At 40.7% G+C, this 72,089-nt stretch overlaps 1 protein-coding gene across 2 annotated transcripts; it reads right to left on the bottom strand.

Moving 5' to 3' along the window:
* Positions 1-38,424: 38,424 nt before the first annotated feature.
* On the bottom strand, positions 38,425-68,381 carry LOC135632366 (vicilin-like seed storage protein At2g18540). Of its 2 annotated transcripts, none has more exons than XM_065140876.1 (3): positions 68,149-68,381; positions 40,852-44,842; positions 38,425-38,802 (listed from the first exon to the last, which is right to left on the bottom strand). In XM_065140876.1, exon 2 carries the CDS (start codon positions 41,965-41,967, stop codon positions 40,999-41,001), a length of 969 nt encoding a protein of 322 aa, XP_064996948.1. In that variant the 5' UTR covers positions 41,968-44,842; positions 68,149-68,381; the 3' UTR covers positions 38,425-38,802; positions 40,852-40,998. The 2 variants fall into 2 exon arrangements, with proteins under 2 accessions (XP_064996948.1, XP_064996947.1); XM_065140875.1 differs by lacking the exon at positions 68,149-68,381 and adding an exon at positions 46,822-46,960.
* Between the last annotated feature and the right edge of the window lie 3,708 nt (positions 68,382-72,089).

Raw genomic sequence — 72,089 nt, 5'->3', positions numbered from 1 at the left:
ATACTTATTTGGCCTCATGACAATGGCAAATTTAGTGCCACATCCGCATGGAATCAAATTAGGCAAAGAAATAACAAGTGGGTCCCAAGCAGTTGGACAAGGGATCGACCGGGATCACAAAGACACTCCTTATGTACATGGCAGGCCCTTCTCAATAAACTACCTACAATAGACAATATGAAAAGAAGAGGTATCTATCATGTTAACCGATGCTCCCTTTGTTTGCAACAAGAAGAAACTGTTGACCACATCTATTTTGCTTGTGATTATACAAAATGAATATGGAAGGAGATTCTCCAGCGATTTGAACTCAATAGACGGCCGTAACCAAACTTGCACCAAGAACTAGGCGACCTTATGCAATGTTTCTCAAGAAAAGGGCCTCTTACATAACTGGCAAAGGTTACTTTCAGATGCGCTATTTGGTGGATGTGGAAGGAGAGATGTAATATAATCTTTGAATGTCAACACACAAACAATGCTCAGCTCTTGAAAGAGATTATTAGAGACTCAAGATCCTGTATGGAGCATGATCTCAAAACCGAGCACTTCACTCGAAGAGAAAAAAATATTTTTATCAAATTTAATTTTACTATTAGCTAAAGATCGTGGGAATGATGTCAAATAATGTACCCACAGGTAGTTATCATCTACAGCATGTGTAGTCATAATTATCGCATTTGCACTCTGTGAGTTACTTCGCTTTGTCTATGACTTGTATAGATAAAACTATTTGTAGAAACTTTACACATAATCGATTTACTTTTACTTACAAAAAAAAAAGATATACATGTTAGACATGCTTTCAATATGATCAATCGATCTTGCGATATTCTCAAAGATTTTGCTAGGCATATAAGACATTCATATCACACAAGCTTTTGCAATTCATATAAGTCATGCTATTAAAATGATACAAGTCATCACTTTTCTCCCCCTTTGTCATCAACAAAAAGGGAATGAGACTTGTAGCACATAATTTGTCATACAAAGATTTTATCATTGATCATACATCATTCATCTATATTATCATTGATCATACAAAGATTTTATCATTCAAAATTAAGTATGCTATAATATTTACACAGAGTTCATCCTAAAGGAAAATTCAGATTTCATCCATATTATCAAATCTCTTCTTTCTATAAATAATAAAAATTATAGATGTACAAAGAAGAGATTGGGATAAAAAAAAATTCAAGTAGTAACTTCAATAAGCCAAGATCATAATTCGAATACAAATCCATTCAAATTCAATTCATCAACTTGAAACTCATAATCCAGCCATCAAAATCAATTTCGAGATTCAAAATATCATAAAATCATTAATCTTGATCAGATGGGAGTGGTGTTTGACTCAAGATAAGATAATTTAACATGTCATTTAGAATCGAAAGAGAAGGATCAGATTCACCGAGGAATGGAGAGAGAATGAAAAACTTTACGAAAAATCCATTCAAACAAGTTTATTCTTAGGGACAATTTAACATACCTAATTCCCTTCTAATGAATTCAAATTGGTCTTATGTTAGTGCTTGAATTCTGGTTTGCTCTTGTCTGTAAATTATTTATATTCTTGAAATATTTTGTGTAACGTTAAGCTATATCGTATTGACACATATAGGCACATGTATATCTCATTGTTCCGTATTTGCTTTCGATATGTATCTACTCTAGTTTCATTCCTTTGGATATTGAATTCATCTAACCTTCTTATTTAAACTTAGCTATATATGATTGCTTGAAATCCGTGTATACTCTTGCTTTCATTTCATTCCAAATCTGAATACATTTGTGAGAGATTGTTGTTTGCATCGTATTGACTCGTAAAGGCACATGTACATTTTGTTGTTTAGCGTGTGCTTCTGATATATGCTATTTATTGTTTATACTGTCTTTTGTACTCAGGTGTTGTGGGATAATGTGAACCTTTGCTAGAAATGGTAAAGGGAGTTATGCATAGAGCCTGCGATGCTCTACCGGCCCCCTCTGACTTCACCTAGACGTGGGTGGATGGAGCTCCCAGACGTGGGAGACTTCTATCTGGTGGTCATTCAGAAATGGTTGAATCACATTCTGTCTATGGTCCCACTACTGTTGAATCTCGTATTTTGATGATGAAACTACTTGATATATGTTTATGATTTAATCTGCGTTTTGAGTGACGCAGGATGCTTCGATCAGGATGAGACAATTAAAGCAGGAAAATCATGTTGTGCCGAAGGAACATGTCAGAAGATTGGACGTCGGGCCGGTGGATCGGTCGACGTATCGACAGAAGGCTTCGGGCCGTGGACTCGGGCATCGGGCCAAGAAGAGCGGGTATTGTGCCAAGGATATCGGAGTTGCGGAGTCAACTGGCCGATTGGGCAATAGGCTGCACGAGAGGACGATGCGCCGAAGAATCGGACGAAGCGTCGAGGGACCAATGACATGTCGGACAACTTGGTTAATTGCTTAGGATTAATTGTCTCGATTGAAGTTTTGTTTTAATTGTGCAGGATTAACTATGATAACGATGAAGACATAAAGCGAAACAAAGTGTCAGAGTCAAGCGCGAAGGATTTGTTGCGAGTTCGAGAGTTCGACGGAAGTCCGAAGATTCGTTGGGAGTTCGCGGAGCTCGCCGAGAAAGATCGGAGCTTGCCGAAGAAGCTCGTTGGAACTCGCTAAGAACAAATCGTGAAGTCTAGGAGCTTGCCGGGAGTCCGCAGAATGGTTTCCGAGAGTTCATCGGAAGACCGCCGGAAGTTTGCTGGAAGCTCGCTAGAAGAAGTCTTGACTTGCGGACTTTGTAATAGCTTAGAAAATGTCTTTAAATTCATAGTTAGCACGTTAATTAGGGTTAGGATTAGGTGTTAATCCTATAACCCAAGTAGGGGCCAATTAGGCCCAAGTTCGGACTGGTTTGGACCAAGTTTGGAGCCAAACCAAGTGAGCTGGAATAGTGAAGAGGTGCCACCTCTCCAGCCTGGAGGTGCCACCGCCAGGGCTGCGAGGTTGGGAGGTGCAACCGCCCCAGCCAGGAGGTGCAACCGCCTGGGCTGTGGGGTTGGGAGGTGCAACCGCCCCAGCCAGGAGGTGCAACCGCCTGGGCTGTGGGGTTGGGAGGTGCAACCGCCCCAGCCAGGAGGTGCAACCGCCTGGGCTGTGGGGTTGGGAGGTGCAACCGCCCCAGCCAAGAGGTTGCACCGCCAGAGCTCAAGTTCCGAGCTCTGCCAGGCGATGCAACCACCGAGCTCAGTCTTCGAGCTTTGGCAGAGTGGTGCATCAGCCTGAGCTCAGTCTCGAGCTTTGCCAGGTGATGCATTCACCAAGCTCAGTCTTCGAGCTCTGGCAGAATGGTGCATCAGCTTGAGCTCAGTTTGGAGCTCTGCCAAGTGATGCAACCACCAAGCTCAGATTTCGAGCTCTGCCAGGTGATGCAACCACCAAGCTCAGTCTTCGAGCTCTGCCAGGTGATGCAACCATTGAGCTCAGTCTTCGAGCTCTGGCAGAGAAGAAGCAATCGGCAGAGCTCAGTCTTCGAGCTCTGCCAGGCGGTGCCACCTCTCCAGTCGAGAGGTGCAACCGCCTGATCCCAGAATTCTGGGATTTGATCGATTTGATCGTTTTGAGCTCGAATTTTGAATTGGGTTGGGGCCTATAAATACCCCACCCATTCAGCACTGAAAAGATACAGACCTATACCGAAATTGTGATCTTTTCTGTGATTCTAAAGAGCTCAAAAGTGTTGTAAAGCCCTTGAGTCTCCTCCTTCTGTTCTTCAAGTTTTCAACTGTAAAGTGAGGAGAGAAAGGTCTGTAAAGGTTGTCTCCTAAGCCTGTCAAAAGGAGAGAAACTGTAAGAGGGAAGTTTGGCCTTCGCCCATTGAAGGAAGGCACCTAGTTGACGTCGGCAACCTCATCGGTGGAGGAAGCCAAAAGTGGAGTAGGTCAAGGCTGACCGAACCACTCTAAATCTCTGGTTTGCGTTTATTTTCGAGCACTTTATCATTACTGCAAACCTCCCTCATCACTACTGCTCTCTGCGCTTTCACGAACAAGTTCTAAGTGCTGTTCTTCCAAATCTGCATTCAGACGTAAATTCGTATTTTCATACATTACAGTTTACGTTTACGTTTGATTCTGCATAACTATTTTCCGTGCTTTTACGAACGAGCTTCTTTGCAGTTTACGCTTACATTTTAATCCTATTAATAACTGCAATCTGTCCTCTACGATTTTACGAACGAGTTTCAACATTTAGACGTAAAACTGCATTCAGACGTAAATCGGCTTTCCTCGCTCAATCATCAGATTTCAGTTCACGTTTACGTCTTGTTTTCAACTGCATACTGCCTTCTGTGATTATACAAACAAGTTTCAAAGTTTAGACGTAAATCTGCGTCTAGACGTAAAACTGCGTTTAGACGTAAATCTGCGTTTAGACGTAAAACTGCGTTTAGACGTAAAACTGCGTTTAGACGTAAATCTGCGTTTAGACGTAAAACTGCGTTTAGACGTAAATCTGCGTTTAGACGTAAATCTGCGTTTAGACGTAAATCTGAGTTTAGACGCAAAACTGCGCTTAGACGCAATCTGCGCTTAGACGCAAAACTGCGCTTAGACGCAATCTGCGCTTAGACGCAAACTGCACTTAGATACAAACTGAGAATTTGCTTTTGCATCATAATAGTTTTTGAACGAACGCAGCTTTTGGTTTTTAATTTATTATAAGATTTCCGCTGCACTAATTCACCCCCCCCCCCTCTTAGTGCTCTCGATCCTAACAACTACACCTTCTGTATGTTTGATATGATATCCAGAGCTTTGGTTATGTGTTTCTATACATGCTTTGATTAAGAATGATATGAATGCAACGTCAAAAATGACGTTTGAGCTTCTGTTTGGTATTTGTTATTGATATGCTCCGAAATGTTCCATACATCGTTGATATGCTCCGGAACATTTCATACGCCACTGATAAATTCCGAAACATTTCATTTGTTATCTATATGCTCCGAAATGTTTCATTCATCGATGATATGCTTTAAAATGTTCCATACGCCGTTGATATGCTCCGGAACATTTCATACGCCATTGATAAGCTCCGAAATGTTTCATTCATTGTTGATATGCTTCGAAATGTTCCATATGCTGTTGATATGCTCCGGAACATTTCATACGCCATTGATAAGCTCCGAAATGTTTCATTAATTTTTGATATGCTTTGAAATGTTCCATACGCCGTTGATATACTCCGGAACATTTCATACGTCATTGATAAGCTCTGGAATGTTTTATTTATTATTGATATGCTCTGAAACGTTTCATTCGTTGTTGATATATTCTAATTACTCTATGCTCCATCTGTTATGAACCAAATATGTTTGATTAAAATGTCATTTGTGATTTTGCATCTAATGATATTACGTCTATGAATTCTTATATTCTGCCTTGCATTTTGAAACTTTATCTCTTTGGAAATTGTCCTCTTTTGACATGGATATGTTAGTCACTTGCTGAGCTTTATATGCTCACCACGTTGTTGTATAAATTTTCCAGGATAGCTTGTCACTTGCTTAAATGTTAAGATTGGGCTGAGGTAGTGGAAATCTAAAAGATTTTGGGCAGATCTTTATTAGTATATATGTTTTTGTTGTGTAAGTACACTCTGCATCTAATGAAATGTTGACGATGAATCTAAACTTGTGGATGTTGTTTAAAGGACCTCTCATGTTTATGATTCTAGAATGTTAAGTTTAATTCGTGTAACGATATGAACTTATGGTAAACGTTGGTTTTGTGACTGTATAGACTCCCACACTTGTGAATTTATGTTGTGGCTATTAATTTGGTGAGTTGGGTTCAGATTTTTTGAATCATCGAGCAATGTGTTGTATGTTTATGAACTGCATAGGGTTTATAAATTTGTAGATTATAGAGGTGAAATTTTGATCTGAATGTTTTCTTAGTGACCTCAAATGTTAGTTTGGATCCTGGTTTAGTTTGTGATGAAAATTTTAAATATCATGGATATTTTTTAGGGGCGTGATAGTTGTGGCTTCCAGGAATATAAGACATGTACCTTCCGAGTGTTCCCATCAAGATCATGATAGAAAACCTCATTAGAAAGATCTTCATCGGAAAAAACTTGTACACATGTGTTAGGATCAAGAACACTAAGTGGGGGGGGGGGTGAATTAGTGCAGCGAAAAACTTTCGACGATTAAAACTGCATTCGTACGATAAAAGCGATTTTGGTAAGAAAGCCGATTCGTAAATCACTTTAACTTATGATCAAATGAGATGCAGTTAAAGCAAATTGGAATACGAAGTTTGCAGTTAAGATATAAAATTGAATGTAATAGCAAATTGGAATACGAAGTTCGTACGATAAAATCGATTTCCGTCTAAACACCGATTCAGAAAATACTTAACTATGAAACACGTTCGTAAATGAGTAGAAGGCAGAAAGCTACTGAGGAGGTTTGTAATAAAGATAAGATGCTCAAAGTAAATGGAAACCAAGATTTAGAGTGGTTCGGTCAATCTTGACCTACATCCACTTTTGGCTTCCTCCACCAACGAGGTCACCGACGTCCACTAGAGGCCTTCTTTCAATAAGCTTCGCCAACCAACCTTTTACAGTTTCACTCCTTTTGACGGGCTTAAAGACAACCCTTACAGAATTTTCTTTCATCTCTTGACAGATCAAAACTTGGAAGAAAAGAGGAAGGAGAACTTTTAACTTCATACAACACTTTTGAGCTCTAAAAATCACAGAGTAACATCAGGATGTCGATGCTTTTGGGTGCCCTTTCATGCAGGAAAGGTGATAGAACCCTTGCAGATTCTAAACTTGGGGTTGATCTCTTTAGGGGATCGGCCTCCTTGGAACTCTATAGGGGTTCCTCCCTCCAAGTTGCTGCTCAAAGGCTGCAGAAAAGATTCATCTATTACTTATCAAAAGAGAAGGAATACATGGCTATTTATAGGGCTTCTAAACCCTAACTCTTAATAAGACTCCTACTTAAGACTCTTACTTCTAACCAACTCCTAGTAGGACTCCTAGTCAAGACTCCTATTCCCTTACAACTCCTAATTCTTCTATATGAAAACACCTCCTGCATGAATGCCCCTCTCAATTAGGACTCTCATAACTAGAGTCCAAACAGAATGTCCCTCTCAATTAGGACTCTCCAAGCTAGAGTCCTAACAGACCCGCCCACTTCAAATTAGCCTTGTCCTCGAGGCTGATGATTCGTGAATTCTGGGAATTTGATCTTCAAGTCGTCATAGTTCTCCCAAGTGGCATCTTCTATTTGTAGGTTCGCCCACTGTATAAGAACTTCATTAGTGGGTCATCGTCGTCGAGCCACGATCCGCCTTTCCAATTTAGTACCCTTATAGTGTAATTCTTTTGAGTCCCAATTGTAATGAGCCATGGGGCTTGGTGTTTCCTCCAATTTTTTTATAATCTTACTAGTCTATGAATCTTCCTGCCATTCCATCTTAATATCCTTAAGAAAGTCGTTGGTCGGAAGTGAAACGGCATAAACTTCAACTTGCACGGGTAGTTGCAAAAGCGCATCTGCAAGAACATTATCTTTCCCCTTTTTCTAAGTTATTTCATAATCAATCCAAGAAGTTTTATTACCCTTTTTTGCTGCTCAGGGGATGATATTTTTCGCTCCAAAAAGTCCATGAGGCTTTTATGGTCGGTTTTCATTTGAAATCGTCGAGTAATCAAGTACGGTCTCCACCTCGTTGCTGCGCGCACAATGGCGAGCATCTCCTGATCATATGTTGACTTATTTTGATGGGAGGGAGATAATGTCTTGCTAGTGTATATGAGTGGTCGATCATCTTGTAAGAGAAAGGCTCCAATTCTGACTCTAAATGCGTCGGCCTCAATAATAAAGGGTCGGTTGAAATCTGGTAGTGTTAGCACCGGCGTAGTCGTCATGGCTGCCTTAAGTTTGTCGAAGGCAGCGGAGGCTCTGTCCGACCATTGGAAGACATCTTTTTTTAGTAATGAAGTAAGCGGTGCACTGATCTCTCCATAGGTTTTCACGAACTTGCAGTAGTAGCCTATTAAACCTAGAAAGCCATGTAGCAATTTTATGTTCCTCGGGGTCAGCCAGTTTTGCATTGCTCCAATTTTGAAGGGGTCTACTGCCACACCTTCCTCTGATATGATATGCCCAAGATATTCCACCTTATTATGAAGAAAGCAAAAATTCATAGTGGTTGTTGTGTGTTCAAAATGTGGTTTTCGGTATGTCTTCTTTGCATACTCATATTTGATGATTCCCGGATCAAAGGTCCAGCTTTGTGAAGATTTGTGCTCCCTTAGCAACTCATCTACTACTAGAATAGGGTATTTATCCTTGATGGTTATGCCATTGAGAGCTCGGTAATCAACACATAATCGCCATATTCCATCCTTCTTTCGTATGAGGAGCACCGGTGAAGAGTAGGGGCTACAACATGGCCGAATAACTCCTGTTTTGAGTATCTCTTTTACCATCCTTTCTATTTCATCCTTCTGAAGATGTGGATATTGATATGGCTGAGCATTTGCTGGAGATTTGCCTTGAAGAATCATTATACAATGATCATGCCGACGGGTAAGAGGTAGGTTGCGTGGTTCGTCAAATATATCTGAAAATTCAGCAAGCAAAGGAAGAAGATTTGGATCTTCAAATTTTTTTGGCTCTCCCTTAGTTTGTTGCTCAAGTTGTACCAAAAAGCCACTGCATGCTTTATGCAAAACCTTCTCCATTTGTTGCGTGCAAATCGTCGTTACGTCGCCCTCACGTTTCCTGTGCAGTATCACCTGTTTCTCCTTATTGTAAAATTTTATATTTAGTTGCATAAAATTCCAAGAAATATCACCTAATGTCATCAACCATTTAATTCTGAGTATGGCCTCATGATCATCAAGAGGGAGGAGGAAGAAATATGCAATTATCTCTTGGTCCTGCAACAACAGTTTCACCTGCGGGCGCCTACTATCATACTTCAAAATCCATCCGTCGGTGACCTTAACATCAAACCTGCAGCGATTCTTGATAGGTAATGGCATCCGAATAGTAAGCTTACTATTTAGGAAGTTAGTAGTACTACTCGTGTCGATAAGAACAGTGATCGGTTGTTTTTTGAGAAGGCCTCCAACTTTCATCGTTTGCGGGTTTGAGTAGCCGGCTAGTGCGTGTACTGTAACGTCAGTCGGTTGTGGCTCTTCTTCTGCATCTTCTTTATTTTCAAGTTTCTCTTCTGAATGTTCAATGACCTCTTCTTTTATTGGTTCAATCATAAGAAGTCTCCCTTTCATCGTTTGCGGGTTTGAGTAGTCAGCTAGTGTATGTACCGTAACTTCGGTCGGTTGTGGCTTTTCTTCTGCATCTTTTTCTTCATATTCAAAGCTCTCTTCTGAATGTTCAATGACCTCTTCTTCTCTCGGTTCAATCATAAGAAGTCCCCCTTTACTACAGCGATGCTCATGGCTCCACGGCTCGTCACAATGCCAACATAACTGCATCGTAGATTGCTCCCGAAGCTCTTCTCTTGTCAACTTCTTTAGAGTAGGGACTCGATCGACGGTAGGGGGGGCTGAGGGCTTTAGTATTTCTGGTTGAGGAGCAACTCTAGTCCTCCAAGTTTCATGATTCAATCGCTCCTCTTGATGTCGTGCGAAAGAGATGGCTACCATAAGCGTATACGGTTGTCACGTTTTAACTTCTCCTCGGAACTTCAGTTTCAAGCCCTCAATGAAGGTCCTCAACAACTGTTTTTGAGACCAATCATGAGTTTGATTAGATAACCTTTCAAACCTAGTTTGGTACTCCTGAATGGTGGAAGTTTGTCGGATCGTTGCTAGTTGTCCATCAATATTCTCGTAATCGGTTGGTCTGAAGCGGATCAGCAGTCCTTCTTTGAATTGTTGCCATGAAAGGACTCCATAAGTATGTTCAAACCAGTCAAACCACTGCATAGCATCCCCTTCAAGATGTATAGCTGCAATTTTCACCATAGATACATCTGCGATTTTGTGGTACTGAAAATATCGCTCCACGCGCGAGATCCAACCATTCGGGTCTCCTTCTTCCCATCTAGGGAAGTCCACTCTCATGCATGGATAGTTGGGTTCAGTCATAGAGCCTCCCCCCCCTTGGAACTCATCTCTTCGAGCCTGGTGCGATTGGGCAAAGCTCTCTCCATGATATGATTTTTTCGGGCTTAGTGGTCGGCCCAATCTGAGTTCAGTAAAGAGCGTCCGAATCTTATCCTCCATTTGCGCCTCGAAGACTTCGAATTTAGCATTGATTGCCTCCTTAGATGACATAGTATATGCCTCCAAATCTACAATGTTAAGATCTCTCTTTTGTTGTCAGGTTAAAGGCATGTATAGTTGAGAGAAGTGATGGTCGAAAGGATTGGTGGATCGATGCATGTAGGCTACGATTTAGGCTTGTTTTGTGGCTGTTTTGGGAGCAGTTTAAGGGTGTGGTTTAGTGGAGTTTTAGGGCTATGGATGAATGTTTTGGATCTGTGGTAGATGATATCAAAGGTTTGATAGAAATCAGTGGAAGTTGCAGCAAGTATGTGCTGTCTTGTAAGAGTAGAATTGTCGTCAAAGAAACAACGGTTTCTCGACGTAATTTCCACCAAAAACTTGAGAGAATTGAGGAGGGAATTGATAGCAAAATCATAGTTTATATGTCAGCAAGGTTATCTAATTTAATCAAGAAAATTTCGGCAGTATAACAGCAAGGAAATTGGTGCAAGTTACGATTGCAGAATTCTCGTCGAAAAATTTCAACGGGATACAACGAAAATTTACAGCAACATAAATCATTTTTAGAGATGAATTTCTTAATAGATTAATCTTAGATGGAAGCCAAGATGATCTATGAAGTTAATAAGAAATTTCATTCAAAAAAGATTGCAAATAGATGGGTTAAGGCAACAATATGCGGCTGAAATTTTCTACAGCATAGATTTTTAGGTAGAGCAGATTGGACATAAAAGATCAGTGGTTTATATTGAGAATTTTTTGATGAAACCAAAGGAAAATCTACTGCTGGAAGTGTCAAAGCTATCATAAAAATTTTGTAGAGATTTGGATAGAAACAATGTAGTACCAAGATCAAACAATCAGTGCTATGCGGTTGAAATTTTACAGTGCAGATTTTCAAGTATAGCATATTTGACGTAAAAGATCAATGGTTTATATTGAGAATTTTTTAAAAAAACTAAAGGGAAATCTGCTGTTAGGAAGTGTCAAAGATGTCATAAAAATTTCATAGAAATATGGATGGAAAAAGCATAGTAGCAAGATCAAACAGATGGTACTATGCGGCTGGAATTCTGTAATGTATCTTTCGTCGTAGAGACAAAAACTTTATGACGAAAGGTTTATGCAGCAATATAGGAACAGTTTTTTTTTTTGGATTTTTGAATAAGGATAACTAAATTGCAGCAGCAGTAAGGTAGTAAACCAGAACCTGTTGCAATTCACGGGGAGATCAAATGATGATCCGCGGTGGTGGAGATGATGGCGGAATTCAGCTACGAACTTTTAAGCAATTTTGGAAATTGCTTTGGGCGGTTGTGGAGGGCTGATGGATGGCTGTGGAAGGGCAGCGAGATGCCAAGAACACTGCTATGATACCAGGTGTTAGAACCCTTGCAGATTCTAATCTTGGGGTTGATCTCTTTAGGGGATCGGCCTCCATGGAACTCTATAGGGGTTCCTCCCTCCAAGTTGCTGCTCAAAGGCTGCAGAAAAGATTCATCTATTGCTTATGAAAAGAGAAGGAACACATGGCTATTTATATGGCTTCTAAACCCTAACTCCTAATAGGACTCCTACTTAAGACTCTTACTTCTAACCAACTCCTAGTAGGACTTCTAGTCAAGACTCCTATTCCCTTAGAACTCCTAATTCTTCTCTATGAAAACACCTCCTACATGAATGCCCCTCTCAATTAGGACTCTCCTAGCTAGAGTCCTAACAGTTTTACATGAATGTCCCTCTCAATTAGGACTCTCCAAGCTAGAGTCATAACAAGCTGACTACACTAGGTGATGTCTCTTGAAACTTTTCTAAATTAATTATGAAATTCTATTGTAAGGGAAAACAGATCATCCTATGTGGGAAGCGCGGAAGCAACGTTACCCCTGTTTCGACTCAACAAATGGAGAAAGTTTTGCACAAGATAAATGGTGGCTTTTTTATGCATCTCCAGCCAAAACAAGAAGAGAAGAAAATAGAAATTGAAGATCAAAATCTTGCCCAATTACTTACTGAATTTGTCGACATATTTGTTGAAACGTGCGGTCTTCCTCTTTCTCGGCAACATGACCATCGAATTCCAATCCTTCCGGGCAAGCCACCAACGAACACTCGATCGTACTAATATCCTCACCTCCAAAAAGATGAAATTGAAAAGATCGTAAAGGAGATGCTTGAAACAAGGGTGATTCGGCCAAGTTGCTGCCCCTATTCCTCACCGGTGCTACTTGTACGCAAGAAGGATGGAACTTGCCGGATGTGCATCGACTACCGAGCTTTAAATGACATCACCGTCAAGGACAAGTACCCAATACCAGTGGTGGATGAACTTCTTGATGAATTAAAAGGAGCTCGAGTTTTCACGAAGTTAGACCTCCAATCCAGTTACCACCAAATTCGGGTATGTGACGATGACATTCCAAAAACTACATTTTGCACACATAATGGCCATTATGAATTCTTGGTAATGCCTTTTGGACTCACTAATGCTCCTTCAACCTTTCAAAGTCTCATGAACGATATTTTTCGAAGCTTTCTTCGTAAATTTGTGCTGGTATTTTTTGATGATATTCTCGTTTACAGCCCTTCTCTTGAGACTCACTTTCAGCATTTACGGATTGTTTTGACGATCCTTCGGGAGAATACTCTTTTTGTAAAGCAACCAAAGTGCAGCTTTCTCTAGCAAAAAGTAGAGTATCTTGGGCATATAATATCATAAGAAGGAGTGGCGGTAGACCCAACAAAAATTGAGGCAATGCAAGGCTGGCCGAAACCTACAAACGTGAAATTACCACGGGGGTTCCTTGGACTAACGGGCTACTACCAAAAATTTGTTAAGGACTATGGGAAGATCAGTGCACCACTCACTTCTTTAATGAAAAAAAATGCTTTCCAATGGCCGGACAAATCCTCCGTTGCCTTCGACAAACTTAAAGCAGCCATGACAACGACGCCGGTGCTTGCGCTACCAGATTTCAATAGACCCTTAATCATTGAGGCCGATGCATCTGGAGTCGGAATTAGAGCTATTCTCATGCAAAATGGTCGACCACTCGCATACACTAGCAATGCATTATCTCCCTCCTATCAAAACATGTCAGTATATGATAAGGAGATGCTGTTAGGACTCTAGCTAGGAGAGTCCTAATTGAGAGGGATATTCATGTAAAACCTACCTAAGCCGACCCCTATTAAAGAGGTGAAGTGGCCGGCTAGGGTTAGGAGGTTATTTTTTTATTTGTAAGTAAAATTAAATTGATTATGTGCAAAGTTTCTACAAATAGCTTTATCTATACAAGTCATAGACAAAGCCAAGTAACTCATAGAGTGCGAATGCGATAGTTATGACTTCAAATGCTGTAGACTATAACTACCTGTGGGTACATTATTTGGCATCATTCCCAAGATCTTTAGCTAATAGCAAAATTAAATTTGATAAAAATATCTTTTTCTCTTCGGGTGAAGTGCTCGGTTTTGAGATCATGCTTAATATAGGATGTTGAGTCTCTAATAATCTCTTTCAAGAGCTGAGCATTGTTTGTGTGTTGACATTCAAAGATTCTATTACATCTCTCCTTCCACATCCACCAAATAGCGCATTTGAAAGTAACATTTGCCAGTTGTGTAAGAGGCTCTTTTCTTGAGAAACATTGCATGAGGTCGCCTAGTTCTTGGTGCAAGTTTGGTTGCGGCAGTCTATTGAGTTCAAATCGCTGGAGAATCTCCTTCCATATCCATTTTGTATAATCACAAGCAAAATAGAGGTGGTCAACAGTTTCTTCTTGTTGGAAACAAAGGGAGCATCAGTTAACATGATAGATACCTCTTCTTTTTATATTGTCTATTGTAGGTAGTTTATTGAGAAGGGTCTGCCATGTATATAAGGAGTGTCTTTGTGATCCCGATCGATCCCATGTCCAACTGCTTGGGAGCTACATGTTATTTCTTTGCCTAATTTGATTTCATGCGGATGTGGCACTAAATTTGCCATTGTCATAAGGCCAAATAAGTATATCTGAAGAGTTGTTCTTGATTGGAATAGCTATGATAGTCGGCCAAAGTGATAACATTTCGGGAGAAATAGGATTAGGGAGACACCAGGTACCGTTAGTAATGAACTCGGAAACCTTCCAATCTTTGGGAGCCCCAAGATCTTTTCATATTTTGTCGCCATATATTTGAAATATACTCTTCCTATTCACCCAAGGATCGTACCACATATTAGTACTAGTTCCATAAGAGATTACATAAGAAATGTGTTTGATTAGCCAATTCCTTGCCTTTAAAATTCCTTTCCAAGCTGTAGAGTGGTATGTTCTTGTTGAAATTTCCCATATTGATTCCTTTGAAAGATACCTAGCAGAAACCCATTGTAACCATAAGGAACATTTGTTTTGCAAAAGATCCCACAATTGTTGTACCAGGCATGCTTGATTCCAATCTCTAGTATTTCTCAAGTTTAGCCCCCATTCATCTTTCGGTTTGCAAATGCTATCCCAATTTACCATATGCATTGCCTTATCATTTGTAAAGAAATAGGAGTCTTGAGTAGGAGTCCTATTAGGAGTTGGTTAGAAGTAGATGTCTTGAGTAGGAGTCCTATTAGGAGTTGGTTAGAAGTATGAGTCTTAAGTAAGAGTCATAATAGGAGTTAGGGTTTAGAAGCTCTATAAATAGTCATGTATTCCACCTCTTTTCATAAGCAATAGATGAATCTTTTCTGCAGCCTTTGAGCAGCAACTTGGAGGGAGGAACCCCTATAGAGTTCCAAGGAGGCCGATCCCCTAAAGAGATCAACCCCAAGTTTAGAATCTGCAAGGGTTCTAACAGATGCTTGCCATTGTACACGCAGTAACTAGGTGCAGACCCTACCTGATCGGTTGGCGATTTCAAATTAAAACTGACCATAAAAGCCTCAAGTACTTTTTGGTGCAAAAGATATCATCCCCTGAGCAGCAAAAATGGGTAACTAAACTTCTTGGATTTGATTATGAAATTATTTACAAAAAAGGGAAAGAAAACGTTGTTGCAGATGCACTCTCACGGCTACCTGAACAAGCTAAGGTTTCAGTCATCTCCCTTCCTACCACCGGTCTCCTCGAGGACATTAGGGAAGAATGAAAGAAGGATCCAGAGATCAGTAATATCATAAAAAAATTGGAGGAGGATCCAAGTGCAATAGCCCACTACACTAGGGATTCGAGGGATCTACGCTACAAAGGTCGCATTGTGCTTATACCTGACTCCCCTTGCATCGCAATCATCTTGCATTAAATGCACTCCATACCTTCAGCAGGGCACTCTGGATTCCTAAGAACCTACAAGAGAGTGAAGCAAAAATTTTATTGGAGAGGGATGAAAAAAATTATTGCTGAATATGTGGCATAATGTGATGCATGTCAACAACACAAGGGTGAAACTGTGGTAAATCCAGGGAAGCTACAACCACTACCCGTACCAGACTCAGTGTGGACTGACATCTCCATGGACTTCATTGAAGGGCTGCCAAGTTCCAAAGGTAAAAGCATGATTCTCGTGGTGGTTGATCGACTTATGAAATATGCTTATTTTTGTGCTGTGAGAAATCCCTACACTGCCGCTAGTATTGCCTAGATTTTCATAGAAAATATTTTTAAACTGCGTGGAATGCCAAGGTCCATCATAAGTGATCGTGACAAGATCTTCACTAGAAATTTTTGGACCGAGTTATTTTAGTTACAAGGCACCAAACACAAGATGAGCACAGCATTTCATCCACAAACTAACGGCCAAACTGTTAGGACTCTAGCTTGGAGAGTCCTAATTGAGAGGGACATTCATGTAAAGCTGTTAGGACTCTAGCTTGGAGAGTCCTAATTCAGAGGGACATTCTGTTAGGACTCTAGCTAGGAGAGTCCTAATTGAGAGGGGCATTCATGTATGCGGTGTTTTCTTAGAGAAGAATTAGGAGTTGTAAGGGAATAGGAGTCTTGACTAGGAGTCCTATTAGGAGTTGGTTAGAAGTAAGAGTCTTAAGTATGAGTCATATTAGGAGTTAGGGTTTAGAAGCCCTATAAATAGCCATGTATTCCTTCTCTTTTCATATGCAATAGATGAATCTTTTCTGCAGCCTTTGAGCAACAACTTAGAGGGAGGAACCCCTATAGAGTTCCAAGGAGGCCGATCCCCTAAAGAGATCAACCCAAAGTTTAGAATCTACAAGGGTTCAAACACCTGGTATCAGAGCAGCGTTCTTGGCATCTCGCTGCCCTTCCACAGCCATCCATCAACCCTCCACAATCGCCCAAAGCAATTCCCAAAATTGCTTATGTGATCATTGCCAAATTCCGCCGTCATCTCCACCACCACGGATCATCCTTTGATCTCCCCGTGAATTGCAACAGGTTCTGGTTTTCTACCTTACTACTGCTGCAATTTAGTTATCCTTATTTGAAAATCCCAAAAAAATTATTCCTATATTGCTGCATAAACTTTTCGTTATAAAGTTTTCATCTCTACGACGAAAGATACATTGCAGGATTCCATCCGTATAGCACCGTCTGTTTGATCTTGCTAATGTGTTTTTTCTATCCAAATATCTACGAAATTTTTATGACATCTTTGACACTTCCTAACAGCAGATTTTCCTTTGGTTTTTTAAAAAAATTCTCAATATAAACCATTGATCTTTTACGTCAAATCTGCTATACTTGAAAATCTACACTATAAAATTTCAGCCGCATAGCACTGATTGTTTGATCTTGATACTATATTGTTTCTATCCAAATCTCTACGAAATTTTTATGATAGCTTTGACACTTCCTACCAGTGGATTTTCCTTTATTTTTATAAAAAAATTCTCAATATAAACCACTGATCTTTTACGTCCAATCTGCTATACTTAAAAATCTGTGCTTCAAAAAGTTTCAGCCGCTTATTGTTGCCTTAACCCATCTATTTGCAATCTTTTTTGAATGAAATTTTTTGTACACTTCATAGATTATCTTGGCTTCCATCTAAGATTGATCTATTGAAAAATTCATCTCTAAAAATGATTTTGTGTTTCTGCAAATTTTCATCATAAACCGCTGAAATTTTTCGATGACAATTCTGTTATCGCCACTTGCACCAATTTTCTTGCTGTTATAGTACCGAAATTCTCTTGATTTAGTTAGACATCCTTGCTGTCATATAAACTGTGATTTTGTTATCAATTCTCTCTTCAATTCTCTCAAGTTTTTATTAGAAATTACATCAAGAAACCATTGTTTCTTCGACGACAATTCTACTCTAACAAGACAACACATACTTGCTACAACTTCCACTTATTTCTATCAAACCTTTGCTACCATCTACCACAGATCCAAAACTTTCATCTACAGCCCTAAAATTCCACCAAACCACATCATCAAACTGCACCCAAAATAGCCACAAAACAAGCCTAAAACGTAGCCTACATCCACCGATCTACCAACCCTTTCGACCATCACCTCTCTCAACCAATTCTATCACGCCCCCTCAAAATATCCATGATATTTAAAACAATTTCATCACAAACCAATCCAGGATCCAAACTAACATTTGAGGACACTAAAAACATTCTATGAAATTCGCATCTATAAAACATATGCAGTTTATAATCATATATCACATCACTCGATAATTCACATTTATTGCAACCCAAGCCAACTTGACAAATATGAACAACATTTATAAATCCACCAGGTAAATAAATTATACAATTAGAACTCCAACTATTCACCACAAGTTCAGCTTTCTTATGGGTATTGGAGCATAATTGATATTCTGAAGTATTTGTTTGATGCGCCACTGGAATTCTGTCAGAAATCGAGCTTTGGTCGATTTCGCGTCTTCTGTTCCGTCCCTTTGATATTTGAATTCGTCTAACCTTCTTATTGGAATTGAGCTAAATATGACTGCTTGGAATCCCTGTACACTCTTGTTTTCATTTCATTCCAAATCTGAATATATTTGTGAGAGATTTGTTATTTGTTTCGTATTGTCTCGAAAAGGCACATGCACGTTTTGTTGTTCTGCGTGTGCTTCCGATATATGCTACTTATTGTTAAAACTGCCCTCTTGTACTATGGTGTGTGGGATTGTCTGGACCTTTGCCAGAAATGGTAAAGGGTATGCGCTTATTGCCCGCTCTGTGGGGTCCCGCTCTGTGGGATATTCTGGACCTTTGCCAGAAATGGTAAAGGGTATGTGCTTAGAGCCTGCGATGCTCTGCCGGCCCCCTCTGACTTCACCTAGACGTGGGTGGATGGAGCTCCCAGACGTGGGAGACTTTTGTCAAGTGGTCATTCAGAAATGGATGAATCACATTATGACTGAGATCCCACTACATCTTCTACATGTTTGATATGACATCCAGAGTTTTAGTGAGTTGTTTCTATTCATGCTCTGGATAAGAATGATATGATTGCAACGTCAAGGACGACGTTTGAGCTTCTGTATGATATTTGTTTTTTATATGCTCTGAAATGCTTCATTCACTGATGATTTTGCTTCAAAATGTTCCATATGCCGTTGATATGCTTCGGAACATTTTATATGCCATTGATAAGCTCCGATATGTTTCCTTTGTTACTGATATGCTCCAATTACTCAATGTCCCATCTGTCAGGAACCAAATATGTAAGATTAAAAGGACAATTGTGTTTCTGCTCCTAATGATATTATGTCTACGAAATCGTATACTCTGCCTTGTATTTTGAAACTGTATCTCTTTGGAAATTGTACTATTTTGATATGGATATGTTAGTCACTTGCTGAGCTCTTTATGCTCACCCCGTTTGTTGATAAATTTTTCAGGATAGCGTATCGCTTGCTTAAATGTTAAGATTGGGATGAGGCGGTGGAAAGTTTAGAAGATTTTGGGCAGATCTTTGTTAGCATATGTGTATTTGTTGTATAAGATACTTTGCATCTTATGAAATGTGACGATAAATCTAAACGTGTGGATTTTGTGTAAGATAAAGGATCCCATATGTATAGGATTTTGGAATGTTAAGTTAAATTTATGTAATGATATGATCTTATGGTAATCGTTGGTTTGGTGACTGCATAGACTTCCCCACTTGTGAATTTTATGTTGTGGTTATTATTTTGATGAGTTAAGTTCAGTTTGTTTGAATTATCGAGTGATGTGTGGGATGTTTATGTACTACACAGGGTTATGAATTTGTATACTATAGAGGTAAAATTTTTTATCTGAATGTTTTCTTAGTGACCTCAAATGTGTGTTTGGATCCTGGATTAGTTGTGATGAAAATTTTAAATATTGTCGATATTTTGAGGGGAATGTGTATGATTAGCTTATAAGGGCCTGATGAGTGTACTACGTAACCTCCCGCTTACGCATTTTGGTCCGCCGTTGAGGACCAAAATGGAGTTATTGGCCAGTTAACTCATCAGACCCGGGTCATGACATTTGGTATCAGAGCCTACCTAGCATCAGGGCAGGGTGAGAGGGCTGCAGTAGGAAAGGGCTACCCGCGGATGGAGTCAGAGAACTCATCACGGCGTGGAGCCACCACTGAGTTAAACCTCACATGCACTATGCTAGGGTTCGATCTGGGATATGTCGGGCCTTGACGAGGACGTCAAGCTAATTGAGTTGGGGAAAGTGTAATATCACATTAGTCCCACATCGGAAGTGGGGAATGTGTATGATTAGCTTATAAGGTCCTGATGAGTGTACTACGTAACCTCCCGTTTAAGCATTTTGGTCCGCCGTTGAGGACCAAAATAGAGTTATTGGCCAGTTAGCTCATCAGACCCGGGTCGTGATAGATATACAGGGATTTCAAGCAATCATATTTAGCTCAATTCAAATAAGAAGGTTAGATGAATTCAATATCCAAAGGAATGGAACAGAATACGCGAAATCGACCAAAGCTCGATTTATGATAGAATTCAAGTGGCACATAGAACAAATACTTCAGAATATCAATTATGCTCCAATACCCATAAGAAAACTACTGTTGAAAGATATATCAATCTCTTTTCTGATGAAATAAGTTTCATACGAATCAAGGTTTCCAACAATGAGTTACCATGGATTTAGTGACCATAAGTCAAAGACTAAATCACTGTTTTGCAGAATCTATAGGGCCGAATCAACGGATAGCAGGATAGGCCTTTAAATTCCAAAATTTTCAATCTATATATCAAAAGAAAGATTTTCAAGTCTAGTTTCAAATAAAATCAGTTTGGTACAAATCAGAATTTCCAACAGGGAGTTATAGACATTTTAGTATCGAAAGGTCAGAAATCCTGATCCCTGTTTTGCAGCATCCATAGGCTCATTTGAAACAGACATTTCGGTAAGTATTCGGAGTCCAAAATTTTCAAAATCAATGTCAAAAGGAAGGTATAAGAGTCTACATTAAAATAAATAAAGTCCTTCCTAAATCCATCTTCGGTACTGAAAACTATGGCTGGAACAATGTATAGGGGTCAGTTTACCAAAAAATTTCAGATCCATGATTTTTGTATCCAACAAGAGAAATATCAGGTTCTAGGCTGAAATCTTTCAAATAATTCAGAACAAATATGAGATCAAAGGCTAATAATTCTATAGGATGGGGTTAGAACACTTGCCTTTCAAACATTTTGATCCGAAGATCCAAAGAAGGTGTCAGCCCAAATCCTTCTCATGCAGAACATAGAGGTATAGTCACCTACTCACTCTTACTCTCATTCCTTCATTTTCTTTTTTTTCAAACGCAGCTATCACAACCACCACTACTGCCGCTGCTGCATATGCAGTCTCTGCCACTGCGGCCGCATTCCCATCCGCAGCCCCCTTTTTCCCCTTTCCTTTCCTTTCTTTCCCAGCTGCAACTGCCGCAGTCGCAGTCACAGCCATGGCCGCAGCCACCACAACCGCAGCCTCTTCTTCCTCCCCTGCTCTATTTCCTCTCCTTCTCTTCCAGCTACAGCTGCCACTGCCACAGCTACCTCCCCTTCCCCTCTTCCTCTCTTCTTCCCTTTTCCTTTCTCTTCTTCTTCCTTTCCTTCTCTTCTTTCCCAGCTGCACTGCTATAGTCGCAGCCTCAGCCACAGTCACAGCCTCTTCTTCCTCCCCTGCTCATCTTCCTCTCCTTCTTCTCTTCCAACTGCAGCTGCCATCGCCGCAGCCGCAGCCCCCTCTCTTCTTCCTCTCCTTCCCTTCTTCCTTTCTCTTCTTCTTCCCCTGCCACAGCTGCAGCTGCTACAGCCGCAACCTCAGCTACTTCTTTCCCGTCTCCTCTTCCTTCTCCTTCCCTTCTTCTTCTTCTCTTCTTCTCCTTCCTCCCCTTCTTCTCCCCAATGAACAACACCTCCTTTCCTCTATTTCCTCCTGCAGGAAACAGAGGTGCCACCTCTTCACCCGCTTCTACTTCTTCTCTTCTTCCTCACCATCTCTTCCTCTCCTTCTCTTCCAGCTGCAGCTTCCACTGCCGCAGCCACAGCTCCTCCTTTCCCTTCTCTTCTTCTTCCCTCCTTCTCCCCGGCATCACACACACCCTCTCCTTTGTTTCCTCTGCAGGAAACAGAGGTATCACAACCTCTTCTCCTGCTTCCTCTTCCTCTTCTCTTCCTCTTCTTCTTCTTCTCCTCTTCGAACGCCCCACACCTCTCCTCTATTTCGACCTGCAGGAAACAGAGGTGCTGCAACCGTAGCTGCTGCCACCTCTCGCTCCTCTCCCTCTTCCTGTCACGCCCCCTCAAAAATTATCCATGATATTAAAACAATTTCATCGCAACCAATCCAGGATCCAAACTAACATTTAAGGACACTGGAAAAACCTTCCATCAAATTCATATCTATAAAACCTGTGCAGTTTATAATCATATATCACATCACTCGATAATTCACATTTATGGTAACCCAAGCCAACTTGATAAACATGAACAACATTTATAAATCCACAAGCTAAATAAATTATACAATCAGAACTCAAACTATTCACCACAAGTTCATATCGTCATAAATTAGACTTACCATTCAGAAATTCCAAATAAGAGAGATCTTCCAACACTTTTACACAGTATATCCATTTCGATTCATCAACAATATTTCATTACATACAAAATATGCTTATACAATAATAGCATAACAACCAACAAGACTTGCCTATAATTCTGAATAGCTATCCACTGCCTCAGCTCAATTCAAATATCTCAAAGAGTGACAAGGTGACCTGAAAAATTTATATAGCAACAGAATGAGCTAAAAACAGCTCAGCAATTGACAAAGCATATTCAGAACAAAAGGAATGGTTTCAAACAAGTAAGGTATGATAACGCAAGGCAAAATACAAGAATTTCTCAAGGATACAATTTCATTAGATACAAAATCATATGTATCATGTCATTCAAAACAAATTTGATTCATAACAAATGGAGCACAGAGTAATTGGAGTATATCAATAGCGTACGAGATGATCCGGAGCATATTAATTGCAAATAGGACATTTCAGAATATATCAGTTCATAGCAAATGGAGCACAGAGTAATTGGAGCATATCAATAGCGTATGAAATGTTCCGAAGCATATCAATGACATATGGAACATTTCGAAGCATATCAATAGAGAATGAACCATTTTAGAGCATATCAAAAACAAATACCGTACAGAAGCTCAAACGTCGTCCTTGACATTGCAATCATATCGTTCTTATCCAAAGCATGTACAGAAACACATAACCAAAGCTCTGGATATCATGTCAAACATATAGAAGGTGTAGTGGGATCTCAAACAGAGTGTGATTCATCCATTTCTGAATGACCACCAGACAGAAGTCTCCCACGTTTGGGAGCTCCATCCACCCACGTCTAGGTGAAGTCAGAGGGGGCCGGCAGAGCATCGTAGGCTCTAAGAACATACCCTTTACCATTTCTGGCAAAGGTCCAGACAATCCCACAAACACCAGAGTATAAGAAGTTAGTTTTAACAATAAGTAGCACATATCGGAAGCACACGCGGAACAACAAAATGTACATGTGCCTTTACGAGTCAATATGAAGTAAGCAATAATCTTTCACAATGGTATTCGAATTTTTGAATGAAATGGAATAGGCACATATCGAAAGCAAATGCGGAACAATGGGATATACACGTGCCTAAATGAGTCAATACGATATAGCATAAACGTTACACAATAGTTTTCAAGAATGCAAATAACTTTAAGGACAAGAGCATAAAAGAATTCAAAGCAGTAATATAAATCTCAATTGAATAAGAAAGCTAAAGGATATCAATTTCCAAAGGAATGAAACCAGAATATTAGAAATCGACCAAAGCTCGATTTCTGGCAGAATACAAGAGGCACATTGAACAAATGATTCAAACTCTCAATCGTGCTCCAATTTACTCAGAAATATATCATTGGATTATACTTTATGATAAGATAGGCTTCATATGAATTGAACTGTCCAATAGAGAGAGTTACAAATAATTTGGTAAACAAGGGTCGTAGAACAAAATCTCTGTTTGGCAGAATTCATAATGTCATATTCAACAGATAACTGGGCAGGTGTTTGGATTCTAAATATTTCAATCCTTATATCAAAAGAAAGATCTATGAGTCTAGTTTCCAATGAAATAAGCTTTGAATAAATCAATGTTTGTAACAGGGGCTTATAAGCAGTTCAGTATCAAAAGGTCAGAAATTACGATCCCAATTTTGTAGAATCTATAGGCTCATTTGAAATAGAAGTTTGGGCCGACAAACTTACTCCGAATTCTTAAAATAAGCTATCAAAACAAAGGTTTATGAGTCTATATTCTGATCAAATAAGTTTTGTCCAAATCAGAGGTCAATACATGAAGTTATAACCATAACAAAGTAGAAATGTCATAATATTGGAAGTTGCACAGATTCGAATCGTTACGTCTAACCAGGAGAAATATCAAGTGCAAGGCTACAACAATTCAAAGTTCCTCATATTCAAAGCAAATGTAGAGATAAAATTCCAGTGAGGAAAGATCAGGATACTTGCAATAGGAAAGATTAGAACAATTACAGGAGAAACGATCTGGAAACTTGCCTTTCAAATATTTTGATCCGAAGATCCAAAGGTGTCAGCCCAAATCCTTCTACTTTTCCTCCACAACTACAGCTAATGCAGAACATAGAGGCATAGTCACCTGCTCTCTCTTACTCTCATTCCTTTGTTTTCTTTTTTTCAAATGCAGCTATCACAACCACCGCCGCTACCGCTGCTGCATACGCAGTCATTGTCGCTGCGGCCGCATTCCCGTCCGCAGCCCCTCTTTTCCCCTTTCCTTTCCTTTCTTTCACAGCTGCAACTGCCGCAGTCGCAGTCACAGCCATGGCCGCAGCCACCACAACCGCAGCCTCTTCTTCCTCCCCTGCTCATCTTCCTCTCCTTCTTTTCTTCCAACAACAACTACCATCGCCGCAGCCGCAGCCCCTTCTCCTCTTCCTCTCTTCTTCCTCTCCTTCCCTTTCTCTTCTTCTTCCTTTCCTTTTTCTCTTTCCCTGCCACAGCTGCAGCTGCCATCGCCGCAGCCGCAACCCCTTCTCATCTTCCTCTCATCTTCCTCTCCTTCCCTTTCTCTTCTTACTTTCCTTTTTCTCTTTACCTGCCACAGCTGCAGCTGCCACTGCCGCAACCGCAGCTACTTCTTTCCCTTCTCCTCATCCTTCTCCTTCTTTTCTTCTTCTTCTCTCCCCGCTGCAACTCCTGCAGTCGCGGCCGCAGCCACGGCCACAAACTCTTCTTCCTCCCCTGCTCATCTTCCTCTTCTTCTTCTCTTCCAGCTGCAGCTGCCATCGCCGCAGCTGCAGCCCCTTCTTCCCCGGCGTCACACACACCCTCTCCTCTGTTTCCTCTGCAGGAAACAGAGGTATCACAACCTCTTCTCCTGCTTCCTCTTCTTCATCTCTTCCTCTTCTTCTTCTTCTCCTCTTCGAACGCCCCACACCTCTCCTCTGTTTCCACCTGCAGGAAACAGAGGTGCTGCAGCCCTAGCTGCTGCCACCTCTCACTCCTCTCCCTCGTCCCTCTTTTTTCTCTGTTCTTCTCCTTCTCTTCTTCTCCTCTTCCCTTTTCCTCCCCAACGCCACACACTTCCTCGCTGCAGCCTTGCCGCAGCTATCCTCCTCTCCCTCGTCCCTCTTTTTTCTCTGTTCTTCTCCTTCTCTTCTTCTCCTCTTCCGTTTTCCTCCCCAACGCCACACACCTCCTCGCTGTAGCCTTGCCGTAGCTATCCTCCTCTCTTCTTCTTCTTCTTCTTCTTCTTCTTCTTCCCTTCTCCTCCCCAACGCCCCACACATCCTCTCCTCTGTTTCCACCTGCGGGAAACAGAGGTGCAGCAGCCCTAGCTGCTGCTGCTGCCTCTCTCTCTTCTCTCCATCTTCCCTCTCTTCTTCTTCTTCTTTTCTTCTCTTCTCCCTCTTCCTCCTCTCTTCTTTTCCCTCTTCTTCTTCTTTCTTCTCTCCTCACGCCCCATCGCTCCTCTCTGTTTCTCGAAGAAACAGAGAGTGCGTGGGAGGCGGTGGGATAAAATCGAAATTTTCGGTTTTCTTTATTTTATTTTCATTTTGCAACTTAGCAGTTTAGTCCATGAAATTTTTATATTTATATATAGGTCCTCAAATTTACATATAAATCCTTATTTATTATTTTAAAAAGTGAGGGATATTACACTCTCCCCCTTAAAAGAAAATTTAGTCCTCTAAATTGATCATAGCTCAATCGACGAAAAGATGAGGATTATGATATCTTTATTTTATTTTCCTGCTCTCAAATAATTTCATCAAAACAATATAATGACATAATTATCCAAGAGTGACCGAAATATTCTCCTCCTTGATCCTCAATAGACGGTAACCCGACCTTCAATCAATTTCTAAAAATACTTGCGCACCCTGTAATTAATCAAGCAAGTCGTTACTTCAGAAAATACTCATTTTTGATGATCACTTGATTCAACTATCCATAATCAATACAAAGCCACAATATTCCATCCATCTTTTTAACTAACACTAGAGCACCCCATGATAAAATATTAAGCCAAATAAAATCCTCATTTAATAATCCTTGTAGTTGTTTTTCTAATTCCACTTACTCAAATGATATCATTCTGCAGAGAGGCTTAGATATTGGGATTGTCCCAAAGACCAAATCAAAAGCAAAGTCACGTTTGGAGGTAATCCAAGCGAGTCATCCTGGGATACATTAGACAACGAAATAAATCATGTCCAATACTCTCAAAATAAAAGATCCGCTGATCAAATATGCAAAAAGTGATCATTTGTTATATACCAATCCATACTGGTATGATAGGAAGATAGCCAATCCATACCAAGTTTAATATCATAACTCCAATTCTCTAGGAGAACTAAATCGGCAAAAGTTTAAGTTCTCCAATAAAAATCAAACAAGAGGACCAGATTCAAGTCAGTTATCAAAGAATCTCCAATGATCGTATTTACATATAGCACATAACGTAGTGGTCTAGGTTGAATACCCATGTGATAAGCAAAATATTACGAATCAAATCGTAGATGGTGTTAGGATCAAGAGCACTAAGAGGGGGGGGGTGAATTAGTGCAGCGGAAATCTTATAATAATTTAAAAACCAAAAGCTGCGTTCGTTCAAAAACTATTATGATGCAAAAGCAAATTCTCAGTTTGTATCTAAGTGCAGTTTGCGTCTAAGCGCAGATTGCGTTTAAGCGCAGTTTTGCGTCTAAGCGCAGTTTTGCGTCTAAACTCAGATTTACGTCTAAATGCATATTTACGTCTAAACGCAGATTTACGTCTAAACGCAGTTTTACGTCTAAACGTAGTTTTACGTCTAAACGTAGATTTACGTCTAAACGCAGTTTTACGTCTAAACGCAGTTTTACGTCTAAACGCAGATTTACGTCTAAACGCAGTTTTACGTCTAGACGCAGATTTACGTCTAAACTTTGAAACTCGTTTGTATACTCGCAGAAGGCAGTATGCAGTTGAAATCAAGACGTAAACGTGAACTGAAATCTGATGATTGAGCGAGGAAAGCCGATTTATGTCTGAATGCAGTTTTACGTCTAAATGTTGAAACTCGTTCGTAAAATCGTAGAGGACAGATTGCAGTTATTAATAGGATTAAAATGTAAGCGTAAACTGCAAGGAAGCTCGTTCGTAAAAGCGCGGAAAACAGTTCTGCAGAATCAAACGTAAACGTAAACTGTAATGTATGAAAATACGAATTTACGTCTGAATGCAGATTTGGAAGAACAGCACTTAGAACTTGTTCGTGAAAGCGCAGAGAGCAGTAGTGATGAGGGAGGTTTGCAGTAATGATAAAGTGCTCGAAAATAAACGCAAACCAGAGATTTAGAGTGGTTCGGTCAGCCTTGACCTACTCCACTTTTGGCTTCCTCCACCGATGAGGTTGCCGACGTCAACTAGGTGCCTTCCTTCAATGGGCGAAGGCCAAACTTCCCTCTTACAATTTCTCTCCTTTTGACAGGCTTAGGAGACAACCTTTACAGATCCTTTCTCTCCTCTCTTTACAACTCAAAACTTGAAGAACAGAAGGAGAAGAACTTTAGGACTTTACACAAATTTGAGCTCTTAGAATCACTGAAAAGATCAAGAATTCGGTGTGGATCTGTTTCTTTTCAGTGCTGAATGGGTGGGGTATTTATAGGCCCCAACCCAATTCAAAATTCGAGCTCAAAACGATCAAATCGATCAAATCCCAGAATTCTGGGATCAGACGGTTGCACCTCTCGACTGGAGAGTGTTAGGATCAAGAGCACTAAGAGGGGGGGGTGAATTAGTGCAGCGGAAATCTTATAATAATTTAAAAACAAAAAGCTGCGTTCGTTCAAAAACGATTATGATGCAAAAGCAAATTCTCAGTTTGTATCTAAGTGCAGTTTGCGTCTAAGCGCAGATTGCGTCTAAGCGCAGTTTTGCGTCTAAGCGTAGATTGCGTCTAAGCGCAGTTTTGCGTCTAAGCGCAGGTTTGCGTCTAAGCGCAGTTTTACGTCTAAATGCAGATTTACGTCTAAACGCAGATTTACGTCTAAACGCAGTTTTACGTCTAAACGTAGTTTTACGTCTAAACGCAGATTTACGTCTAAACGCAGTTTTACGTCTAAACGCAGTTTTACGTCTAAACGCAGATTTACGTCTAAACGCAGTTTTACGTCTAAACGCAGTTTTACGTCTAGACGCAGATTTACGTCTAAACTTTGAAACTCGTTTGTATATTCGCAGAAGGCAGTATGCAGTTGAAATCAAGACGTAAACGTAAACTGAAATCTGATGATTGAGCGAAGAAAGCCGATTTACGTCCGAATGCAGTTTTACGTCTAAATGTTGAAACTCGTTCGTAAAATCGTAGAGGACAGATTGCAGTTATTAATAGGATTAAAATGTAAGCGTAAACTGCAAGGAAGCTCGTTCGTAAAAGCGCGGAAAACAGTTCTGCAGAATCAAACGTAAACGTAAACTGTAATGTACGAAAATACAAGTTTACGTCTGAATGCAGATTTGGAAGAACAGCACTTAGAACTTGTTCGTGAAAGCGCAGAGAGCAGTAGTGATGAGGGAGGTTTGCAGTAATGATAAAGTGCTCGAAAATAAACGCAAACCAGAGATTTAGAGTGGTTCGGTCAGCCTTGACCTACTCCACTTTTGGCTTCCTCCACCGATGAGGTTGCCGACGTCAACTAGCTGCCTTCCTTCAATGGGCGAAGGCCAAACTTCCCTCTTACAGTTTCTCTCCTTTTGACAGGCTTAGGAGACAACCTTTACAGACCTTTCTCTCCTCACTTTACAGTTGAAAACTTAAAGAACAGAAGGAGGAGACTCAAGGCTTTACAACACTTTTGAGCTCTTTAGAATCACAGAAAAGATCACAATTTCGGTATTGGTCTGTTTCTTTTCAGTGCTGAATGGGTGGGGTATTTATAGGCCCTAACCCAATTCAAAATTCGAGCTCAAAACGATCAAATCGATCTAATCCCAGAATTTCTGGGATCAGGCGGTTGCACCTCTCGACTGGAGAGGTGGCACCGCCTGGCAGAGCTCGAAGACTGAGCTCTGCCGATTGCTTCTTCTCTGCCAGAGCTCGAAGACTGAGCTCAATGGTTGCATCACCTGGCAGAGCTCGAAGACTGAGCTTGGTGGTTGCATCACCTGGCAGAGCTCGAAATCTGAGCTCGGTGGTTGCATCACTTGGCAGAGCTCCAAACTGAGCTCAAGCTGATGCACCATTCTGCCATAGCTCGAAGACTGAGCTTGGTGAATGCATCACCTGGCAAAGCTCGAGACTGAGCTTAGGCTGATGCACCACTCTGCCAAAGCTCGAAGACTGAGCTTGGTGGTTGCATCGCCTGGCAGAGCTCGGAACTTGAGCTCTGGCGGTGCTACCTCTTGGCAGAGGAGGTTGCACCGCTTGGCTGGGGCGGTTGCACCTCCTGGCTGGGGCGGTTGCACCTCCCAACCTCGCAGGAAGACATAGCCTGGGCGGTGCTACCTCCAAGCTGGAGAGGTGGCACCTCTTCACTATTCCAGCTCACTTGGTTTGGCTCCAAACTTGGTCCAAACCAGTCCGAACTTGGGCCTAATTGGCCCCTACTTGGGTTATAGGATTAACACCTAATCCTAACCCTAATTAACGTGCTAACTATGAATTTAAAGACATTTTCTAAGCTATTACAAAGTCCGCAAGTCAAGACTTCTTCCAGCGAGCTTCCGGCAAACTTCCGGCGGTCTTCCGATGAACTCTCGGAAACCATTCTGCGGACTCCCGGCAAGCTCCTAGACTTCACGATTTGTTCTTAGCGAGTTCCAACGAGCTTCTTCGGCAAGCTCCGATCTTTCTCCGCGAACTCCCAACGAATCTTCGGACTTCCGTCGAACTCTCGAACTCGCAACAAATCCATCGCGCTTGACTCCGACACTTTGTTTCGCTTTATGTCTTCATCGTTATCATAGTTAATCCTGCACAACAAAACTTCAATCGAGACAATTAATCCTAAGCAATTAACCAAGTTGTCCGACATGTCATTGGTCCCTCGACGCTTCGTCCGATTCTTCGGCGCATCGTCCTCTCGTGCAGCCTATTGCCCAATCGGCCAGTTGACTCCGCAACTCCGATATCCTTGGCACAATACCCGCTCTTCTTGGCCCGATGCCCGAGTTCACGGCCCGAAGCCTTCTGTCGATACGTCGACCGATCCACCGGCCCGACGTCCAATCTTCTGACATGTTCCTTCGGTACAACATGATTTTCCTGCTTTAATTGTCTCATCCTGATCGAAGCATCCTGCGTCACTCAAAACGCAGATTAAATCATAAACATATATCAAGTAGTTTCATCATCAAAATACGAGATTCAACAATCTCCCCCTTTTTGATGATGACAACCACTTGATGACGGAGTTAAACTTAACTCCCGGAGTTTAAACAAACTCCCCCTATCAATATGCCATATTGATAGAACCTTGAATTCAAACTGAATTCAAGTCATTGCAATATTCATCATGAATACTTGCAACACGTCAACATGAACTTATGCATAAACTTATGCATCACATGTCATGTCATCAACATACTTCTCCCCCTTTGTCATCAACAAAAAGGAGAAGTACTACAAACAAGTGTGTGTGATATTGGTTCAACTCATTGCATGAAGAACATAGTATCAAGTTTTATCATCATGCAATCTTGGAGCTAGAAGATTTAGCAAGTGTTACATCATGCTTTGAACATTCATGCTATCAAGTTTTAGTTATGCAGGTTTTATAGCATATAAGATAGCACTTTTGGTAATGTTCAAGATAGCAAGTTCTACATCATGCAAGCTAGCAAATTAGAGATGTTCAAGAAGGCAACTCTTGCTTCTTGAAAATTTTGCTCACTTTGCTAGATGCGCAAGTTAGCATTTTTGCCTCTTGAGATAGGCAAGATAGCACATTTGCTTCTTTTGAGATAGCAACTTTTTGCTTCTCTTTAGACCAACAAGCTAGCAATTTTTACGATATACAAGTTTCACAATATATAAGCTAGCAAAAATTTCGAAAGCAAATGCAAGATAAATTTCTTGTGTAAGCTCATGATTCTTGCTTCCTATTACAATGTGCAAATTGCAAGTTTTGCTTCTTGAGATATTCAAGATAGTGATGTTCAAGAAGACAATTTTTCTTCTTGAAATAAGCAAGTTAGCAATCTTTGCTTCTTAAAATAGGTGAGCTAGCAAATCAAGTTTTTGCATCTTCTTGACTTGTACAAGCTAGCTATCTCCCCCTTTGTCATTGTAAAAAGAAAGAGAGAATACAGTTTTGTAGTTCTCTTTTCCTTTTAGAACGATTTCAAAATCATGACAAATGATGGATAATCAAGTTATGAATGTCAAGACAATTTTTCATCATGAATATTTTATCATTGCATGCATCATTATCATAAATTGAAGTATTACATGCATGATATCATATCACCATTCATAATTACATTAATATTTCAATATAACAATTTCTTCTCAAAATGTGTAACTTGGCACTCATAGCATTTTAAATTATGCAATACATCACATCATAATTAGAAAGCACAAGTATTGCATGCATAATTGTACATCATAAATGTTTCATATCATGATGGTATCAATTTTGTCAAATTATATCCTACCATGCATGATCAAAACTTCTCCCCATTTTATCATTGAAAACAAGAAGAAAATAGGGGGTAGAGCATAAAAGTGTTAAATATTTTAATCATTTCAAGGCATTTATATCATAGATCAAGTCATGATTCGTAATTCATCATAAATCAGATTAGTTTTCAATCATCACATAAGGCATTTAAGGAATCTTTGAAACATAGGAGAATGATTAAATTAAGCATACAATGTTTCAATCCAATTCAAGTAATGAATATCAATGCTTTCATATTGTGAGTATCAATTCATGAATACCATAAGATATTATTTGTGACTTCAATTTTGCAAGATCAAGATTATGATTTAGATAAAACTTATTCAAATTAAATCATTAACTTGAAGTTCATAATCAAGTCATTAAAATTAATTTCGAGATTCATAAAATATCATGAAATCATTAATCTCGATCAGATGGGAAAAAGCATTTTTTAAGAGATTCTTTTTCTGCACATGAATCATAGGAGATATGAACGTGAAACAAATCTTTGTAAGCAAAAACACTATCATTCATATTTCAAGATGGAATTTATAAGCAGGAATCATTTCATCAAATCCATTTTAGAAAAATATTTTTCATAAGTGTATGAGAAAATCTGATTGTTAGGATACCAATTGTTAAGTGAATCCGAAAATGAAATTAACACTTTCATATATTCAAACATGATTTTTGCTATAGATCTTGAAATTAAGTCAAGAAGATCAAACAAGCTCATGATCATGGATAACTTAAAATCACATGTATAAGATTGTTAATAACCATTTCATATTACATCTTTATGCATTACTTTAAATCAAACGTGATTTCATTCAACAATGTTAATCAAACATGATACACATTATTACTTCTTAACCATGATCAAAATTATTTTGTTTGTTTATCATAAAATATGCAATATTATTTTCGAAATTATCAGCATGATCATAATTTTTGTATTTTTATTTTTAAACATGTAATTTTCAAGAAAATTAATTCTAAACTAAAAAAGAAAATATATCATGAAAGCATCAAGTAATTTCAAAATAAACCAAAGGCATTTTAATTACCTCAATGTCGTAGGCTAGTAAGGCGTAGTTTGCCGCCTCGCTTTTGTTGACTTTCTCGTCTTCAGATGAGCTCGATTCATCCCAATTTTTGTTCTTCTTCTTGCGTTTAAAGCAAGTAGTTCCATTCTTTTTGCTTTTTAATTTTCGTTTCATTTGTAGTTTAAGTTCACCATCACTTGAGCTTATGCTCGAGTGGTCTTCAAATGTTCTATGTCCCAAATCCTTCCTGTTCTTTGGAAGGTTGGTTTGTTCATCATTGTCCTCATCACTTGAGTCATCGCTCAAGTGGCATTCATTTGTCCAGAGTTCCAAATCCTTCCTGTTCTTTGGAAGGTGGTTCTCAAGTTCTTCACGTGCATTGCACGTCATTTCATATGTGATCAATGAACCAATTAGTTCTTCAAGTGGAAAATGGTTCAAGTTTTTCGATTCTTGAATAGCAGTTACTTTTGAATCCCAAGTTTTAGAAAGTGAGCGCAAAACTTTGTTAACGAGTTCAAAATTCGAAAAGCTTTTACCAAGTGATTTTAAACCATTGACGACATCCGTAAAACGGGTGTACATGTCAACAATGGTTTCGCTTGGTTTCATATGAAAAAGCTCGAAATCAAGCAGTAGAATATTAACTTTCGAGTCTTTGACTCTACTAGTTCCCTCGTGCGTGATTTCAAGAGTGCGCCAAATATCGAAAGCCGTTTCACACGTAGAAATCCGATTGAACTCATTTTTGTCCAATGCGCAAAATAAGGCATTCATAGCCTTTGCGTTTAAAGAAAAATTCTTCTTCTCCAAAACCGACCATTCGTTCATCGGTTTGGAGGGAAGTTGAAAACCGTTTTCAATGATATTTCATAAATCCAGATTTAGAGAAATTAAGAAAACTCTCATTCGAGTTTTCCAATAAGTGTAGTCCAATCCGTTAAAGAACGGTGGACGAAAGACCGAACAGCCCTCTTGAAAAGTCATTTCTCTCGGGTGTAAATCCGAAATGAGAAAAACCCCGCTCTGATACCAATTGTTAGGATCAAGAGCACTAAGAGGGGGGGGGTGAATTAGTGCAGCGGAAATCTTATAATAATTTAAAAACAAAAAGCTGCGTTCGTTCAAAAACGATTATGATGCAAAAGCAAATTCTCAGTTTGTATCTAAGTGCAGTTTGCGTCTAAGCGCAGATTGCGTCTAAGCGCAGTTTTGCGTCTAAGCGCAGATTGCGTCTAAGCGCAGTTTTGCGTCTAAATGCAGATTTACGTCTAAACGCAGATTTACGTCTAAACGCAGTTTTACGTCTAAACGTAGTTTTACGTCTAAACGCAGATTTACGTCTAAACGCAGTTTTACGTCTAAACGCAGTTTTACGTCTAAACGTAGATTTACGTCTAAACGCAGTTTTACGTCTAAACGCAGTTTTACGTCTAGACGCAGATTTATGTCTAAACTTTGAAACTCGTTTGTATATTCGCAGAAGGCAGTATGCAGTTGAAATCAAGACGTAAACGTAAACTGAAATCTGATGATTGAGCGAAGAAAGCCGATTTACGTCCGAATGCAGTTTTACGTCTAAATGTTGAAACTCGTTCGTAAAATCGTAGAGGACAGATTGCAGTTATTAATAGGATTAAAATGTAAGCGTAAACTGCAAGGAAGCTCGTTCGTAAAAGCGCGGAAAACAGTTCTGCAGAATCAAACGTAAACGTAAACTGTAATGTACGAAAATACAAGTTTACGTCTGAATGCAGATTTGGAAGAACAGCACTTAGAACTTGTTCGTGAAAGCGCAGAGAGCAGTAGTGATGAGGGAGGTTTGCAGTAATGATAAAGTGCTCGAAAATAAACGCAAACCAGAGATTTAGAGTGGTTCGGTCAGCCTTGACCTACTCCACTTTTGGCTTCCTCCACCGATGAGGTTGCCGACGTCAACTAGCTGCCTTCCTTCAATGGGCGAAGGCCAAACTTCCCTCTTACAGTTTCTCTCCTTTTGACAGGCTTAGGAGACAACCTTTACAGACCTTTCTCTCCTCACTTTACAGTTGAAAACTTAAAGAACAGAAGGAGGAGACTCAAGGCTTTACAACACTTTTGAGCTCTTTAGAATCACAGAAAAGATCACAATTTCAGTATTGGTCTGTGTCTTTTCAGTGCTGAATGGGTGGGGTATTTATAGGCCCTAACCCAATTCAAAATTCGAGCTCAAAACGATCAAATCGATCTAATCCCAGAATTTCTGGGATCAGGCGGTTGCACCTCTCGACTGGAGAGGTGGCACCGCCTGGCAGAGCTCGAAGACTGAGCTCTGCCGATTGCTTCTTCTCTGCCAGAGCTCGAAGACTGAGCTCAATGGTTGCATCACCTGGCAGAGCTCGAAGACTGAGCTTGGTGGTTGCATCACCTGGCAGAGCTCGAAATCTGAGCTCGGTGGTTGCATCACTTGGCAGAGCTCCAAACTGAGCTCAAGCTGATGCACCATTCTGCCATAGCTCGAAGACTGAGCTTGGTGAATGCATCACCTGGCAAAGCTCGAGACTGAGCTCAGGCTGATGCACCACTCTGCCAAAGCTCGAAGACTGAGCTTGGTGGTTGCATCGCCTGGCAGAGCTCGGAACTTGAGCTCTGGCGGTGCTACCTCTTGGCAGAGGAGGTTGCACCGCTTGGCTGGGGCGGTTGCACCTCCTGGCTGGGGCGGTTGCACCTCCCAACCTCGCAGGAAGACATAGCCTGGGCGGTGCTACCTCCAAGCTGGAGAGGTGGCACCTCTTCACTATTCCAGCTCACTTGGTTTGGCTCCAAACTTGGTCCAAACCAGTCCGAACTTGGGCCTAATTGGCCCCTACTTGGGTTATAGGATTAACACCTAATCCTAACCCTAATTAACGTGCTAACTATGAATTTAAAGACATTTTCTAAGCTATTACAAAGTCCGCAAGTCAAGACTTCTTCCAGCGAGCTTCCGGCAAACTTCCGGCGGTCTTCCGATGAACTCTCGGAAACCATTCTGCGGACTCCCGGCAAGCTCCTAGACTTCACGATTTGTTCTTAGCGAGTTCCAACGAGCTTCTTCGGCAAGCTCCGATCTTTCTCCGCGAACTCCCAACGAATCTTCGGACTTCCGTCGAACTCTCGAACTCGCAACAAATCCATCGCGCTTGACTCCGACACTTTGTTTCGCTTTATGTCTTCATCGTTATCATAGTTAATCCTGCACAACAAAACTTCAATCGAGACAATTAATCCTAAGCAATTAACCAAGTTGTCCGACATGTCATTGGTCCCTCGACGCTTCGTCCGATTCTTCGGCGCATCGTCCTCTCGTGCAGCCTATTGCCCAATCGGCCAGTTGACTCCGCAACTCCGATATCCTTGGCACAATACCCGCTCTTCTTGGCCCGATGCCCGAGTTCACGGCCCGAAGCCTTCTGTCGATACGTCGACCGATCCACCGGCCCGACGTCCAATCTTCTGACATGTTCCTTCGGCACAACATGATTTTCCTGCTTTAATTGTCTCATCCTGATCGAAGCATCCTGCGTCACTCAAAACGCAGATTAAATCATAAACATATATCAAGTAGTTTCATCATCAAAATACGAGATTCAACAGAGAGGTGGCACCGCCTGGCAGAGCTCGAAGACTGAGCTCTGCCGATTGCTTCTCTCTGCCAGAGCTCGAAGACTGAGCTCGATGGTTGCATCACCTGGCAGAGCTCGAAGACTGAGCTTGGTGATTGCATCACCTGGCAGAGCTCGAAACTGAGCTCGGTGGTTGCATCACCTGGCAGAGCTCCAAGCTGAGCTCAGGCTGATCCACCTCTCTGCCAGAGCTCGAAGACTGAGCTCGGTGATTCCATCACCTGGCAGAGCTCGAGACTGAGCTCAGGCTGATGCACCTCTCTGCCAGAGCTCGAAGACTGAGCTCGGTGGTTGCATCGCCTGGCAGAGCTCGGAACTTGAGCTCTGGCGGTGCAACCTCTTGGCTGGGGCGGTTGCACCTCCCAGCCTCGCAGCCCTGGCGGTTGCACCTCCTGGCTGGGGCGGTTGCACCTCCCAACCCCACAGCCCAGGCGGTTGCACCTCCTGGCTGGGGCGGTTGCACCTCCCATCCCCACAGCCCAGGCGGTTGCACCTCCTGGCTGGGGCGGTTGCACCTCCCAACCCCACAGCCCAGGCGGTTGCACCTCCTGGCTGGGGCGGTTGCACCTCCTGGTGCAATCAGGGTCCGAATGGTTCACTCCATTCGGCCCACTTTGAATCTTTTCAGGGGCCCAATTGCCCCAAGATTAAGCTAATGGGATCACCTCCCATTTTCATGCTTAATTATCATGCTAACTACGATTAACTCTAAGACAACTTCTGCAGCTTTGCTCCGATGCGTCAATCGCTTCTTCCGGCGAGTTTCCTGCCAACTTCCGTCGATCAACCGATAACCCTCGGTGATCCTTCTGCGGACATCCGGCATACTCCTGGACTTTGCGACGATCCACTTGGCGAGTTCCGACGAGCTTCGCTTGGCAAGCTTCTGGACTTCTCGGATCTGTTCTCTCTGAACCTCCGACGACCGTCCGAACTTCCGTCGAACTCTCGAACTCCCAACGTGATCATGATCTTGACTCCGGCGCAACTCCTGCTGCTTGTCTTACTCTCATCGTAGTTAATCCTGCACACTTATCTCAACACATAGATTAGATAACAAATGACAATTGACTTCATCATCAAAATCCGAGATTCAACAATCTCCCCCTTTTTGATGATGACAATCAATTGATAAAGGAGTTGTCCTTAACTCCCCCTATCTATATGCCATAGTTGAGATAAGTCAACCTTGAATTCAAGACCTGAGAATTCAAGTGACGTATTGATAAGTTAGATCAGTTAAACTTATCAATGCTCCCATCATGATGCCTATCATGATGTATCTCTTCAAGAATTATGTCAAGGCATGACATACATCATCAAGTTTGTATGTTTGTGTTTGTAACCATTCATCATGTAATCATATAAAGCTACGAAGGACTTTTTACATGATGCTCACATTTGAGATTTTCTAGTAAGTTTGCATTTTCTTCACAATATCAAATCAAGATATGATGCAAACTATAGTACATGTTCACATATCTCTTGGTGATGCAAGGATGGCATAACATTGTTTATAGCATCACTCAAGTATTTGCAACTATGACATAGATATGATGCAAACTATAGTACATGTTCACATATCTCTTGGTGATGCAAGGATGGCATAACATTGTTTATAGCATCACTCAAGTATTTGCAACTATGACATAGATATGATTATGGCAGTTCAGCTATGACATAGTGTCACGCCCCTCAAAATATCCATGATTTTTAAAATTTTCGTCACAGACCAATCCAGGATCCAAACTAACGTTTGAGGACACTGAAAACATTCTATTCATATTCACATCCATAAAACCTGTGCAGTTTATAATCATATATCACATCACTCGATAATTCACATTTATGGCAACCCAAGCCAACTTGACAAACATGAACAACATTTATAAATCCACAAGCTAAATAAATTATACAATCAGGACTCCAACTATTCACCACAAGTTCATATTACCATAAATTAGACTTAACATTCTGAAATTCCAAATAAGAGAGATCTCCTAACACTTTGACACAGTATATCCATTTCGGTTCATCGACAACATTTCATTACATACAAGACATACTTATACAACAATATCGTAATAACCAACCAGACTTGCCCATTATTCTGAATAGCTATCCGCTGCCTCAGCCCAAATCAAACATCTCGAAGAGTGACAAGCTGACCTGAAAGATTTATATAACAACGGAGTGAGCCAAAAAACGGCTCAGCAAGTGACAAAGCATATTCAGAACAAAAGGAACGGTTTCAAACGAGTAGGGTATCATAATGCAAGGCAGAATACAAGAATTCTCAAGGATACCATCTCAATAGATACCAAATCATACGTATCATGTCATTCAAAACATATTTGATCCATAACGAATGGGGCATAGAGTAATTGGAACATATCAATGGCAGATAGGACATTTCAGAACATATCAGTTCATAGCAAATGGAGCACAGAGTAATTGGAACATATCAATGGCAGATAGGACATTTCAGAACATATCAGTTCATAGCAAATGGAGCACAGAGTAATTGGAACATATCAATGGCAGATAGGACATTTCAGAACATATCAGTTCATAGCAAATGGAGCACAGAGTAATTGGAGCATATCAATGGCATATGAAATGTTCCGGAGCATATCAACGGCATATGGAACATTTCGAAGCATATCATCAGTGAATGAAGCATTTCAGAGCATATCGAAAACAAATATCGTATAGAAGCTCAAACGTCGTCTTTGACGTTGCAAACATATCAATCTTATCCAAAGCATGTACAGAAACACATAACCAAAGCTCTGGATATCATATCAAACATACAGAAGGTGTAGTGGGATCTCAGTCAGAATGTGATTCATCCATTTCTGAATGACCACCTGACAAAAGTCTCCCACGTCTGGGAGCTCCATCCACCCACGTCTAGGTGAAGTCAAAGGGGGCCGGCAAAGCATCGCAGGCTCTAAGCAATATCCCACATAGCGGGACCCCACATAGCGGGCAAATAAGCGCATACCAGAATATCCCACATAGCGGGACCCCACATAGCGGGCAAATCAGCGCATACCCTTTACCATTTCTGGCAAAGGTCCAGACAATCCCACACACCAGAGTACAAAAGGGCAGTTTCAACAATAAGTAGCATATATCGGAAGCACACGCGGAACAACAAACGTACATGTGCCTTTACGAGTCAATCCGAAGTAAGCAATAATCTTTCACAAGTATATTCAGATTTGAAGGGAATTGAAAGCAAGGGCACATATGGAATCCAAGCAATCACAAATAACTCAATTCAATAAGAAGATTTGATGAATTCAATGTCCAAAGGAATGAAACTGGAATAGGCACATATCGAAAGCAAATGCGGAACAATATGATATACATGTGCCTATATGAGTCAATACGATATAGCATAAACGTTACACAACAGTTTTCAAGAATGCAATAATTTTAAGGACAAGAGCATACAAGAATTCAAAGTAGTAATATAAAGCTCAATTTAATAAGAAGGCTAAAGGATATCAATTTCCAAAGGAATGAAACCAGAATATGAGAAATCGACCAAAGCTCGATTTCTGGCAGAATACAGAAGGCACATTGAACAAATGATTCAAACTATCAATCGTGCTCCAATTTACTCAGAAATAATCATTGGATAATACTTTCAGATAAGACAGGCTTCATATGAATTGAACTGTCCAACAGAGAGAGTTACAAATAATTTGGTAAGCAAGAGTCATAGAACAAAATCTCTGTTGGCAGAATTCATAATGTCAGATTCAACAGATAACTGGGCAGGTGTTTGGATTTCAGATCTTTCAATCCATATATCAAAGAAAGGTCTACGAGTCTAGTTTCCAATGAAATCAGTTTTGAACAAATCAGAGTTTCCACAAAGTCTTATAGGCAGTTCGGTATCAAAAGATCAGAATCTCAAAAGTTGCACAGATTCGAATCGTTACATGTAAACAGGAGATATAACAAATGCAAGGCTAGTACAATTCAAAGTTCCTCGTAATCAAAGCAAATGTAGAGATAAAAATGGTAGTGGGGAAAGATCAGGATACTTGCAATAAGACATATAAGAGCAATTATAGGAAAAACGATCAAGGAACTTGCAATAAGGCATATCAGAGCAATTATAGGAGAAACGAACAGAGAACTTGCAATAGAAAGGATTGAAACAAGCGGGAAACTTGCAATAGAAAGAATCAGAAAACTTGCCTTTCAAAGATTTCGATCCGAAGATCCAAAGAAGGTGCCAGCCCAAATCCTTCTACTTTTCCTCCGTGTCCTCTCTCTGTTTCGTTTTGTGCTCCCGTTTTCTTCCTTTCTTCGCAACTACACCACGTGTCGAACATCGAGGCACAGTCACCTGCTCTCTCTTACTCTCATTCCTTCTTTTTCTTTCCCAAACGCAGCTGCCACAGCCGCCGCCGTTGCCGCTGCTACAATCGCAGCCCCTTCCACCGCACTACCTTCCTTCCTCCCTTCTCTCGCAGACATAACTGCTGCATACGCAGTCGCTGCCGCTGCGGCCGCAATCCCGTCCGCAGCCCCTTTTTCCCCCTTTCCTTTCCTTTCTTTCCCAGCTGCAACTGCCGCAGTCGCAGTCGCAGTCGCAGCCATGGCCGCAGCCACCACAACCGCAGCCACTTCTTCCTCTGCTACTCTATTTCCTCTCCTACTTCTCTTCCAACTGCAGCTGCCACCCCTTCTCCTCTTCCTCTCTTCTTCCTCTCCTTCCCTTTCTCTTCTTCTTCCTTTCCTTCTCTTCTTTCCCAGCCACAGCTGCAGCTGCCATCGCCGCAGCCGCAGCCCCTTCTCCTCTTCCTCTCTTCTTCCTCTCCTTCCCTTTCTCTTCTTCTTCCTTTCCTTTTTCTCTTCCTCTTTCCCTGCCATAGCTGCAGCTGCCACAACCGCAGCCGCAGCTACTTCTTTCCCTTCTCCTCTTCCTTCTCCTTCCTTTCTTCTTCTTCTCTCCCCGCTGCAACTGCTGCAGTCGCGGCCGCAGCCACGGCCGCAACCTCTCCCTCCTCCCCTGCTCATCTTCCTCTTCTTCTTCTCTTCCAGCTGCAGCTGCCATCGCCGCAGCTGCAGCCCCTTCTTCCCCGGCGTCACACACACCCTCTCCTCTGTTTCCTCTGCAGGAAACAGAGGTATCACACCTCTTTCTCTTCCTCTTCTTCTTCTTCTCCTCTTCCCCTCTTCCCTTTTCCTCCCCAAGGCCACACATCTCCTCGCTGCAGCCTTGCCGCAGCTATCTTCTTCTTCTTCTTCTTCTTCTTCTTCTTCTTCTTCTTCTTCTTCTTCCCTTTTCATCCTCAACGCCCCACACATCCTCTCCTCTGTTTCCACCTGCGGGAAACAGAGGTGCTGCAGCCCTGGCTGCTGCAGCTGCCTCTCTTTTCCCCTCTTCTTCTCCTCTTCCCTTTTCCTCCCCAACCCCACACACCTCCTCGCTGCAGCCTTGCCGCAGCTATCCTCTTCTCTTCTTCTTCTTCTTCTTCTTCTCTTCTCCCTCTTCTTCCTCTCTTCTTCTCCCCACGCCCCACAGCTTCTCGCTGCAGCCCTCGCTGCAGCCACCTCCTCTTCTTCTTCTTCTCCTTCTTCTTCTTCTCTACTCCCTCTTCTTCCTCCTCTCTTCTTTTCCCTCTTCTTCTTCTTCTTCTTCTTCTTCTTCTTCTTCTTCTTCTTCTCCCCACGCCCCACAGCTTCTCGCTGCAGCCCTCACTGCAGCCACCTCCTCTTCTTCTTCTTCTCCTTCTTCTTCTTCTCTACTCCCTCTTCTTCCTCCTCTCTTCTTTTCCCTCTTCTTCTTCTTCTTCTTCTTCTTCTTCTCTTCTCCCTCTTCTTCCTCTCTTCTTCTACCACTCTCCTTCTCCTCACGCCCCACCGCTCTCTCTGTTTCTGGAAGAAACAGAGTGCGTGGGAGGCGGTGGGATAATACCGAATTTTCGGTTTTCCCTTTTTTTTTCTTTTTTTGCAACTTAACAGTTTAGTCCTTGTAATTTCTATATTTACATATAGGTCCTCCAATTTACATATAAATCTTTATTAATAATTTTTAAAAGCGAGGGATATTACACTCTCCCCCCCTTAAAAGAAAATTTAGTCCTCTAAATTGATCATAGCTCAATCGATGAAAAGATGAGGATTATGATATCTTTATTTCCTCCTCCTACTCTTAAATAGTTTCATCAATAAAATACAATTACATAATTATCCACGAGTGACCGAAATATTCTCCTCCTTGATCCTCAATAGACGGTAACCCGACCTTCAATCAATTTCTAAAAATACTTGCGTACCCTGTAATTAATCGAGCAAGTCGTTACTTCAGAAAATACTCTTTTTTTATGGTCACCTAATTCAACTGTCTATAATCCTTACAAAGCCTCAATGTTCCATACATTTCTTTTAACTAACACCGGAGCACCCCATGATGAAATATTAAGCCAAATAAAATCCTCATTTAACAATCCTTGTAGTTGTTTTTCCAATTCCACTTACTCAAATGATATCTTTCTGTAGAGAGGCTTAGATTTTAGGATTGTCCCAAGGACCAAATCAAAAGCAAAATCACATTTGGAGGTAATCCAAACAAGTCATCCTGGGATACATTAGGCAAGAAGATAAATAATGTCCAATACTCTCAAAATAAAAGATCGGCTGATCAAATATGCAAAAAGTGATCATTTGTTATATACCAATCCATACTGGTATGTTAGGAAGATAGCCAATCCATACCAAGTATAATATCAAAACTCCAAATCTCTAGGAGAACTAAATCAGCATAAATTCAAGTTCTCCAATAAGAATCAGACAAGAGGACCAGATTCAACTTCGTTATCAAAGAATCTCCAATGATCGTATTTACTTATAGCACATAATGTAGTGGTCTAGGTTGAATACCCAAGTGATAAGCAAAATATTACGAATCAAATCGTAGATTGGACCCATGGTCGAACAAATATTTGCATTCTTTCACAAACATGCATAATACCTTTGACCACTAATTCAGAAGTTTCAGAATCATATTTAGTGATAGCATACACTCTTACATGGGCTGATGATTTAGGAGGCAGTGACTCTTTCTTCTTGTTCAAAGGGCAAACTTTTATTTTATGATCCAACTTTCTACAAGCAAAATAGACTCCAATCACCCGAAAACACAAACTTGTTTCATAATTTAACTTGTAATTCACACATGATTAAGTCTTTGGTGGTGACTTTCCTTTTCAAATCCAAATGTCTTGACCCTCTTGTCATTACTTTCTGATTCATTTCCAATCATATTCTTATTGGTAAACTTGTCCTTATCATTCTTGTCACTGATCTCCAAAAATTCTTTTCATTGTTGCCAATAATAATCAGCCTCTACTTCCAATATAAGGTGGCAAAAGAAATCTTTTGATCATCAAAACAATTTTGTACATCAAATATCTTCTCTGTTTGCATCATTCATTTTTCTACCACCAATGAAATTAGGTCCACCATGCTTCCGCTGCGCCACTCTGATTCAATATCCCCGATTACCCCTTTCATCCCACTTAATTAATCAAAATCAGATGAAGTAGGAGGACTAAATGTCATCGTCATCCTAGATTCCTAAAATACATCAAAGAAAATTTCCACCAATCACTAAAGTTCATTAGACCTCAATATATTTTGCACGTCAACATATCATATATTTCAGTAATCCTCAAACAATGCTCTGATACCACCTCTGTCACGCCCCTCAAAATATCCATGATTTTTAAAATTTTCGTCACAGACCAATCTAGGATCCAAACTAACGTTTGAGGACACTGAAAACATTCTATTCATATTCACATCCATAAAACCTGTGCAGTTTATAATCATATATCACATCACTCGATAATTCACATTTATGGCAACCCAAGCCAACTTGACAAACATGAACAACATTTATAAATCCACAAGCTAAATAAATTATACAATCAGGACTCCAACTATTCACCACAAGTTCATATTACCATAAATTAGACTTAACATTCTGAAATTCCAAATAAGAGATATCTCCTAACACTTTGACACAGTATATCCATTTCGGTTCATCGACAACATTTCATTACATACAAGACATACTTATACAACAATATCGTAATAACCAACCAGACTTGCCCATTATTCTGAATAGCTATCCGCTGCCTCAGCCCAAATCAAACATCTCGAAGAGTGACAAGCTGACCTGAAAGATTTATATAACAACGGAGTGAGCCAAAAAACGGCTCAGCAAGTGACAAAGCATATTCAGAACAAAAGGAACGGTTTCAAACGAGTAGGGTATCATAATGCAAGGCAGAATACAAGAATTCTCAAGGATACCATCTCAATAGATACCAAATCATACGTATCATGTCATTCAAAACATATTTGATCCATAACGAATGGGGCACAGAGTAATTGGAACATATCAATGGCAGATAGGACATTTCAGAACATATCAGTTCATAGCAAATGGAGCACAGAGTAATTGGAACATATCAATGGCAGATAGGACATTTCAGAACATATCAGTTCATAGCAAATGGAGCACAGAGTAATTGGAGCATATCAATGGCATATGAAATGTTCCGGAGCATATCAACGGCATATGGAACATTTCGAAGCATATCATCAGTGAATGAAGCATTTCAGAGCATATCGAAAACAAATATCGTATAGAAGCTCAAACGTCGTCTTTGACGTTGCAAACATATCAATCTTATCCAAAGCATGTACAGAAACACATAACCAAAGCTCTGGATATCATATCAAACATACAGAAGGTGTAGTGGGATCTCAGTCAGAATGTGATTCATCCATTTCTGAATGACCACCTGACAAAAGTCTCCCACGTCTGGGAGCTCCATCCACCCACGTCTAGGTGAAGTCAAAGGGGGCCGGCAGAGCATCGCCGGCTCTAAGCAATATCCCACATAGCGGGACCCCACATAGCGGGCAAATAAGCGCATACCAGAATATCCCACATAGCGGGACCCCACATAGCGGGCAAATCAGCGCATACCCTTTACCATTTCTGGCAAAGGTCCAGACAATCCCACACACCAGAGTACAAAAGGGCAGTTTCAACAATAAGTAGCATATATCGGAAGCACACGCGGAATAACAAACGTACATGTGCCTTTACGAGTCAATCCGAAGTAAGCAATAATCTTTCACAAGTATATTCAGATTTGAAGGGAATTGAAAGCAAGGGCACATATGGAATCCAAGCAATCACAAATAACTCAATTCAATAAGAAGATTTGATGAATTCAATGTCCAAAGGAATGAAACTGGAATAGGCACATATCGAAAGCAAATGCGGAACAATAGGATATACATGTGCCTATATGAGTCAATACGATATAGCATAAACGTTACACAACAGTTTTCAAGAATGCAATAATTTTAAGGACAAGAGCATACAAGAATTCAAAGTAGTAATATAAAGCTCAATTTAATAAGAAGGCTAAAGGATATCAATTTCCAAAGGAATGAAACCAGAATATGAGAAATCGACCAAAGCTCGATTTCTGGCAGAATACAGAAGGCACATTGAACAAATGATTCAAACTATCAATCGTGCTCCAATTTACTCAGAAATAATCATTGGATAATACTTTCAGATAAGACAGGCTTCATATGAATTGAACTGTCCAACAGAGAGAGTTACAAATAATTTGGTAAGCAAGAGTCATAGAACAAAATCTCTGTTGGCAGAATTCATAATGTCAGATTCAACAGATAACTGGGCAGGTGTTTGGATTTCAGATCTTTCAATCCATATATCAAAGAAAGGTCTACGAGTCTAGTTTCCAATGAAATCAGTTTTGAACAAATCAGAGTTTCCACAAAGTCTTATAGGCAGTTCGGTATCAAAAGATCAGAATCTCAAAAGTTGCACAGATTCGAATCGTTACATGTAAACAGGAGATATAACAAATGAAAGGCTAGTACAATTCAAAGTTCCTCGTAAGCAAAGCAAATGTAGAGATAAAAATGGTAGTGGGGAAAGATCAGGATACTTGCAATAAGACATATAAGAGCAATTATAGGAAAAACGATCAAGGAACTTGCAATAAGGCATATCAGAGCAATTATAGGAGAAACGAACAGAGAACTTGCAATAGAAAGGATTGAAACAAGCGGGAAACTTGCAATAGAAAGAATCAGAAAACTTGCCTTTCAAAGATTTCGATCCGAAGATCCAAAGAAGGTGCCAGCCCAAATCCTTCTACTTTTCCTCCGTGTCCTCTCTCTGTTTCGTTTTGTGCTCCCGTTTTCTTCCTTTCTTCGCAACTACACCACGTGTCGAACATCGAGGCACAGTCACCTGCTCTCTCTTACTCTCATTCCTTCTTTTTCTTTCCCAAACGCAGCTGCCACAGCCGCCGCCGTTGCCGCTGCTACAATCGCAGCCCCTTCCACCGCACTACCTTCCTTCCTCCCTTCTCTCGCAGACATAACTGCTGCATACGCAGTCGCTGCCGCTGCGGCCGCAATCCCGTCCGCAGCCCCTTTTTCCCCCTTTCCTTTCCTTTCTTTCCCAGCTGCAACTGCCGCAGTCGCAGTCGCAGTCGCAGCCATGGCCGCAGCCACCACAACCGCAGCCACTTCTTCCTCTGCTACTCTATTTCCTCTCCTACTTCTCTTCCAACTGCAGCTGCCACCCCTTCTCCTCTTCCTCTCTTCTTCCTCTCCTTCCCTTTCTCTTCTTCTTCCTTTCCTTCTCTTCTTTCCCAGCCACAGCTGCAGCTGCCATCGCCGCAGCCGCAGCCCCTTCTCCTCTTCCTCTCTTCTTCCTCTCCTTCCCTTTCTCTTCTTCTTCCTTTCCTTTTTCTCTTCCTCTTTCCCTGCCATAGCTGCAGCTGCCACAACCGCAGCCGCAGCTACTTCTTTCCCTTCTCCTCTTCCTTCTCCTTCCTTTCTTCTTCTTCTCTCCCCGCTGCAACTGCTGCAGTCGCGGCCGCAGCCACGGCCGCAACCTCTCCCTCCTCCCCTGCTCATCTTCCTCTTCTTCTTCTCTTCCAGCTGCAGCTGCCATCGCCGCAGCTGCAGCCCCTTCTTCCCCGGCGTCACACACACCCTCTCCTCTGTTTCCTCTGCAGGAAACAGAGGTATCACACCTCTTTCTCTTCCTCTTCTTCTTCTTCTCCTCTTCCCCTCTTCCCTTTTCCTCCCCAAGGCCACACATCTCCTCGCTGCAGCCTTGCCGCAGCTATCTTCTTCTTCTTCTTCTTCTTCTTCTTCTTCTTCTTCTTCTTCTTCCCTTTTCATCCTCAACGCCCCACACATCCTCTCCTCTGTTTCCACCTGCGGGAAACAGAGGTGCTGCAGCCCTGGCTGCTGCAGCTGCCTCTCTTTTCCCCTCTTCTTCTCCTCTTCCCTTTTCCTCCCCAACCCCACACACCTCCTCGCTGCAGCCTTGCTGCAGCTATCCTCTTCTCTTCTTCTTCTTCTTCTTCTTCTCTTCTCCCTCTTCTTCCTCTCTTCTTCTCCCCACGCCCCACAGCTTCTCGCTGCAGCCCTCGCTGCAGCCACCTCCTCTTCTTCTTCTTCTCCTTCTTCTTCTTCTCTACTCCCTCTTCTTCCTCCTCTCTTCTTTTCCCTCTTCTTCTTCTTCTTCTTCTTCTTCTTCTTCTTCTTCTTCTTCTTCTTCTTCTTCTTCTTCTCCCCACGCCCCACAGCTTCTCGCTGCAGCCCTCACTGCAGCCACCTCCTCTTCTTCTTCTTCTCCTTCTTCTTCTTCTCTATCCCTCTTCTTCCTCCTCTCTTCTTTTCCCTCTTCTTCTTCTTCTTCTTCTTCTTCTTCTCTTCTCCCTCTTCTTCCTCTCTTCTTCTACCACTCTCCTTCTTCTCCTCACGCCCCACCGCTCTCTCTGTTTCTGGAAGAAACAGAGTGCGTGGGAGGCGGTGGGATAATACCGAATTTTCGGTTTTCCCTTTTTTTTTCTTTTTTTGTAACTTAACAGTTTAGTCCTTGTAATTTCTATATTTACATATAGGTCCTCCAATTTACATATAAATCTTTATTAATAATTTTTAAAAGCGAGGGATATTACACATAGTGTTTATCAATTCATATTTTTCTCCCCCTTTGTCATCAACAAAAAGCATGATAGCATTATCAAGCATATAAAGGAAGTCATGACACATATATCTCTTTATTGTTTTTGCTTGACGGAGGAAAGTCATTTTCCAAAGAGTTTTCATAAGAGTGTACGGGAACATCCCATTTTTAGCATACAACCCGAAAAATGAACTTCTTACATGCATTTGGTTAAAAATATTTGTCACATAATTTGCAACATGTTATTTGATCAAGCGTTGTCAAGGCATGTAATAGTAATAACATTCGAAAAATAATTTTGATGTAGTAACACAATTATTTCAAGTGCAGCATTATATCATATTGCATAGCAGGATTTTTATTTCAGCAAGTGTAGCATTGCATCACATGGTAAGATATCAGCTCGTATGATGCAAATTTTTGTTTGATACATGGCATGATAGCAATCATATTAGCAATAGCAACCATATCAATGTCATACTGCTGACTTATCAACTTACATTGGTATGTTGCTTCATATTTTCAAGGCATAGGCTTTTAAACCTTTTTAGTTTCAGTGCAAAAACCGAGATAAACAACAAGAGATGTTCGCAAATATGCTTACACAGACAAGGATAACCATATCAGGGTAACATATGTACAGCATATCAGGTAACCATAAAGACAAAGTCCTTCATGAATAACATAAGGAGTTTACAACATGTCATATCAAAAACATCAGATGTTTATACAAGCTTATTCATGAGGTGGAAGATTAAAGTGCCTAAGTAAAGAGTCAAATTGTCGATGGATTTGTTGTAGCTCGGTTAGGATTTGATCTTGTCGAAGTTCAAGCCGTTCTTGTCATTGCTCAAATCGGTCCATCCGAATCCCGATATCTTCGATGGATGATGTGTGAGTTTGCTCAACCGGATGTGTTTCCTCAAAGGGACAGATCGGAGGAGAGTGGGTACTCCTAAAGACTGGGGTTTCCGGCTCTGGTTCAGGTTCAGGCTGAGGGGGATCAGTTCTTCTAGGCATTCTAACCCAGTTACCGTTTCTATAGTGACATCTTAGTCGGTGAAGTAGATTTTTGTTTATTATGCTGAATCTATCTGATTTCATTACTTCTTCTTCTAGTGGTATTTGAATGTCGTAAGCTTTCATTATTCTAGTAATAATTCCACCATATGGGAGCATCATATCTTTCGTAGATAATTCCAACATGTTTTGTTGGATCAGATAGCCAAGACAAATGTCACGTTCTTTCATAATTAGGTACATAATTCCTAATTCCAATTGACTCACTTCATCATGATGGTATTGCTTAGGAAGAATTATACTAGTCATGATATGATGAAGTATCTTAGTGTTAAAGGGCATTAGATGTTCACAACTTTTAGGAATAGATTCTACGTTAGGATTGGCAAGGATTGTTCCTAAGGCTTCAACGTAGGATGTTTCAATAGTTTTTTCATCCCATGATCCTTTGAAGTAAAGTCCTATGCTTTTCATGGGAATACCTATCATATCACAAATGAATCTATCAGTGATTGAGATGTGTTGTCCTAAGAGATAGGTTGATATCCTTTCTTCATCATCTTTTTGCATGTTGTTATAAAACAATCTAACTAGTCTAGGATAAATGGGTTCGTTGATCTGCAAAATGGGAAGTAGATTTAGGTTTGCAAACCAGTGGATAGTCTCTACATCTCTTAGTTCATTCAGATCTACGTATTTTCCCTTATTGATGCTTCTTAGTTCGAAGGAGAGAAATTTTTCAGCATGGTTTTTGGAATCAAAAAGAGTGAGATCAAACTCTTCTACTACTCTCCTCTTTCCCTTGTCCCTTGAGGATCTTCTAGATCCCATTACTACTGCTGTTTAGAGGGATGATGATGAGCTAAAGTAAATGAAGAACAAAACAGAATTTAAGAGCTTCTTAGAGAGTACCTTTGTGAAATCTTCAAGAGAAGGAAGGATTCTTGATGTTTTGCTCCGAAATAAGAGGTATTTGGAAGGCTTAGAGGAGTGAAATGGGAATGGAGGAGACTTGGAAGAGTAGAGGAGGAAATGGGGGTGAGTTGGGGTCGGTTCCTCAGCCGGCCCTAGCGTGATTTTAAAGAGCAGAGCTGCTGGCGGTTGCACCTCTGGCTGGAGCGGTGCAACCTCTGGCAACCCGTGATGGCTGGAGGTGCCACCGCCTGCAGCAGGTGAACACCTAAGATGATTTGATTAGGGAGTCTTTGCCTTGAGGAGAGTTTCAGAGCAATTAATGTATGTTACATGATTTCGTATGAGTTTTTATTTAAGGAAGAAGCTCTTTGTAAGATAGATCTTTTACCGTGCGTACGTATGTTTGTTAGGTGTCCCTTTTAAGATCATGACATATTTAGTTTCTACAAGAATTAATTCGTAGATGAACAGGTTTTGAAGATCAGGGGGGTATGTGAATTTGGATATGATATATTTCTAATTGTATCGTATTTGTGATTTCATAGCTTCCACTTGTTACTTAAGCGTTGCGAGTCCCTTTTTGATTCTTGGTTTATGACCATTGAGAGTCAAGGAGCAGAACATTATTTCTTGCTCCGGCCTAGACTTTTAATGTTTTTATAGGAACGGATGATCTTTAGGAACCCATTTGCTTTTGGGTGCCTCATAAATAGATCTACATTTTCTATCATGTTGCATAGAGTTTATCATGGTTCCTTTAGGAACCCAAATTAATTTGTTTGGACTTATTTTCTTAAATGGACAACAATGTGTCTTGTGTCCAGATTTGCAACAAAAGTTGCACTTGGTTTGGTTTTGAACATGTAAGATGGGGCCTTTTACAAATGTAGTTGGATTTCGGTGAGGACTCCTCACAAATCCAATCCCACTTCTTTTGGGAGCATGACCCTTGTTTGTAAGGATCATGTTTAATGACTTGCTACCAACCTCGAATTTCTTCAAGGTGTCCTTAAGTAGCAAGTTTTCTTTTTGTATAGTTTCTAAATCATGACATTTGATACATGAATTTAAACTATCATGATGTTCGACTTTTAACTTATCAAACTCACAAGTAAGATTATCATGTACCTTTTTTAGCAACTTGTATTTCTTATTTATAACTTTGCATTCATCAAATAAATCATGGAAGGCATTTAGTAATTCATCGAAAGATAAATCAGCATCTAATAAATCCGTTACCTCCTCTTCGATGGCCATAAAGGTGTAATGAGCAACTTGCTCGGTGTTGGACTCCTCTTCCTCAGATGCGCTCGAATCATCCCATGTTGCTTGGAGCGCCTTCTTCTTTGTTCTTTTCTTGACTTGGGGACAATCACTTTTGTAGTGTCCCGGCTTTTTACATTCGTAGCAGATTACTTGGTCCTTCTTGGGTTCAAGTTTATTTTTCACATCGTTTTTAAACTTGTTTCTTTTGAAGAATTTCTTAAACTTTCTTGTCAAAAGTGCCAAGTCATCGTCACAATCCTCATCACTTGAGTTTTCTCTCAAGTGGCATTCAGAAGTTTTAAGTGCCATATCCTTCCTGTTCTTTGGAAGGATGTCTTCTTGCTCTTCATGAGCTTTGCAGGTCATTTCGTAGGTCATTAATGACCCGATTAGTTCTTCAAGAGGGAAATTTCGCAGATCTTTTGCCTCTTGAATGGCGGTGACTTTAGGATCCCAACTCTTAGGAAGAGATCTTAGTATCTTATTAACAAGCTCAAAATCCGAAAAGCTCTTTCCGAGTCCTTTTAGACCGTTGACGACATCCGTGAAACGGGTAAACATGTCGCCAATGGTTTCACTCGGTTTCATTCGGAAAAGTTCAAAAGAATGCAGCAACAGATTGATTTTTGACTCTTTCACTCTACTTGTGCCCTCGTGGGTCACTTCAAGTGTGTGCCAAATATCAAAAGCAGTTTCGCAAGTTGAAACACGATTAAACTCGTTTTTATCAAGTGCGCAAAATAAGGCATTCATAGCCTTTGCATTAAGAGCGAAAGCCTTCTTCTCCAAATCGTTCCAATCGATCATTGGAAGAGAAGATTTTGAAAATCCATTTTCAACAAGGTTCCACAGTTCAAAATCCATAGAAATAAGAAAGATCCTCATTCGGGTCTTCCAGTAAGTGTAGTCCGTTCCACTGAACATGGGTGGACGTGTAATTGAATGCCCCTCTTGGTTTCCGGCGTATGCCATCTCTCTTGGGTTTTAATCCTTTAGAGAGTTAACCTCGCTCTGATACCAATTGTTAGGATCAAGAGCACTAAGAGGGGGGGGTGAATTAGTGCAGCGGAAATCTTATAATAATTTAAAAACCAAAAGCTGCGTTCGTTCAAAAACTATTATGATGCAAAAGCAAATTCTCAGTTTGTATCTAAGTGCAGTTTGCGTCTAAGCGCAGATTGCGTTTAAGCGCAGTTTTGCGTCTAAGCGCAGTTTTGCGTCTAAACTCAGATTTACGTCTAAATGCATATTTACGTCTAAACGCAGATTTACGTCTAAACGCAGTTTTACGTCTAAACGTAGTTTTACGTCTAAACGTAGATTTACGTCTAAACGCAGTTTTACGTCTAAACGCAGATTTACGTCTAAACGCAGTTTTACGTCTAGACGCAGATTTACGTCTAAACTTTGAAACTCGTTTGTATACTCGCAGAAGGAAGTATGCAGTTGAAATCAAGACGTAAACGTGAACTGAAATCTGATGATTGAGCGAGGAAAGCCGATTTATGTTTGAATGCAGTTTTACGTCTAAATGTTGAAACTCGTTCGTAAAATCGTAGAGGACAGATTGCAGTTATTAATAGGATTAAAATGTAAGCGTAAACTGCAAGGAAGCTCGTTCGTAAAAGCGCGGAAAACAGTTCTGCAGAATCAAACGTAAACGTAAACTGTAATGTATGAAAATACGAATTTACGTCTGAATGCAGATTTGGAAGAACAGCACTTAGAACTTGTTCGTGAAAGCGCAGAGAGCAGTAGTGATGAGGGAGGTTTGCAGTAATGATAAAGTGCTCGAAAATAAACGCAAACCAGAGATTTAGAGTGGTTCGGTCAGCCTTGACCTACTCCACTTTTGGCTTCCTCCACCGATGAGGTTGCCGACGTCAACTAGGTGCCTTCCTTCAATGGGCGAAGGCCAAACTTCCCTCTTACAATTTCTCTCCTGTTGACAGGCTTAGGAGACAACCTTTACAGATCCTTTCTCTCCTCTCTTTACAACTCAAAACTTGAAGAACAGAAGGAGAAGAACTTTAGGACTTTACACAAATTTGAGCTCTTAGAATCACTGAAAAGATCAAGAATTCGGTGTGGATCTGTTTCTTTTCAGTGCTGAATGGGTGGGGTATTTATAGGCCCCAACCCAATTCAAAATTCGAGCTCAAAACGATCAAATCGATCAAATCTCAGAATTCTGGGATCAGGCGGTTGCACCTCTCGACTGGAGAGGTGGCACCGCCTGGCAGAGCTCGAAGACTGAGCTCTGCCGATTGCTTCTCTCTGCCAGAGCTCGAAGACTGAGCTCGATGGTTGCATCACCTGGCAGAGCTCGAAGACTGAGCTTGGTGATTGCATCACCTGGCAGAGCTCGAAATTGAGCTCGGTGGTTGCATCACCTGGCAGAGCTCCAAGCTGAGCTCAGGCTGATCCTCCTCTCTGCCAGAGCTCGAAGACTGAGCTCGGTGATTCCATCACCTGGCAGAGCTCGAGACTGAGCTCAGGCTGATGCACCTCTCTGCCAGAGCTCGAAGACTGAGCTCGGTGGTTGCATCGCCTGGCAGAGCTCGGAACTTGAGCTCTGGCGGTGCAACCTCTTGGCTGGGGCGGTTGCACCTCCCAGCCTCGCAGCCCAGGCGGTTGCACCTCCTGGCTGGGGCGGTTGCACCTCCCAACCCCACAGCCCAGGCGGTTGCACCTCCTGGCTGGGGCGGTTGCACCTCCCAACCCCACAGCCCAGGCGGTTGCACCTCCTGGCTGGGGCGGTTGCACCTCCTGGTGCAATCAGGGTCCGAATGGTTCACTCCATTCGGCCCACTTTGAATCTTTTCAGGGGCCCAATTGCCCCAAGATTAAGCTAATGGGATCACCTCCCATTTTCATGCTTAATCATCATGCTAACTACGATTAACTCTAAGACAACTTCTGCAGCTTTGCTCCGATGCGTCAATCGCTTCTTCCGGCGAGTTTCCTGCCAACTTCCGTCGATCAACCGATAACCCTCGGTGATCCTTCTGCGGACATCCGGCATACTCCTGGACTTTGCGACGATCCACTTGGCGAGTTCCGACGAGCTTCGCTTGGCAAGCTTCTGGACTTCTCGGATCTGTTCTCTCTGAACCTCCGACGACCGTCCGAACTTCCGTCGAACTCTCGAACTCCCAACGTGATCATGATCTTGACTCCGGCGCAACTCCTGCTGCTTGTCTTACTCTCATTGTAGTTAATCCTGCACACTTATCTCAACACATAGATTAGATAACAAATGACAATTGACTTCATCATCAAAATCCGAGATTCAACAGATGGGACTCATGGTCAAACAAATATTTGCATTCTTTCATAAACATGCATAATAACTTCGATCACTAATTCAGAAGTTTTAGAATCCATATTCAGTGCTAGCATACACTCTGACATGGGCTGATGATTTATGAGGCAGTGACTCTTTTCTTCTGGTTCAAAGGGCAGTCTTTTATTTTATGATCCAACTTTCTACAAGCAAAATAGACTCCAATCACCCGAAAATACAAATTTGTTTCATAATTTAACTTATAATTCACACATGATTGAGTCTTTTGTGGTGACTTCCCATTTCAAATCCAAATGTCTTGACCCTCTGGTTATTACTTTCTGAATCATTTCCAATCATATATTTATTGCTAAACTTATCCTTATCATTCTTGCCACATATCTAAAAAAATTCTTTTCATTGTTGCCAATAATAATCAGCCTCTACTTCAAATATAAGGTAGCAAAAGAAATCTTTTGATCATTAGAACAATTTTGTATATCAAATATCTTCTCCATTTGCATCATCCATTTTTCTACCACCAATGAAATTAGGTTCATCATGCTTCTGTTGCGCCACTCTGATTCAATATCCCCAATCAATCCTTTCATTCCCCTTAATTAATCAGAAACAAATGAAATAGGAGGACCAAATGTCCTCATCATCCCAGATTCCTAAAATGCATCAAAGAAAATTTCCACCAATCACTATAGTTCATTAGACCACAATATATTTTGCACGTCAACATATCAAATATTTCAGTAATCCTCAAACAATGCTCTGATACCACCTCTGTCACTATCATGCCCCCCAAAATATATCCATGATATTAAAATTTTCGTCACAGACCAATCCAGGATCCAAACTAACGTTTGAGGACACTGAAAAACATTATATCAAATTCACATCTAGAAAACCTATGCAATTTATAATCATATATCACATCACTCGATAATTCACATTTATGGCAACCCAAGCCAACTTAACAAACATGAACAACATTTATAAATCCACAAGCTAAGTAATATATACAATCAGAACTCCAACTATTCACCACAAGTTCGTATCATCATAAATTAGACTTAACATTCTGAAATTCCAAATAAGAGAGATCTCCTAACACTTTGACACAGTATATCCATTTCGGTTCATCGACAACATTTCATTACATACAAAACATACTTATACAACAATATCATAATAACCAATCAGACTTGCCCATAATTCTGAATAGCTATCCATTGCCTCAGCCCAAATCAAACATCTCAAAGAGTGACAAGATGACCTGAAAGATTTATATAACAACGGAGTGAGCCAAAAATGGCCCAGCAAGTGACAAAGCATATTCAGAACAAAAAGAACGATTTCAAACAGGTAAGGTATCATAATGCAAGGCAGAATACAAGAATTCTCGAGGATACCATCTCATTAGATACAAAATCATATGTATCATGTCATTCAAACATATTTGATTCATAACAAATGGAGCATAGAGTAATTGGAGCATATCAATGGCAGATAGGATATTTAAGAACAAATCAATTCATAGCAAATGGAGCACAGAGTAATTGGAGCATATTAGTAACGAATGAAACATTTCGGAGTTTATTAATGGCGTAAGAAATGTTCCGAAGCATATCAACGGCATATGGAACATTTCGAAGCATATCAACAGTGAATGAACCATTTCAGAGCATATAAAAAACAAATACCGTACAGAAGCTCAAACGTCGTCCTTGATGTTGCAATCATATCATTCTTATCCAAAGAATGTACAAAAACACATAACCAAAGCTCTCGATATCATATCAAACATATAGAAGGGGTTGTGGGATCTCAGTAAGAATGTGATTCATCCATTTCAGAATGACCACCTGACAAAAGTCTCCCACGTCTGGGAGCTCCATTCACCCACGTCTAGGTGAAGTTAGAGGGGGCCGGCAGAGCATCGCAGGCGCTAAGCACAAACCCTTTACCATTTCTGGCAAAAGTCCAGAATATCCCATAGAGCGGGCAATAAGCACATACCCTTTACCATTTCTGGCAAAGGTCTAGACAATCCCACACACCATAGTATAAGAGGGCAGTTTTAACAATAAGTAGCATATATCAGAAGCACACGCGGAACAACAAAACGTACATGTGCCTTTACGAGTCAATACGAAGTAAGCAATAATCTTTCACAATGATATTCGGATTTTGAAAGGAAATGGAATAGGCACACATCGAAAGCAAATGCGGAACAATGGGATACACATGTGCCTTAATGAGTCAATACAATATAACATAAACTTTACACAATAGTTTTCAAGAATGCAAATAACTTTAAGGACAAGAGCATACAAGAATTTAAAGTAGTATTATAAAGCTCAATTGAGTAAGAAAGCTAAAGGATATCAATTTCCAAAGGAATGAATCCAGAATATTAGAAATCGACCAAAGCTCGATTTCTAGCGGAATACAAGTGGCACATTGAACAAATAATTCAAATTATCAATCGTGCTCCAATTTACTCAGAAATATATCATTGGATTAAACTCTCAGATAAGACAGGCTTCATATGAATTGAACTGTCCAATAGAGAGAGTTACAAATAATTTGGTAAACAAGGGTCGTAGAACAAAATCTCTGTTTGGCAGAATTCATGATGTCAGATTCAACAGATAACTGGGCAGGTGTTTGGATTCCAAATCATTCAATCCATATATCAAAAGATAGATCTACGAGTCTAGTTTCCAATGAAATAAGCTTTGAATAAATCAACATTTGCAACAGGGACTTATAAGCAGTTCAGTATCAAAAGGTCAGAAATTACGATCCCTGTTTTGCAAAATCAGTAGGTTCATTTGAAACAGAAGTTTGGGCAGACAAACTTACTCCGAATTCTTAAAATAAGCTATCAATACAAAGGTTTATGAGTCTATATTCTGATCAAATAAGTTTTATCCAAATCAGAGGTCAATACATGAAGTTATAATCATAACAAGAACGAAAGGTCAGAATCTCAAAAGTTGCACAGATTCGGATCGATATGTCTAAACAAGAGATATATCAAATGCAAGGCTAGAACAATTCAAGTTCCACATATTCAAATCAAATGTAGAGATCAAATAACAGTAATGAAAGATTAGGATACTTGCAATAGGAAAGATTCGAACAATTACAGGAGGAACGAATCGGGAACTTGTAATAAGAAATATCAGAGCAATTATAGGAGAAACGATCAGGGAGCTTGCCTTTCAATGATTTTGATCCAAAGATCAAAAGAAGGTGCCAGCCCAAATCCTTCTACTTTTCCTATGTGTCCTCTCTCTGTTTCATTTTGTGCTCCCATTTTCTTCCTTTCTTCCCAACTACACCACGTGTCGAACATCGAGGCACAGTCACCTGCTCTGTCTTACTCTCATTCCTTCTTTTTCTTTCCCAAACGCAGCTGCCACAGCCGCCGCCGCAGCCGCTACCACAATCGTAGCCCCTTCCACCGCACTACCTTCCTTCCTCCCTTCTCTCGCGAACATAACTGCTGGATACGCAGTCGCTGCCAGTGTGGCCGCAATCCCGTCCGCAGCCCCTTTTTCCCCCTTTCCTTTCTTTTCTTTCCTAACTGCACTACTGTAGTCGCAGCCTCAGCCACGGCCGTAGCCTCTTCTTCCTCCCCTGCTCATCTTCCTCTCCTTCTTCTCTTCCAACTGCAGCTGCCATCGCCGCAGCCGCGGCCCCTGCTCCTCTTCCTCTCTTCTTCCTCTCCTTCCCTTTCTCTTCTTCTTCCTTTCCTTTTTCTCTTTCCCTGCCACAGCTGCAGCTGCCACTACCGCAACCGTAGCTACTAATTTCCCTTCTCCTCCTTCTCCTTCCTTTCTTCTTATTCTATCCCCGCTGCAATTGCTGCAATAGCGGCCGCAGCCACGGCCGCAACCTTTTCTTCCGCCCCTGCTCATCTTCCTCTTCTTCTTCTCTTCCAGCTGCAGCTGCCATCGCCACAGCTGCAGCTGCCATCGCCACAGCTGCAGCCCCTTCTTCCCCGGCATCACACACACCCTCTCCTCTGTTTCCTCTGCAGGAAACAGAGGTATCACAACCTCTTCTCCTGCTTCCTCTTCTTCTTCTCTTCCTCTTCTTCTTCTTCTCCTCTTCGAACGCCCCACACTTCTCCTCTGTTTCCACCTGCAGGAAACAGAGGTGCTACCGCCCTAGCTGCTGCTACCTCTCGCTCCTCTCCCTCGTCCCTCTCTTTTCCCTCTTCTTCTACTCTTCCCTTTTCTTCCCCAACGTCACACACCTCCTCGCTGCAGCCTTGCCACAACTATCCTCCTCTCTTCTTCTTGTTCTCTCCCCAATGCCCCACACATACTCTCCTCTGTTTCCACCAGCACGAAACAGAGGTGCAGCAGCCCTAGCTGCTGCTGCTGCCTCTCCCTCTCCTCTCCATCTTCCCACTCTTCTTCTTCTTTTCTTCTCTTCTCCCTCTTCCTCCTCTCTTCTTTTCTCTCTTCTTCTTCTTTCTTCTCTCCTCACGCCCCACCGCTCCTATATGTTTCTCGAAGAAACAGAGAGTGCGTGGGAGGCGGTGGGATAAAACCAAAATTTTTGGTTTTCTTTATTTTCTTTTCATTTTGCAACTTAGCAGTTTAGTCCTTGAAATTTTTATATTTACATATAGGTCCTCAAATTTTAATATAAATCTTTATTAATAATTTTTAAAAGTGAGGGATATTACACTCTCCCCTACTTAAAAGAAAATTTAATCCTATAAATTGATAATAGCTCAATCGACGAAAAGATGAGGATTATGATATCTTTATTTCCTCATCCTACTCTCAAATAATTTCATCAATACAATATAATGACATAATTATCTAAGAGTGATCGATATATTCTCCTCCTTGATCCTCAATAGACGGTAACCCGACTTTCAATCAATTTCTAAAAATACTTACGCACCCTGTAATTAATCAAGCAAGTCGTTACTTCAAAAAATACTCGTTTTTGATGGTCACTTGATTCAACTATCCATAATCAATACAAAGCCTCAATGTTCCATCCATCTTTTTAACTAACACCAGAGTACCCCATGATAAAATATTAAGCCAAATAAAATCCTTATTTAATAATCCTTGTAGTTGTTTTTCTAATTCCACTTACTCAAATGATATCATTCTGCAGAGAGGCTTAGATATTGGGATTGTCCCAAAGACCGAATCAAAAGCAAAGTCACGTTTGAAGGTAATCCAAGCAAGTCATTCTGGGATACATTAGGCAAGGAGATAAATCTTGTCCAATACTTTCAAAATAAAAGATCGGCTGATCAAATGTACAAAAAGTGATCATTTGTTATATACCAATCCATACTGGTATGATATGAAGATAGTTAATCCATACCAAGTATAATATCAAAACTCCAAATCTCTAGGATAACTAAATCAACAAAAAGTTCAAGTTCTCCAATAAAAATCAGACAAGAGGACCAGATTAAAGTTCGTTATCAAAGAATCTCCAATGATCGTATTTTACATATATCACATAATACATTGGTCTAGGTTGAATACCCAAGTGATAGGCAACATATTACGAATCAAATCGTAGATAGAACCCATGTTCAAACAAATATTTGCATTCTTTAATAAACATGCATAATACCTTCGACCACTAATTCAGTAATAGCATACACTCTGACATGGGCTGATGATTTATGAGGCAGTGACTCTTTCTTCTTATTCAAATGGCAGTCTTTTGTTTTATGATCCAACTTTCTACAAGCAAATAGACTCCAGTAACCCACCAACACAATCTTGTTTCATAATTGAACTTGCAATTCACACATGATTGAGTCTTTTGTGGCGACTTCCCTTTTCAAATCCAAATGTCTCGACCCTCTTGTTAACACTTTCTAATTCATTTCTAATCATATTTTTATTGGTAAACTTGTCCTTATCATTCTTGCCATTGATTCTCCAAAAATTCTTTTCATTGTTGCCATTAATGATCAACCTCTACTTCCAATATAAGGTGGCAAAAAAAAAATCTTTCAATCATCAGAACAATTTTGTACATCAAATATCGTCTCAGTTTGCATCATCCGTTTTTCTACCACCAATGAAATTGGGTGCACCATGCTTCTAATGCGCCACTATGATTCAATATCTTCGATCAACCCTTTCATCACACTTAATTAATCAGAAACAAATGAAATAGGAGGACCAGATGTACTTATCATCCTAGATTCCTAAAATGCACCAAAGAAAAATTTCCACCAATCACTAAAGTTCATTAGACCTCATTATATTTTGCACATCAACATATCAAATATTTCAGTAATCCTCAAACCATGCTCTGATACCACCTCTGTCACGCCCCTCAAAATATATCCATGATATTAAAATTTTTGTCACAGACCAATCCAGGATCCAAACTAACTTTTGAGGATACTGAAAAACATTCTATCAAATTCACATATATAAAATCTGTGCAATTTATAATCATATATCACATCACTCGATAATTAACATTTATGGCAACCCAAGCCAACTTAACAAACATGTACAACATTTATAAATCCACAAGCTAAGTAATATATACAATCAGAACTCCAACTATTCACCACAAGTTCGTATCATCATAAATTAGACTTAACATTCTAAAATTCCAAATAAGAGAGATCTCCTAATACTTTGACACAGTATATACATTTCTGTTCATCGACAACATTTCATTACATACAAAACATACTTATACAACAATATCATAATAACCAATTAGACTTGCCCATAATTCTGAATAGCTATCCACTGCCTCAGCCCAAATCAAACATCTCGAAGAGTGACAAGCTAACCTGAAAGATTTATATAACAACGGAGTGAGCCAAAAATGGCCCAGCAAGTGACAAAGCATATTCAGAACAAAAAGAAGGATTTCAAACAAGTAAGGTATCATAATGCAAGGCAGAATACAAGAATTCTCAAGGATACCATCTCATTCGATACAAAATCATATGTATCATGCCATTCAAACATATTTGATTCATAACAAATGGAGCACAGAGTAATTGGAACATATCAATGGCAGATAGGATATTTCAGAACATATGAGTTCATAGCAAATGGAGCACAGAGTAATTGGAGCATATCAGTAACGAATGAAACATTTCAGAGTTTATCAATGGCGTAAGAAATGTTCCGGAGCATATCAACGACATATGGAAGATTTCGAACCATATCAACAGTGAATGAACCATTTCAGAGCATATAAAAAATAAATACCGCACAGAAGCTCAAACATCGTCCTTGACGTTGCAATCATATCATTCTTATCCAAAGCATATACAAAAACACATAACCAAAGCTCTGGATATCATATCAAACATATAGAAGGTGTAGTGGGATCTCAATCAGAATGTGATTCATCCATTTCTGAATGACCACCTGACAAAAGTCTCCCACGTCTGGGAGCTCCATCCACCCACGTCTAGGTGAAGTCAGAGGGGGCCGGCAGAGAATCACAAGCTCTAAGCACATACCATTTACCATTTCTGGCAAAGGTCCAGAATATACCACAGAGCGGGCAATAAGCACATACCCTTTACCATTTCTGGCAAAGGTCCAGACAATCCCACACACCAGAGTACAAGATGGCAGTTTTAACAATAAGTAGCATATATCGGAAGCACACGCGGAACAACAAAACGTACATGTGCCTTTTTCCCCCTTTCCTCTCTTTTCATTCCCAACTGCACTACTGCAATCGCAGCCTCAGCCACGGCCGCAGCCTCTTCTTCCTCCCCTGCTCATCTTCCTCTTCTTCTTCTCTTCCAACTGCAGCTGCCATCGCCGTAGCCGCAGCCCCTTCTCCTCTTCCTCTCTTCTTCCTCTCCTTCCCTTTCTCTTCTTCTTCCTTTCCTTTTTTTCTTTCCCTGCCATAGCAGCAGCTACCACTGCCGCAACCGCAGCTACTACTTTCCCTTCTCTTCCTTCTCCTTCCTTTCTTCTTCTTCTCTCCCCGCTGCAAATGCTGCAGTCGCGGCCGCAGCCACGGCCGCAACCTCTTCTTCCTCCCTTGCTTATCTTCTTCTTCTTCTTCTCTTCTAGCCGCAGCTGCCATCGCCGCAGCTACAGCCCCTTCTTCCCCGGCGTCACACACACCCTCTCCTCTGTTTCCTCTGCAGGAAACAGAGGTATCACAACCTCTTCTCCTGCTTCCTCTTCTTCTTCTCTTCCTCTTCTTCTTCTTCTCCTCTTTGAACGCCCCACACCTCTCCTCTGTTTCCACCTATAGGAAACAGAGGTGCTGCTGCCACCTCTCGCTCCTCTCCGTCGTCCCTCTCTTTTCCCTCTTCTTCTCCTCTTCCCTTTTCCGCCCCAATGCCACACACCTCCTCGCTGCAGCCTTGCCACAGCTATCCTCCTCTCTTCTTCTTCTTCTTCTTCTTCTTCTTCTCTCCCCAATGCCCCACACATACTCTCCTATGTTTCCACCTGCGGGAAACAGAGGTGTAGCAGCCCTAGCTGCTGCTGCTGCCTCTCCCTCTCCTCTCCATCTTCCCTCTCTTCTTCTTCTTCTTCTTCTTCTTCTTCTTCTTCTTCTTCTTCTTCTTCTTCTTCTTCTTCTTTTCTTCTCTTCTCCCTCTTCCTCCTCTCTTCTTTTCCCTCTTCTTCTTCTTTCTTCTCTCCTCACTCCCCACCGCTCCTCTATGTTTCTCGAAGAAACAGAGAGTGCGTGGGAGGCGGTGGGATCAAACCGAAATTTTCGGTTTTCTTTCTTTTCTTTTCATTTTGCAACTTAGTAGTTTAGTCCTTGAAATTTTTATATTTACATATAGGTCCTCAAATTTTAATATAAATCCTTATTAATAATTTTCAAAAGTGAGGGATATTACACTCTCCCCTCCTTAAAAGAAAATTTAATCCTTTAAATTGATCATAGCTCAATCGACGAAAAGATGAGGATTATGATATCTTTATTTCCTCCTCCTGCTCTCAAATACTTTCATCTATACAATATAATGACATAATTATCTAAGAGTGACCGAAATATTCTCCTCCTTGATTCTCAATAGACGGTAACCCGACCTTCAATTAATTTCTAAAAATACTTGCGCACCCTGTAATTAATCAAGCAAGTTGTTACTTCAGAAAATAATCGTTTTTGATGATCACTTGATTCAACTATCCATAATCAATACAAAGCCTCAATGTTCCATCCATCTTTTTAACTAACACCAGAGCACCCAATGATAAAATATTAATCCAAATAAAATCCTCATTTAATAATCCTTGTAGTTGTTTTTCTAATTCCACTTACTCAAATGATATCATTCTGCAGAGAGGCTTAGATATTGGGATTGTCCCAAAGACCGAATCAAAAGCAAAGTCACGTTTGGAGGTAATCGAAGCAAGTCATTCTGGGATACATTAGGCAAGGAGATAAATCATGTCTAATACTTTCAAAATAAAAGATCGGCTGATCAAATGTACAAAAAGTGATTATTTGTTATATACCAATCCATACTGGTATGATAGGAAGATAGTCAATCCATATCAAGTATAATATCAAAACTCCAAATCTCTAGGAGAACTAAATCAACAAAAAGTTCAAGTTCTCCAATAAATATCAGACAAGAGGACCAGATTAAAGTTCGTTATCAAAGAATCTCCAATGATCGTATTTTACATATATCACATAATACAGTGGTCTAGGTTGAATACCCATGTGATAGGCAACATGTTACGAATCAAATCGTAGATAGAACCCATGTTCAAACAAATATTTGCATTCTTTCATAAACATGCATAATACTTTCGTCCACTAATTCAGAAGTTTTAGAATCATATTCAGTGTTAGCATACACTCTGACATGGGCTGATGATTTATGAGGCAGTGACTCTTTCTTCTTGTTCAAAAGGCAGTCTTTTGTTTTATGATCCAACTTTCTACAAGCAAATATACTCCAGTCACCCACCAACACAAACTTGTTTTATAATTTAACTTGCAATTCACACATGATTGAGTCTTTTGTGGTGACTTCCCTTTTCAAATCCAAATGTCTCGACCCTCTTGTTAACACTTTCTAATTCATTTCTAATCATATTTTTATTGGTAAACTTGTCCTTTTCATTCTTGCCATCGATTCTCCAAAAAAAATTTTCATTGTTGCCATTAATAATCAACCTCTACTTCCAATATAAAGTGGCAAAAAAAAAATCTTTCAATCATCAGAACAATTTTGTACATCAAATATCTTCTCTGTTTGCTTCATCCGTTTTTCTACCACCAATGACATTGGGTGCACCATGCTTCTTCTACGCCACTCTGATTCAATATCTTCGATCAACCCTTTCATCCCACTTAATTAAACAGAAACAAATGAAATAGGAGGACCAAATGTCCTTATCATCCTAGATTCCTAAAATGCATCAAAGAAAACTTTCCACCAATCACTAAAGTTCATTAGACCTCAATATATTTTGCACATCAACATATCAAATATTTCTGTAATCCTCAAACCATGCTCTGATACCACCTCTGTCACGCCCCTCAAAATATATCCATGATATTAAAATTTTCTTCACAGACCAATCTAGGATCCAAACTAACGTTTGAGGACACTGAAAAACATTCTATCAAATTCACATCTATAAAACCTGTGCAATTTATAATCATATATCACATCACTCGATAATTCACATTTATGGCAACCCAAGCCAACTTAACAAACATGAACAACATTTATAAATCCACAAGCTAAGTAATATATACAATCAGAACTCCAACAATTCACCACAAGTTCGTATCATCATAAATTTGACTTAACATTCTGAAATTCCAAATTAGAGAGATCTCCTAATACTTTGACACAGTATATCCATTTCGGTTCATCGACAACATTTCATTACATACAAAACATACATATACAACAATATCATAATAACCAATCAGACTTGCCCATAATTCTGAATAGTTATCCATTGCCTCAGCCCAAATCAAACATCTCGAAGAGTGACAAGCTGACCTGAAAGATTTATATAACAACGGAGTGAGCCAAAAACGGCCCAGCAAGTGACAAAGCATATTCAGAACAAAAAGAACGATTTCAAACAAGTAAGGTATCATATTGCAAGGCAGAATACAAGAATTCTCAAGGATACCTTCTCATTAGATACAAAATCATATGTATCATGTCATTCAAACATATTTGATTCATAAAAAATGGAGCACAGAGTAATTGGAACATATCAATGGCAGATAGGACATTTCAGAACATATCAGTTCATAGCAAATGAAGCACAGAATAATTGGAGCATATCAGTAACGAATGAAACATTTCGAAGTTTATCAATGGCGTATGAAATGTTCCGGAGCATATCAACGACATATGGAACATTTCGAACCATATCAATAGTGAATGAACCATTTCAGAGCATATCAAAAATAAATACCGTACAGAAGCTCAAACGTCGTCCTTGACGTTGCAATCATATCATCCTTATCCAAAGCATATATAAAAACACATAACCAAAGCTCTAGATATCATTTCAAAATATAGAAGGTGTAGTGGGATCTCAATCAGAATGTGATTCATCCATTTCTGGATGACCACTTGACAAAAGTCTCCCACGTCTGGGAGCTCCATCCACCCACGTCTAGGTGAAGTCAGAGGGGGCCGGCAGAGCATCGCAGGCTCTAAGCACATACCCTTTACCATTTATGCCAAAGGTCCAAAATATCCCACAGAGCGGGCAATAAGCACAAACCCTTTACCATTTCGGACAAAGGTCCAGACAATCCCACACACCAGAGTACAAGAGGGTAGTTTTAAAAATAAGTAGCATATATCAGAAGCACACGCGGAACAATAAAACGTACATGTGCCTTTACGAGTCAATACGAAGTAAGCAATAATATTTCACAATGATTTTCGGATTTTGAAAGGAAATGGAATAGGCCCACATCGAAAGCAAATGCGGAACAATGGGATACACATGTGCCTAAATGAGTCAATACGATATAACATAAACATTACACAATAGTTTTCAAGAATGCAAATAACTTTAAGGACAAGAGCATACAAGAATTTAAAGCAGTATTATAAAGCTCAATTGAATAAGAAAGCTAAAGAATATCAATTTCCAATGGAATGAAACCAGAATATTAGAAATCGACCAAAGCTCGATTTCTAGCAGAATACAAGAGGCACATTGAACAAATGATTCAAACTATTAATCGTGCTCCAATTTACTCAGAAATATATCATTGGATTAAACTTTTAGATAAGACAGGCTTCATATGAATTGAACTATCCAATAGAGAGAGTTACAAATAATTTGGTAAACAAGGATCGTAGAACAAAATCTATGTTTAGTAGAATTCATAATGTCAGATTCAACAGATAACTGGGCAGCTGTTTGGATTCCAAATCTTTCAATCCATATATCAAAAGAAAGATCTATGAGTCTAGTTTCCAATGAAATAAGCTTTGAATAAATCAACATTTGCAACAGGGACTTATAAGCAGTTTAGTATCAAAAGGTCATAAATTACGATCCTTGTTGTGCAAAATCAGTAGGCTCATTTGAAACAGAAGTTTGGGCAGACAAACTTACTCCGAATTCTTAAAATAATCTACCAAAACAAAGGTTTATGAGTCTATATTCTGATCAAATAAGTTTTGTCCAAATCATAGGTCAACACATGAAGTTATAATCATAACAAGGACGAAAGTTCAGAATCTTAGAAGTTGCATAGATTCAGATCGATATGTCTAAACAAGACATATATCAAATGCAAGGCTACAACAATTCAAGTTCCACATATTCAAATCAAATGTGGAGATCAAATTACAGTAAGGAAAGATTATGATACTTGCAATAGGAAAGATTAGAGCAATTACAAGAGGAACGAATCTGGAACTTGCAATAAGAAATATCAGAGCAATTATAGGAGAAACGATAAGGGAACTTACCTTTCAAGGATTTCGATCCGAAGATCCAAAGAAGGTGCCAGCCCAAATCCTTCTACTTTTCCTCCGTGTCCTCTCTCTATTTCGTTTTGTGCTCCCGTTTTCTTCCTTTCTTCGAAACTACACCACGTGTCGAACATCGAGGCACAGTCACCTGCTCTCTCTTACTCTCATTCCTTCTTTTTCTTTCCCAAACGCAGTTGCCACAGCCGCCACCGCAGCTGCTACCACAATCGCACTACCTTCGTTCCTCCCTTCTCTCGCAGACATAACTGCTGCATACGCAGTCGCTGCGGCTGCGGCTGCAATCCCGTCTGCAGCCCCCTTTTCCCCCTTTCCTTTCTTTTCTTTCCCAACTGCACTGCTGCAGTCGCAGCCTCAGCCACGGCCGCAGCCTCTTCTTCCTCCCCTGCTCATCTTCCTCTCCTTCTTCTCTTCCAACTGCAGCTGCCATCACCGCAGCCGCTGCCCCTTCTCCTCTTCCTCTCTTCTTCCTCTCCTTCCCTTTCTCTTCTTCTTCCTTTCCTTTTTCTCTTTCCCTGCCACAGCTGCAGCTGCCACTGCCGCAACCGCAGCTACTACTTTCCCTTCTCCTCTTCCTTCTCCTTCCTTTCTTCTTCTTCTCTCCCCGCTGCAACTGCTGCAGTCGCGACCGCAGCCACGGCCGCAACCTCTTCTTCCTCCCCTGCTCATCTTCCTCTTCTTTTTCTCTTCCAGCTGCAGCTGCCATCGCCGCAGCTGTAGCCCCTTCTTCCCCGGCGTCACACACACCCTCTCCTCTGTTTCCTCTGTAGGAAACAGAGGTATCACAACCTCTTCTCCTGCTTCCTCTTCTTCTTCTCTTCCTCTTCTTCTTCTTCTCCCCTTCGAACGCCCCACACCTCTCCTCTGTTTCCACCTACAGGAAATAGAGGTGCTGCAGCCCTAGCTGCTGCCACCTCTCGCTCCTCTCCCTCGTCCCTCTCTTTTCCCTCTTCTTCTCCTTCTCTTCTTCTCCTCTTCCCTTTTCCTCCCCAACGCCACACACCTCCTCGCTGCAGCCTTGCCGCAGCTATCCTCCTCTCTTCTTCTTCTTCTTCTTCTTCTTCTTCTCTCCCCAATGCCCCACACATACTCTCCTCTGTTTCCACCTACGGGAAATAGAGGTGCAGCAGCCCTAGCTACTGCTGCTGCCTCTCCCTCTCCTCTCCATCTTCCCTCTCTTCTTCTTCTTCTTCTTCTTCTTTTCTTCTCTTCTCCCTCTTCCTCCTCTCTTCTTTTCCCTCTTCTTCTTCTTTCTTCTCTCCTCACGCCCCACCGCTCCTCTCTGTTTCTCGAAGAAACAGAGAGTGCGTGGGAGGCGGTGGGATAAAACCAAAATTTTTGATTTTCTTTATTTACTTTTCATTTTGTAACTTTGCAGTTTAGTCCTTGAAATTTTTATATTTACATATAGGTCCTCAAATTTACATATAAATCCTTATTAATAATTTTCAAAAGTGAGGGATATTACACTTCCCTCTCTTTTCCCTCTTCTTCTCCTTCTCTTCTTCTCCTCTTCCTTTTTCCTCCCCAACGCCACACACCTCCCCGCTGCAGCCTTGCCTCAGCTATCCTCCTCTCTTCTTCTTGTTCTTCTTCTTCCTCTTCCCTTCTCCTCCCCAACGCCCCACTCATACTCTCCTCTGTTTACACCTGCGGGAAACAGAGGTGTTGCCAGCCCTAGCTGCAGCTGCTGCCACTCTCTCTCTCCTCTCCATCTTCCCTCTCTTCTTCTTCTTCTTCTTTTCTTCTCTTCTCCCTCTTCTTCCTAATCTCTTCTTTTCCCTCTTCTACTTCTTTCTTCTCTCCTCACGCCCCAAGAAATAGAGAGTGCATGGGAGGCGGTGGGATAAAACCAAAATTTTCGCTTTTCTTTATTTTCTTTTCATTTTGCAACTTAGCAGTTTAGTCCTCTAAATTTTTATATTTACATATAGATCCTCAAATTTACATATAATTTCTTTTTAATAATTTTCAAAAGTGAGGGATATTACATTACTCGTCGGCATGATCATTGTATAATGATTTTTTCAGTCAAATCTCTAGCAAATACTCAGCCATATCGGTATTCACATCTCCAGAAGGATGAAATAAAAATGATTATAAAAGAGTTGCTTGAAACAGGAGTTATTCGGCCAAGTTGCAACATCTACTCTTCACCGGTGCTACTTGTACGCAAGAAGGACGAAACATTGCGAATATGCGTTGATTACTGAGCTCTCAATGGCATAACCATCAAGGATAAATATCCTATTCCAGTAGTAGATGAATTGCTAGATGAAAGTGAGCACAAATCTTCACAAAACTGGATCTTCGATCCGGGTATTATCAAATATGAGTGTATGAAGAAATCATACCGAAAATTGACTTTTGAACACACAACGACCACTACGAATTTTTACTTTCTTCAACAAAAGGTGAAATATCTTGGGCATATCATATTAGAGGAAGGTGTGATGGTGGACCCCTTCAAAATTGAAGCAATGCAAAACTGGCCTTCCTCGAGGAACATAAAATTGCTACATGGCTTTCTTAGTTTAACAGGCTACTACTGCAAGTTCGTGAAAAACTATGGAGAGATCAGTGCACCAATTATTTCCTTACTGAAAAAAGATGTCTTCCAATGGTCGGACTGAGCCTCCGTTGCCTTCGACAAACTTAAGGCAGCCATGACGACGACGCCGGTGCTAACACTACCAGATTTCAACCGACCCTTCATTATTGAGGCCGACACATCTGGAGTCGGAATTGGAGCCATTCTTATGCAAGATGGTCGACCACTCACATACACTAGCAAGGTATTATCTCCCTCCCATCAAAAAAAGTCAACATATAATAAGGAGATGCTCGCCATTGTGCGCACAGCAACGAGGTGGGGACTCTACTTTATTGGCCGACGATTTCAAATTAAAACCGACCATACAAGCCTCAAGTACATTTTGAAGTGAAAGATATAATCCCCTGAGCAGCAAAAATGAGTAACAAGACTTCTTGGATTTGATTATGAAATAACTTATAAAAGAGGGAAAGAGAATGTTGTTGCAGATGCGCTTTCGCAACTACTTGAGCAAGCTGAATTTTCAGTCGTTTTACTTCCAACCAGCGACTTCCTTGAGGATATTAAGATGGAATGACAGGAAGATTCGGAGACTAGTAAGATAAAAAAAAATTAAAAAATTAGTGGAAGCACCAATCTCCGTGGCCCATTACAATCGAGACTCAAAAGAATTATTCTATAAGGGACGTATTGTGCTTGTGACAAATTCTACTTGCATCTTTAAGAGCAGATTTTGAACAAGGTTATTCCATATGCAGGGTACTAAATTGAAATGGAGTACGATATATTACCCACAAACCAATAGCCAGACGGAAGTTTTAAATAGGTGCTTGGAGACAGCCTAAAGCCACCCACCAAATATGACAACCCAAAGAGAACTACAGACCCAGCCAAGTGCCATTATTGATCGACGGATCGTGACTCGATGACGACGACCCACTAATGAAGTGCTAATACAGTGGGCGAACCTACGAAAAGAAGATGCCACTTGGGAGAACTATGACGACTTGAAGATCAAATTCCCATAATTCACGAATCATCAGCCTCGAGGTCAAGGCTGATTTGAAGAGGGCGGGTCTGTTAGGACTCTAGCTTGGAGAGTCCTAATTGAGAGAGACATTCATGTAAAACTGTTAGGACTCTAGCTAGGAGAGTCCTAATTGAGAGGGACATTATGTTAGGACTCTAGCTAGGAGAGTCCTAATTGAGAGGGGCATTCATGTAGGAGGAGTTTTCTTAGAGAAGAATTATGAGTTGTAAGGGAATAGGAGTCTTGACTAGGAGTCCTATTTGGAGTTGGTTAGAAGTAAGAGTCTTGAGTAGGAGTTCTATTAGGAGTTAGGGTTTAGAAGCCCTATAAATAGCC

Source organism: Musa acuminata, chromosome BXJ3-3 (assembly GCF_036884655.1).
Source record: "Musa acuminata AAA Group cultivar baxijiao chromosome BXJ3-3, Cavendish_Baxijiao_AAA, whole genome shotgun sequence".
Lineage (NCBI taxonomy): Eukaryota > Viridiplantae > Streptophyta > Magnoliopsida > Zingiberales > Musaceae > Musa > Musa acuminata.
This window is presented reverse-complemented; position numbering and strand designations above follow the sequence as displayed.

What these genes read in the sequence shown, in the direction of transcription:
- LOC135632366 (XM_065140876.1), bottom strand. Translation starts at nt 41,967, where the DNA reads ATGTGTGGGGCGTTGAGGATGAAAAGGGAAGAAGAAGAAGAAGAAGAA.